The sequence below is a fragment of the Bubalus kerabau genome, chromosome X, assembly GCF_029407905.1.
Source record: "Bubalus kerabau isolate K-KA32 ecotype Philippines breed swamp buffalo chromosome X, PCC_UOA_SB_1v2, whole genome shotgun sequence".
NCBI lineage: Eukaryota > Metazoa > Chordata > Mammalia > Artiodactyla > Bovidae > Bubalus > Bubalus kerabau.
In genome coordinates, this window is record NC_073647.1 from 157,276,190 (window position 1) to 157,348,278 (window position 72,089).

The following is a 72,089-nucleotide window of genomic DNA, read 5'->3' on the forward strand; positions in this document are numbered from 1 at the left end:
AGGGAGTCTAGGGGTCCCCAAGGAGAGAGGGGTCTGGAATTCTCAAGGAGGAAGAAAGGACAAACTTTCTTTCTTTCTCCACATTCCTTAGGATTATATAACAATAATATATCCTGCCTAAGGACAGTCTTTGGATTAAACCTTCTGTTATCTTAAAATGTAAATTATGGGAGTAGGTCTGATGAGGTCTTTACAACCTGCAGACATTCTTTGGATTCATTGGAGAGTATATAACTTCATTGTTAACACTAGCAAGCGGGTACTCTTTCTGCCCCCTTCTGATGCCTATGTCAGAAGCTTTCTCTATCTCCTTTATAGTTTAATAAAACTTTATTACACAAAAGCTCTGAGCGATCAAGCCTCGTCTCTGGTCCCGGATTGAATTCTTCTCCTCTGGGGGCCAAGAATCCCAGTGTATTCGCGTGACTCAACAACAACCTTTCATCTTGGGGGCTCGTCTGGGATCCTTCAGGACAAGATGGGAGCTAACAATTCCAGCCTCATTCCTTTGAACTGTATCCTGAAAAACTGGGATAGATTTGATCCCCAGGGCTTAAAGAAGACACACCTGGTCTTCCTATGTGATACTGCATGGCCACGGTATCCATTGGAGGATGGCGAACGGTGGCCAGTTGGAGGGTCTCTTAAGTATAATACTGTTCTACAATTAGACCGGTTCTGTAAGGAACAAGCGAAATGGGTAGAAGTAGCATATGTGTTGCCCTTTTTCTCTCTGCAAAATATGCCAGACTTATGTCCTAAGGGTATAGATTTGGGCGTGAAACCTTCAGCTCCCTCCTGTCCTCTTACTTTGCCCCCATACCGGGGACTCCAAACTGGGATTCAAACTGCCCACATGGAGGTCCAAACAACTCCTGTCTCAGTACGACCTCGGACTACTCTGATTTCAGTAGAAACTCAGACCATCGAAGTAAGAGATGAGATGGAGGACAGGAGACAAAGAGAAGAGGAAAAACAGGTTTCTCCAATCTATCCCTGAGCTCATATGCGCAGAGCAGCCAAAGAGACTGAGGAACAGCCACACAAGCTGTTGCCTTTTTATGAACCACCCACCGGGAGAAATAATCAGTCTGTGAGAGTTAATAAGTCTTTCTCTTATCAAGAAATACAAAGAATCAAAGAGGATCTGGGAGACCATTTAGATGACCCAGAAAAATATATTAGAGCTTTTAAAGGTGTTACTCTGCTTTATGACCTCACTTGGAAGGATGTGATATATATCTTGGGACAAACGCTGACACCTGAGTCAAAGACTCGAGTTTGGGAAAAGTGGTTGCTTATGGAGATGAATGGCTTGGTAATGAATCAGTAGGGAAGAGGGAGAATGAGATAGCGGCCCTCCCCACTGGGAATCAGGCAGTCCCAACTATAGAACCAGACTGGGACTACAACACAGCTAAAAGAAGATTGGATCAGAGTCATTTTGTTAGATGTATTCTTGAAGGACTTAGGCAGGCGCGTTCTAAGCCTTTAAGCTATGGCAAATTGGCAGACATGGAACAGGAGGAGAAGGAAACTCCTGGTAAATTCCTAGATAGACTGAGAGAAGGCCTTTGCAGATTCACTGAGATTGATCCTGGAAGTGAAGAGGGAAAAGTGATCTTAAAGGATAGATTTCTCACTCAGTCAGCTCCAGATTTCCGCCGTAAGCTATTAAAACAGGCGTATGGACCAAATCAGTCTTTAGATACTCTGTTACAACTGGCTCAGACAGTCTATTATGGTAGGGAATATGAAGAAAAGAAAGAAAGAAAGGCAAAAAAAAGACAAAGGAAAAGGCGGAGGCCTTCACCATGGCTATGAAAAACGTTCTTAAACAGCCTGAGAAAAATGCCCAGAGGGGCCCAGGTGAAAAGGGATGGGCTTGCTATTACTGTGGAAAGGAGGGGCACCTCAAGCGGGATTGCCCTCAGGCATCTAAGCCGCCCCCGGCTCCTTGTCCGGTCTGCAAAGGACCACACTGGAAGAGAGACTGCCCCCAGAGGCGTAGGTCTCCGGGGTCGGACTCTCAAGACAATCAGGACTGAAGGTGCCCGGGGGTCCCCACACAAGCTCCCATCCTAATTACACCTGAGGAACCCCAGGTATTTATAATTGTGGGGGGCCAATCTGTCTATTTCCTTTTAGATACTGGGGTGACATATTCTGTGCTTACTGAAGCCCCTGGCCCACTTTCTTCCTGATCCACTTCCATAATGGGACTGTCTGGATGAGCCAAAAGGTATTATTTCAGTTATTCTTTATCTTGCAACTGGGATTCTGTGCTGTTTTCACACGAGTTTCTGATCGTGCCAGAATCTCCCTCACCCCTTTTGGGAAGGGATATACTGAGCAAGGTCCATGCCTCTGTTTTCATGAATATGGAGCCCTCCCTTTCTCTCCTTATAGTTGAACAAAATGTAAATCCTAGAGTATGGGCTGATGGAAAATCTGTGGGTCGAGCGCAAAATGCTATTCCTATAGCTGTTAAGCTCAAAGACCCGCACGTATTTCCACATAAGAAGCAGTATCCAGTGAAACCTGAAGTTAAGGAAGGGTTAAAACCCATCATTGAAAATTCAAAGGAGCAGGGACTATTAATTCCCTGTAACAGTCCTTGCAACACTCCTATTTTGGGTATAAAGAAATCGAATGGTAAATGGAGACTAGTTCAAGATTTATGAATAATAAATGAGGCTGTAGTTCCTTTACACCCCGTGGGGCCTAATCCTTATACTCTATTGTCTGAAATTCCTGAACGGGCCAAATATTTCTCAGTAATTGATTTAAAGGATGCCTTCTATTCAGTGCCTTTGGCGGAAGAAAGTCAATTTCTATTTGCCTTTGAAGACCCTACGCAGCCAGCTTCTCAGTTAACCTGGACAGTTTTGCCTCAGGGATTTCGTGACAGTCCTCACTTATTTGGACAAAGTTTGTCACGGGATCTACGAAGCTTTAATAGCTCTGAAGCAGTGGTGTTACAATATGTAGATGATATTTTGCTCTGTGCTGAGACAGAGGAAGCTTGTTCGCGAGCCTCAAAAGATTTCTTAAACTTTCTGGAAGGCTATGGTTACAAGGCATCAAGAGAAAAGGCTCAGCTTTGTCAACAATCGGTTAGATATCTGGGCCCAATCAGAAGGGACTAGGGCCATAGGCCCTGAGAGAATTAAACCTATACTAAATCACCCTCTACCTATGACTTTAAGACAATTGAGAGGATTTTTGGGAATCACAGGTTACTGTCCCATTTGGATTCCGGGTTACTGGGAACTTGCCCGGCCTTTATATAAACTTATAGCTGAAACTCAGCAGGCCCAAACGGACAAACTGGTTTGGTCTCCAGAAACTCAAAAGGCTTTTAAGGTTCTTCAGACTGCTCTCCTGCAAGCTCCAGCTCTGAGCTTGCCCACAGGGTCAGAATTTAATTTGTCACTGAAAGAAAAGGTGTGGCATTGGGAGTTTTGACACAACCCCGAGGGCCTCACCAGCAACTTATTGCTTATCTTAGCAGAGAATTAGATGTAGTTTCACGTGGGTGGCCCCACTGCCTAAGAGTAATTGGGGCAGCGGCTTTATTAGCACCTGAAGCTTTAAAAATAATTAATGGACGAAACATTACTGTACTGACTTCTCATGATGTGAGTGGAATCTTAAATTCTAAGGTTAATATTTGGATGACAGAAAGTAGGCTTCTTAAGTATCAGTCATTGTTGTTAGAAGGACCAGTAACTAAGCTTAAAGTTTGTGGAAATTTAAATCCTGCCACTTTCCTTCCTGAGAAGGAAAATGAAACACCTGATCACGATTGTTCTCAATTCCTAACTTTAAACTATGCAGCTCGGGAGGATCTAAAGGATACCCCATTAGACAATCCTGACATGGAAATATTTACAGATGGCAGTTCTTTTGTTCGGGATGGAAAGCGTAAAGCAGGTTACCCCGTGGTGACTGCTGAACAGGTTTTGGAAGCAAAATCTCTCCCCCAGGGAACCAGTGCTCTGTTAGTGGAGCTTGTGGCTCTGACCCGAGCTCTAGAGTTAAGCAAAGGGCAGCGGATGGGCCTGATAATCTGTGTGAGTCTACTTCTGCTGACTCCAAAACTCCTGAATCTGCCGTTGGATCCTCAAGACAATGTCTTCCTGTCCTGGGCTCACTCCTATGCTGCATTCCACAATCGGTCTAACTGCTGGGTCTGCACAGCGTTCCCCTCTTCATCAGTGGAAGGCTTCCCGTGGTGGACATCCCCACTTCAAGGAAAAGACTTTCTCCAAGTCTGTGAATACCTTCGACAACAATCACATGCGATACCTCTTCTTCATCTGATGACATTTACCAACCCTAAAATGGACTGGTGCAACACATTGCACTTTAACTATGGACATAATGTGACTTTTAATTTCGATTTTAACTTGTTTTAATGACTATGTTGCCTGCATCTGTAATTGTATAACTGGATTTGTTTCTAGCCGCATGAAAGCTTTTAAGTCACAAATGGTTGCTCAAATTCCCGCTACTGCTGTAGCTTCCTTCAACTACTATTTGGGGCCCCTGGATCAGATATCCTCAATATGAGGATTAGGAGAATATGTTGCCTCACCAATTTAGGGACAACACCCCTTGTCAGCTCGGAAGCAGTTATGGACCGAGAATGACGCCCCTTTTCCGTAGGCAACATAATTCTCCTAAAAGAAAAGGGGGGGAATGAGAGAGTCATTTCCTAGGCAGGTTGATAGGGAGTCTAGGGGTCCCCAAGGAGAGAGGGGTCTGGAATTCTCAAGGAGGAAGAAAGGACAAACTTTCTTTCTTTCTCCACATTCCTTAGGATTATATAACAATAATATATCCTGCCTAAGGACAGTCTTTGGATTAAACCTTCTGTTATCTTAAAATGTAAATTATGGGAGTAGGTCTGATGAGGTCTTTACAACCTGCAGACATTCTTTGGATTCATTGGAGAGTATATAACTTCATTGTTAACACTAGCAAGCGGGTACTCTTTCTGCCCCCTTCTGATGCCTATGTCAGAAGCTTTCTCTATCTCCTTTATAGTTTAATAAAACTTTATTACACAAAAGCTCTGAGCGATCAAGCCTCGTCTCTGGTCCCGGATTGAATTCTTCTCCTCCGGGGGCCAAGAAACCCAGTGTATTCGCGTGACTCAACAACAACCTTTCAATACCTTTAGTTTATGTCAATGACCTCTTCCTAGATCCAGAGGTTCAGACCCTCCAGTCTTATACAATGGCCATTGGGCAATTCCGACTGGATATACACTTGTGGGGTATGAACCAGGACCCAAAAGATTCTAAGGAGTCACCACTACATGCTCTAGGGACTCAAGTCCTAATTAAAGCCTGGAAAGATGGGCCCCAAAGGCTCAACTCCAGCCCACATGGAAGGGCCCCTACCCTGTAATACTTTCTACCCCCACAGCAGTCAAGGTACCAGGATATGACTCCTGGACTCACTACTTACTAGTCAAGCCATGGAAGAAAACAGAAGAGGACACTCAATACACCTTTGAGCCCCTGGGAGATCTCAGATACCTATTCAGAACTACAAATGAGTACCATTCTAATGAGCACCCCCAAAATCTGGTTTCTGGGGATAAGATTTCTCCGGATAGCTCTAAAGAGCCAACAGCTTGGCAGAGATTGTACTCCAAAACAGACAGGAGATAGATACTCTGATCCCTGTACAAGGAGGGACTTGAGCCATCCTGGCGATGTGAATTTGGAATTGGCTAATGCCCCAACTAGTCCTTGTTATGCCATATTGATGCTGCTTATGATTGTTCCATGTACTGTCAATTGTCTAACCTGTTTTGTTTCTGCCCAGGACAACCAGCTACAGCATGCAGTGCCAGTTCAACAAAGATATAGAACTACAGCTGACCATGAAAAATATCACTCACCCTTAGATGGAAACGGCTATAAGGACTCCGAGGCTTGAGAGTAACAAGAGGGGGAGGCCCAATACCCCTCGCAGTCCCAATTCAACAGGAAATAGCCAGAAAGACCTCGACGCCCCTATTTCCAAAGAATTGGGCCTCCCGTCTCTTGATGGGGGAATGTTAGGTAGTTAGAATAGGGAAAAGGAGTCCAAAATGGCGGTGGCTAAAAGACAAGGAAGGGAAAAGCTCGTGAAAATAGAACAGAGGAAGGTCAAAGGAAGATCCGAGGACCAGAGTGAGGACTTCAGGTAGAACAGCACTCCTGACTAAGGCCAATTTGCTTAGGACAGGCCCAGGGGGAAGAAAAAAACATATAAGAAGAGGAGCCAAAGGGCTCTCTCTCTCCCCTCCCCTGCCCCCCCCCACTCCACCCCACGCACTGGGGCGCTCTTCTCTTCGAGTCTTTGGATCAGCATGCCCTCAAGTGTTGAAGATGGATTTTCCTTCTATCTTCTAAATAAAATAGAGCTGTAACACTGATTTTTCTAAGAGCTATAACAGGGTCCGTTCGAGACCTGAGAGCTATAACACGGTCTGTTCAAGACCCAAGAGCTGTGACACACTGAGGGGGCTTTAATGTTCATCACTCAAAGTCTTTGTTGTGACAAGACGGAAACAGAGGAGCATACACTCCCCTGACAGAGTTGTCTCTTATTTCAAAAACGAAACTATGGGCACCACTGTTTCTTCATGAAATATGGAATTCTTTGTATTTCTCACACATACCAAGATAATTTTCTGCCATGAAATATGGAATTCTCTGTATTTCTTATTTCAAAATCTAGGTGCTAATACTCTTTCATAAAGTTGGGCTTCTCTATACTTCACATTTGAAGATCAGAATGGGGAGTTTCCTATAAGAAATATGGAAATCTCTATATTTCGATTGAACCACTGGTTCTTCGGGTACTGAAACATGTTCTCTGTTATATTTCTGTCCCTGTGCCTTGCACATGTGCATGTACAGGCGTGTGTTTGTATCGCCTGTGTTTGTGGATGGGGCATGGTTCTGGGCCACTGCAGACACAGAGATGAGGGTCAAAGAACATGAGACATGGAACAACAAGAAGAGGAGGCACAAGGCATCCACAGCCTTGGGGAGACTGGCCCATGCATCTGTGTGGTGTCCATGCCCAGGACAGCAATGAAGGAAGGATGGCCAGGGACAGCTCCTGACAGTGGGTCTACAAATCTGCAATTACATAAATAGACATAAACAAGCTCACAATTTCTGCTGTGTCATTTTGTCTGTTTGTGTTGTTAAGCAAGGGTAGAGGATTTAGGAGTCACCCAGAGTAGATCAAGTGGTTTGGGCCTTTAAAACCACTGCCTATGGACCCCTCTGACTGTGGAGCATTGGCTGCCATGGAAAAGGTAGGTATGGCTAGGGTAGGGAGAAGTCTGCCGGGAGCCACCACGGGAGATCCCACCCATAACAAAGGTCATGCAGAAGAGACCTGACAGGCAAAGGCAGATCAGGCCTCAAGGGACCCCCTGAATGTGCTCGAGTGTCTACCCCAAAACCAAAATCTGTCAACTGTTTATTATATTATGCCTTTCACCAACTCTTCTGACATTAGCAGGGGGCTATCCCCGACCACCTTTCTCTGGAAGAAGTCACCTTAGGGCTTTAGTTAATAAGTCTCCTGGGCATGAAGGAATATTTCTATTTTAACCCCTCTGTTGGCATTCTAGCTTGCCTGACAGGTTTATCCATACTCTTGCAATTAACACACATGATTGTTCACAACTCCCCAACCTTGAAAGGCACGGGAAGCCAAAGCATTCTAAAAGTCCTAATGAGCATAGAGCCCTTTAAGGGATGAAAAATTATTAGAATAGATAGTATTGGTAAAGGGCTTCATTATTGGGCCAGTGCTTGCTGCCAAGTTCCCATATCCCTTATCCATTGTGCACCTGGGAGTGCATTGGTTAACATAGTTGGAATGTAAGAAAAACAAGTAGCAGCCTTGGAATTAACCACATCAGACCTTTGAGCTAATTGGTTCTTTCTTTGTTGTAACCCACTGCACCTTTGCTCCGTGAGAATGTAACTCTGTTTAGTACTTTCTGAGGCTGGGAGAAATAAAGAAGAAACACTTCAAGGGAAAATAAGTTTTCTGGCTGAGCAGCCTTTATCAAAAAAGGGTCATAAAATGCCTACAGGCCTCCAAGGCCAGAAGATATTGTACACAACATTGTTTATGGGAAAGGTGAAAAAATTTTTTATGCAGAAAAAATCCTGGTTTTGATAAAGACAAAACAGATGTAATGTTTGGGCTGACTCTGTATGACTTTGCATCTTTCATTTCCCTCTATGTACAAGTCAAGGTATAAAAGGTCCTTTTGAAAATAAAGTTATGGGCCTCGCTCACCGAAGCTTGGTTTCCCCGTGTCATTCTTTTTTTTCCTTTTCCCTCCTTTTCTCTCTCTGTTCTTCTTTCAGGATGACTCCTTGGAACACGGGAGCTTTATTGGCTTTCTGTGTTAATCAAGGAAGATCAAGCCTCTGATCTCTCCGCTTTGCTATCCTTATCGCCTAGGCCGTCATCCTGAGGGTACCCCTGGATCCTGCTGGGGCTGGACCCCGGCAAAAGTCAATTCCTAGGCAGGTTGATAAGAAGTCCAGGGGGCCCCCAAGGAGAGAGGAGTCTGGAATTCTCAAGAAGGAGAAAAGGACAAACTTTTTTCCCCCCTCTACATTCCTTAGGCTTCTATAACAATGATGTATCCCGCTTGAGAACAGTCTCTGGAAAAAAACTTTCTGGCTAATCCAGTTATCTTAAAATGTAAAGTATGGGAATGGGTCTAGTAAGGTCTTTACAACCTCCTGGCATTCTTTTTGATTCACTGTAATAACTAACTAAAAGTATATAACTTCATTGCTAACACTAGTGGGGGGTACTCTTTCTGCCCCCCTTCTGATGTCTATGTCAGAAGCTTTCTCTATCCCTTTTATACTTTAATAAAACTCTATTACACAAAAGTTCTGAGTGATCAAGCCTCATCTCTGGCCCTGGATTGAATTCTTCTCCTCCGGAGGCCAAGAATCCCGGTGTTGGTTGTGGTCCAGCAACAACCTTTCATCTTGGTCACTCGTCCAGGATTCTTCAGGACAAGGTAAGGATGCTTGGAACTCTAGTTCTTTGTTCTTCTAGCGAGCAAGTTTTCTGCTGTACTTTACTAACTCTACAGTGTGCTTGTGTGAATGAATGACATGCCCTACATGAAACAAGTGAGGAGCCCTTTTCTGTGGTTCCATGGTGACCTTATACGGCTTATGGCAGAAACCCGTTGGGGGTTTATACCGACCTGCCAATGCCAAGAGGCACTCAATGTCTCCTTCAGGAACTGACCAGAAATGGGCAAAGTGTGTGGACCGAACTCTCCTTTCTCGGTCAAACTTTCCGGTCTCATTGACCATTTCATAACTTCTTGGGAATTAGAACTACTAACCTATCTGTCGGATCATAGACTTTCAAGGGACTTGTGATCTATGCTGTTACTATGTACTGTTACTTAGGTCCCAAGCTTGGATTGGTAGTCAGGAAGTGCCTAGCTTTGCTAGGTGTCAAAAGTTCGGAAGCTAGATAGAGCTCTAGCTCCAAGAACATCTCTTAGGTTAAAGGTTACTCAGATTGGAAGTACAATGGGTTTCTTCCTGTGGTAATGCTAGCTCTTATGGACCAGAGGAGGCTATCCAGTGGATTTTGTCCCAACTCCTTATTCTTTCTGTGGATTCTGTGGGAATGAAATGGAAGGACTGACCCTAATAACTCGAGGATGAAAATCACTTTTTCCTCACTGGCCAGCCCTTCACCATCTCTTTTGCTATTGCTTATACTGGTGTGGTGACACTTGGAAGGAACATCTCAGTTTTATGTTTGTATCGGTCTTATTGTGGTCAGGAATATACTCAGGGTTGTGCACAGGCACTCAGGTGATGAATGTTCCCCCCAGTGGTCTTAGCTTGGGAGGCATTCTGGAAGGTTAATCTGAACCCTGGGTGGCATCAGAGGCAAGCAAGGTTTTATTGGTGAGGAACTGGACATCAGTCAGGGATGTCATCAGGTCTACCCCTGGTGCATCTCCAACCTGTCTCAGTGGTAGAACTGGGAGGGACGAGTACGGCATCTGCATTGGTAAGGGACAGACTGAGTCTGACCAGGGAAGGAAAGCTTTGGTGTAACGTCTGTCTACAACCCCATCTAGAGTAGGGAGTGACCCCTCCAGTAGAAAGATGGCATTTGTCCTTTTTTACAGATGGGAGCTAACAATTCCAGCCTCACTCCTTTGAACTGTATCATGAAAAACTGGGATAAATTTGATCCCCAGAGCTTAAAGAAGACATGCCTGATCTTCCTATGTGATACTGAATGGCCACGATATCCATTGGAGGACAGCAAATGGTGGCCGGTTGGAGGGTCTCTTAATTATAATACTGTTTTACAATTAGACCAGTTCTGTAGAAAACAAGGGAAATGGGTAGAAGTAGCATATGTGTTGCCCTTTTTCTCTCTGCAATATATGCCAGACTTAATGTCCTAAGGGTATAGATTTGGGTGTGAAACCTTCAGCTCTCTCCTGTCCTCCTACTTTGCCCCCATACCCGGGGCTCCAAACTGAGCACACTGAAAGACAGGGAACTCCTCCTGCCCACCCCACCCCACCCCCCACCCCCAGTAAGGGTTGCCTCGATCTCAGTAAAAAGCCAAACTGAGATTCAAACTGCCCAAGTAGAGGTCCAAGCAACCCCTGTCTCAGTACGACCTCAGACTACTCTGGTTTCAATAGAAACTCAGACAATTGAAGTAAGAGAAGCTCAAACAGTAAAAACTAAGGGTAAAACACAAAATGAGATGGAGGACAGGACACAAAGAGAGAAATACAAGCAAGTTTCTCCAATCTATCCCTGGGATCCTATGTGCAGAGCAGCCAGAGAGGCTGAGAAACAGCCACACAAGCTGTTGCTTCTTCATGAAGCACCCACCAGGAGAAATAATCAGTCTACAAGAGCTAATAAGCCCTTTTTAAATCAAGAAATACAAAGAATCAAGGATGATCTAGGAGAATATTTAGAGGACCCAGAAAAATATATTTGAGCTTTTAAAGGTGTTACTCTGCTTTATGACCTTACTTGGAAGGATGTGATGTATATCTTGGGACAAACGCTGACTCCTGCCTCAAAAACTCAAGTTTTTGGGAAAGCTGTTGCCTATGGAGATGAATGGCTTGGTAATGAATCAGTAGGGAAGAGGGAGGACGAGATAGCTGCTCTCCCTACTGGGAATCAGGCAGTCTGAATTCTAGAACCAGATTGGACTATAATATGGCTAACGGAAGATGGATCTGAGTCATTTTGTCAGATGTATTCTTGAAGGACTCAGGCAAGCACGTGCTGAGACTTTAAACTATGCCAAATTGGCAAACATAGAACAGGAGGAGAAGGAAGCACTTGGTAAATTCCTAGATAGACTGAGAGAAGCCCTTTGCAGATTCACTGAGATTGATCCTGAAAGTGAAGAGGGAAGAGTGATCTTAAAAGATTTCTCATGCAGTCAGTTCCAGATGTCTGCCGTAAGCTATTAAAACTGGAGTATGGACCAATCAGTCTTTAGATAATCTGTTGCAACTGGCTCAAATAGTCTATTAGGGTAGGGAATATGAGGAAAAGAAAGAAAGGCAGAAAAAGACAAAGGAACAGGCAGAAGCCCTTGTAATGGCTGTCAGAACTGTTCTTAAACAGCCTGAGAAAAATGCCCAGAAGGACCCAGGTGAAAAGGGATGGGCTTGCTATTACTGTGGAAAGGAGGGGTGCCTCAAGCGGGATTGCCCTCAGGCATCTAAGCCGCCCCTGGCTCCATGTCCGGTCTGCAAAGGACCACACTGGAAGAGAGACTGCCCTGCCGGGAGCCAGCATATTGCATATTGAGTGCAGCACTTTCCACAGCATCATCTTTCAGGATCTGGAATAGCTCAACTAGAATTCTGTCACTGCCGGGAACTAGCGTGAGGAACTCCGCCCATGGCAATGGTCATGAGGAAGGGGGCTCGGCATACACAAAGGCGGGATCGAGCCTCAGGAGTCCCCCTGGAAATTCTCGAGCATCTACCCCCAAAACCAGAGTCTGCCTACTTTCTGCTTTGTGCTCTCACCTACACCTCTGACTTTACGGGGGTTGTCCCCCACTACCTCTCTCTGGAAAAAGAGTTAGCTTACAGCTCCAGTTAATAATTCCTGGGTGTGACAGTGTTTCAACCTACAAACTCCTTTGGAAATCCTCTAGCCTGCCTGAATAGGTTTTTCCGGCCACGTGTGATTGTTCAGAGCCTCCCAACTGTGAGAGGCAGGAGATGTTCTAAACTGTCTAAACACAGATTCCTTTGAGTAGTTCAAAGATTGATTAGAAATTGTATTGGTGAAGGGTTTTTCACTTATTGGGCCAATGTTTGCTGCTAAGTCTCCATACTCCTTACCTACTGTGTCCTTGGCAGTGTATTGATTGATATAATGGGTGTATAGAAATGTAAGTAGTAGCCTCAATGTTTGTAACCTTGGACCCTTGAGTTAATTCTTTTCTTGATTGAGCCCACCTCACCTTTGCCCTATAGGAATGCAGCTTTGTCCAATGCTTTTTTGGAGGCTGGTGCCTGACTTTGGAATAATCACCTTTAGAGAAAGATAAGTTTCTTAAAATGTTAACAGGCCTCCTGGCCAGAAGATGATGTAATTCACCTGAACTTTTGCATATGATAAGTTTGAAAGCCTGGCTTCGATTAGGACCAGGAACTGCAGTCCTTGCATGACTCCCCCCCTTCCCCCATTATCCTCTATGCACAACTTAAGGTATAAAAACTACTTTGGAAAATAAAGTGCGGGCCTTGTTCACCGAAACTTGGTCTCCCCATGTCGTGCTCTCTCTCAAATTCTGGCTGAGTCTCCATCTGGAGCGTGGAACCCGCCATGCTTGCTAATTATGCTGGGCTTCTAAGATCCGACCGGGGAGGCCTCAGTGTCTCCTCTCCTTCGGGAGAACGGAAGGACGCCTGCGGCGTACGTAAGTGGTGCAAACTTCTTGTCTTGAAGTTTTATTGGTCTCCCGCATAAACCAAGCTACTCAGCCTCTTTTCTCCACTGAATTTTCCTACTAAGCTATCCTCATTCTATTACTCTTTATATCTTTGATAAATATTTATAAATAAATAGGTCGCCAACGCCGTCCCCACTTCGAATACCCTGGATCAGCCGGGGCTGGACCCCGGCACTGCCCCCAGAGGCGTAGGTCTCTGGGGTTGGACTCTCAAGACAATCAGGACTGAAGGTGCCCAGGGGTCCCCACACAAGCTCCTGTCCTAATTACACCTGAGGAACCCTGGGTATTAATAATTGTGGGTGGCCAATCCGTCGATTTCCTTTTAGATACTGGGGCAACTTACTCTGTGCTTACTGAAGCCCCTGGCCCACTTTCTTCCCAATTCACTTCCTTAATGCGACTGTCTGGACAAGCCAAAAGGTATTATTTCAGTTGTTCTTTATCTTGCAACTGGGATTCTGTGCTATTTTCATAAGTGTTTCTGATCCTGCCAGGATCTCCCTCACCCCTTTTGGGGAGGGATATACTGAGCAAGGTCTATGCCTCTGTTTTCATGAATATGGAGCCCTCCCTTTCTCTCCCTTTAGTTGAACAAAATGTAAATCCTAGAGTATGGGCTGATGGAAAATCTGTGGGTCGAGCACGAAATGCTATTCCTGTAGTTGTCAAGCTCAAAGACCCGCACTGATTTGCACATAAGAAGCAGTATCCACTGAAACCTGAGGTTATGGAAGGGTTAAAACCCATCATCGAAAATTTAAAGGAGCAGGGACTATTAATTCCCTGTAACAGTCCTTGCAGCACTCCTATTTTGGGTATAAAGAAATCAAATGGTAAATGGAGACTAGTTCAAGATTTACGTATAATAAATGAGGCTGTAGTTCCTTTACACCCCGTGGGGCCTAATCCTTATACTCCATTGTCTGAAATTCCTGAACGAGCCAAATATTTCTCAGTAGTTGATTTAAAAGATACCTTCTATTCAGTGCCTTTGGTGGAAGAAAGTCAATTTCTATTTGCCTTTGAAGACCCTACGCAGCCAGCTTCTCAGTTAACCTGGACAGTTTTGCCTCAGGGATTTCGTGACAGTCCTCACTTATTTGGACAAAGTTTGTCATGGGATCTACAAAACTTTAATAGCTCTGAAGCGGTGGTGTTACAATATGTAGATGATATTTTGCTCTGTGCTGAGACAGAGGAAGCTTGTTCGCGAGCCTCAAAAGATTTCTTAAACTTCCTGGCAGGCTGTGGTTACAAGGCATCAAGAGAAAAGGCTCAGCTTTGTCAACAATCGATTAGATATCTGGGCCTAATCATATCAGAAGGGACTAGGGCCATAGGCCCTGAGAGAATTAAACCTATACTAAATCATCCCCTGCCTATGACTTTAAGACAATTGAGAGGATTTTTGGGAATCACAGGTTACTGTCCCATTTGGATTCCGGGTTATGGGGAACTTGCCCGGCCTTTATATAAACTTATAGCTGAAACTCAGCAGGCCCAAACGGACAAACTGGTTTGGTCTCCAGAAACTCAAAAGGCTTTTAAGGTTCTTCAGACTGCTCTCCTGCAAGCTCCAGCTCTGAGCTTGCCCACAGGGTCAGAATTTAATTTGTTTGTCACTGAAAGAAAAGGTATGGCCTTGGGAGTTTTGACACAACCCCGAGGGCCTCACCAGCAACCTATTGCTTATCTAAGCAGAGAATTAGGTGTAATTTCACGTGGGTGGCCCCACTGCCTAAGAATAATTGGGGCAGTGGCTTTATTAGCACCTGAAGCTTTAAAAATAATTAATGGTTGAAACCTTGCTGTACTGACTTCCCATGATGTGAGTGGAATCTTAAATTCTAAGGTTAATATTTGGATGACAGACAGTAGGCTTCTTAAATATCAGTCACTGTTGTTAGAAGGACCCATAACTAAGCTTAAAGTTTGTGGAAATTTAAATCCTGCCACTTTCCTTCCTGAGAAGGAAAATGAAACACCTGATCACGATTGTTCCCAATTTCTAACTTTAAACTATGCAACTCGGGAAGATCTAATGGATACCCCTTAGACAATCCTGACCTGGAAATATTTACAGATGGCAGTTCTTTTGATCAGGATGGGGAGCGTAAAGCATGTTACACTGTGGTGATGGCTGAACAGGTTTTAGAAGCACAATCTCTCCCCCAGGGAATCAGTGCTCAGTCAGTGGAGCTTGTGGCTCTGACCCAAGCTCTAGAGTTATGCAAAGTCCAGCGAGTAAATATCTACACCGATCTAAGTATGCTTATTTGACTTTACATACTCATGCTACAATATGGAAAGAAAGGCAGAACAGCGACAGGAGAACCTATTAAGCATTTCAGAGAGATCAATCAATGAGAGTTCAATTATTATGCATCAAAATCTGAATAAAACTATTTTTATATGAAATATGTAATATTGTATATATCATATATGAAACCCTTGGGGTAGATTTCCTTATAGGAAATATGAACTATCTATATTTCACATATGATTTTGAGTGCTATATGGAATTTTCTGTTTCATGTTTTGAAATTTGACACCAGATATTCCTACATGGATTAGGAAATTCTCAATTTCACATATGACAAAGTGCAGATTTTAGGACATGAAATATGAAATTCTCTATATTTCATATACGAAAATCTTGTTACAAATTTTCCAATCTGAAATACAGAATTTTCTGTATTTCACATATGTAAATATGGACACAGGTCTTTCTGCATGAAATATGTAATTTTTCATATTTCATTTATGAAAATCTGGATGCAGATTTTCTAACATGAAATATAAAAATCTTTACATTTCACATATCAAAATATGGTCATAATTTTTCTTTCTTTTAATTAATTAATTAATTTTAATTGGAGGCTAATTACTTTACAATATTGTAGTGGTTTTTGCCATACATTGACGTGAATCTGCCACGGGTGTACATGTGTTCCCCATCCTGAACCGCCCTCTTACCTCCCTCCCCTTCCCCATCCCCTGAACCGCCCTCCTACCTCCCTCCCCATGACCTCAGAGTCATCCCCATGCACCAGCCCTGAGCACCCTGTCTCATTCATTGAACCTGGCTTGGCGATCTATTTCTCATGTGATAATATACATGGTCATAGATTTTCTAATGTGAAATGTGGAATTTTTCACCTTTCTCATTTGAAAATCTCTGTTGATTTTCCTTCACGAAGTATGGAATCCTTGATATGTAACATTTGAGCAATTTGACATCAATTTTCCTACAAGAAATAATGGAATTTTCTGTTTCACATATGAAAATCGATCCTGCTTGAGATATGAAATTCTCTGTATTTCACCAAAAAAATTTGAGTAAAAGTTTTCAAAAATGAAATGTAGAATCCTATATATTTCACATTTTGGAACAGATTTTCTTATGTGAAATACGAAATCTCAGTATTTCACTTATGAAAGTTTGTGGACAGATTTTCACACATAAAATATGAATTTTCTATGATTCAGAAATTATAATCTGGGCAGAATGTTTGAATATAGAATCCTCTATATTTCCTCTGTGAAAATCTGGTCACAAATTGTCCTAATAAATATGGAATTCTCTGTATTTCAATTATGAATACATAGGTAAAGATTTCCCTGCATGAGATATGGAATAATCTATATTCACACATGAAAATCTAGGAGCCAATATTTCTACATTAATTGGGTAATTCTCTACATGAACATTTGAATTCTTCATTTTGATTTTCCTATATAAATATGAAAATCTGTATTTTCACATATCAAAATCTGGATGCCAATTTTCCTGCATGTAATATGACATTCTCTATATTTCTTTTATGAATATCTGGGTGCAGTTTTCCTACATGAAGTGTGAAATTCTGTATATTTAACATTAGAAAAGTTGGATGTTTGTTTTCCCACATTAAATGTGAAATTCTCATTATTTTCAAGATCTAAATCTGAGCACAGATTTTATGACATAAAACAAGTAACTATTTTTCACATCTGAAAATATGGGTGCAGTTTTTCCTGCATGAGGTATGGAATTATGTCTATGTCACCTTTGAAAATCATGGCACAAATTTTCCCCACATTGTTGCATGCAGAAAAATCTCCTTGCAAATTTAAATGTGTGAAATATAGAGAATTCCATATTTCAGGGAGAACCATCTACACCTAGGTGTCAATCACAACTCTTTGCAACATCATGTCCAACTCTTTGCAACACCATAGACTGCAGCCCTCCAGGATTCCCTGTCCTTCACTGTCATCCACAGTTTGCTCAAACTCATGATCAGTGAGTCAATGATGCCATCCAACCATTACACCCTCTGCTGTCCCCTTCTTCTCCTGTCTTCAGCATCTTTTCCAGTGAATCAGCTCTTCACGGAAGATAGCCAAAGTATTGGAGTTTCAGTTTCAGCATCAGTTCTTCAGATGAATATTCAGGGTTAGTTTCCTTTAGGATTGACTGGATTGAACTCCTTTCTGTGCAAGGGACTCTCAAGAGTTATTTTCAGCACCACAGTTCCAAAGCTTCAGCCCTTTGGCACTCAACTGTCTTTACAGTCAAACTCTCATATCGGTACATGGCTAACTGAAAAAAAAAAAAAAAAAAACCAAACCACAACATGCTCTGACTATATGGCACTTCGGCAGCAAAGTGATGTATCTGCTTTTGAATACATTTTCTCTAGATTTGTCACAGCTTTTCTTCCCAGAAGCAAGGGTCTTTTATTTTCATGGCTATAGTCACTAAAGAAGCTAAAGGCAAAAGATAAAAGGAAATATATTCCCATTTGAATGCAGACTTCCAAAGAATACCAAGGAGAGGTAAGAAAGCCATTCTCAGTGATCAATACAAAGAAATAGTGGAAAACAATAGAATAGGAAAGACTAGAGATCTCTTTAAGAAAACTAGACATACCAAAGGAATATTTCATGCAAAGAGGGGCACAATAAAGGACACAAATGGTATGGACCCAGCAGAAGGAGACGATATTAAGAAGAGGTAGCAAGAATACCCAAGAGAACTATACAAAAAAGATCTTCATGACCCAGATAACCACGATGGTGTGATCACTTACCTAGAGCCAGACATCCTGGAATGCAAAGTCAAGCAGGCCTTAGGAAGCATTACTGCTAACAAAGCTAGTGGAAGTGATGGAATTCCAGTTGCTGCTGCTGCTAAGTCACTTCAGTCGTGTCCAACTCTGTGTGGCCCCATAGACGGCAGCCCACCAGGATCCCCCATCCCTGGGATTCTCCAGGCAGGAACACTGGAGTGGGTTGCCATTTCCTTCTCCAATGCATGAAAGTGAAAAGTGAAAGTGAAGTTGCTCAGTCGTGTCCGACTCCTAGTGACCCCATGGACTGCAGCCTACCAGGCTTCTCCATCCATGGGATTTTCCAGGCAAGAGTACTGGAGTGGGATGCCATTGCCTTCTCTGGGAATTCCAGTTAAGTTATTTCAAATCCTACAAGTTGATGCTGTGAAAGTGCCACACTCAATACGCCAGCAAGTTTGTAAAACTCAGCAGTGGCCACAGGACTGGAAAAGGTCAGTTTTCATTCCAATCCAAGGAAAGGCAATGCCAAAAATGTTCAAACTACCACACAATTGCATTCATCTCACACGCTAGCAAAGTAATGCTCAAAATTCACCAAGCCAGGCTTTAATATTATGTGAACTGTCAACTTCCAGATGCTCAAGCTGGATTTAGAAAAGACAGAGGAGCCAGAGATCAAATTGCCAACATCCACTGGATCATCAAAAAAGCAAGAGAGTTCCATAAAAAATCTCCTCCTGCTTTATTGGCACAGCCAAAGCATTTGACTGTGCGGATCACAACAAACTCTGGAATATACGTAAGGAGATGGAATGCCAGACCATGTTACCTGCCTTTTCACAACTCTGTGTGCATGTCAGGAGGCAAAAGTTAGAACCAGTCATGAAACAGCAGACTGCTTCCAAACTGGGAGAAGGGTACATCAAGGCTGTATATTGCCACCCTCCTTATTTAACGTATATGCAAAGGATATCATGCAGAATGCCAGTCTGGATAAAGCAAAAGCTGGAATCAAGGTTGCTGGGAGAAATATCAATAACCTTAGATATTCAGATGACACTACCTTATGGTAGAACACAAAGGGGAACTAAAGAGCCTCTTGATGAAAGTGAAAGAGGAGTGTGAAGAAGTTGGCTTAAAACTCAGCTTTCAAATTACAAAGATCATGGCATCCAGTCTCCCATCACTTACTGGCAAACAGATGGGGGGAAAAATGGAAGCAGTGAGATACTTTATTTTGCAGTTCAGTTCAGTTACTCAGTCGTGTCCGACTCTGTGACCCCATGGACCTCAGCACGCCAGGCTTTCCTGTCCATCACCAACTCCCAGAGTTGACCCAAACCCATATACATCGAGTCGGTGATGCCATCAAATCATCTCATCCTCTGTCGTCCCCTTCTCCTCCTGTCCTCAATCTTTCCCAGCATCAGGGTCTTTTCCAATGAGTCAGCTCTTCACATCAGGTGGCTAAAGTATTGGAGTTTCAGCTTCAGTATCAGTCCTTCCAGTGAATATTTAGGACTGATTTCCTTTAGGATGGACTGGTTCGATCTCCTTGCTGCCCAAGGGACTCTCAAGAGCCTTCTCCAACACCACAGTTCAAAAGCATCAATTCTTAGGTGCTCAACTTTCTTGATAGTCCAACTCTCACAGCCATACATGACCACTGCAAAAACCATAGCCTTGACTAGATGGACCTTTGTTGACAAAGTAGTGTCTCTGCTTTTCAATATGCTGTCTAGGTTGGTCATAACTTTCCTTCCAAGGAGTAAGCTTCTTTTAATTTTATGGCTGCAATCACCATCTGCAGTGATTTTGGAGCCCCCAAAAATAAAGTCTGACACTGTTTCCACTGTTTCCCCATTTATTTGCCATGAAATGATGGACCGGATGCCATGGTCTTAGTTTTCTGAATGTTGAGCTTTAAGCCAACTTTTTCACTCTCCTCTTTCACCTTCATCAAGAGGCTTTTTAGTTCTTCCTCACTTTCTGCCATAAGGGTGGTGTCATCTGCATAGCTGAGGTTATTGATATTTCTCCCAGCAATCTTGATTCCAGCCTGTGCTTCTTCCAGCCCAGCCTTTCGCATGATGTACTCTGCATATAAGTTAAATAAGCAGGGTGACAATATACAGCCTTGACGTACTCCTTTTCCTATTTGGAACCAGTCTGTTGTTCCATGTCCAGTTCTAACTGTTGCTTCCTGACCTGCATACAGATTTCTCAAGAGGCAGGTCAGGTGGTCTGGTATTCCCATCTCTTTCAGAATTTTCTACAGTTTATTGTGATCCACACAGTCAAAGGCTTTGGCATAGCCAATAAAGCTGAAGTAGATGTTTTTCTGGAACTCTCTTGCTTTTTTGATGATCCAGCAGATGTTGGCAATTTGATCTCTGGTTCCTCTGCCTTTTCTAAAACCAGCTTGAATGTCTGGAAGTTCACGGTTCATGTACTGCTGAAGCATGGCTTGGAGAATTTTAAGCATTACTTTACTAGTGTGTGAGATGAGTGCAATTGTGCAGTAGTTTGAACGTTCTTTGGCATTGCCTTTCTTTGGGATTGGAATGAAAACTGACCTTTTCTAGTCCTGTGGCCACTGCTGAGTTTTCCAAATTTGCTGGCATATTGAGTGCAGCACTTTCACAGCATCATCTTTCAGGATTTGAAATAGCTCAACTGGAATTCCATCACCTCCACTAGCTTTGTTCTTAGTGATGCTTCCTAAGGCCCATTTGAAATTCCAGGATGTCTGGCTCTACGTGAGTGATCACACCATTGTGATTATCTGCTTCATGAAGATATTTTTTGTACAGTTCTTCTGTGTATTCTTGCCACCTCTTCTTAATATCTTCTGCTTCTGTTAGGTCCACGCCATTTCTGTCCTTTGTGAGCCCATCTTTGCATGAAATGTTCCCTTGGTATCTCTACTTTTCTTGATAAGATCTCTAGTCTTCCTGTTCTATTGTTTTCCTCTATTTCTTTGCATTGATCACTGAGAAAGGCTTTCTTATCTCTCCTCACTATTCCTTGGAACTCTGCATTCAAATGGGTATATCTTTCCTTTCCTCCTTTGCTTTTCGCTTCCCTTCTTTATTTTGGGGGAGCTCCAAAATCACTGCAGATGGCAACTGTAGCCATGAAATTAAAAGACGCTTGCTCTTTGGAAGAAAAGCTATGACCAACATAGACAGCATATTAAAAAGCAGAGACATTACTTTGTTGAAAAAGTTACATCTAGTCAAGGCTATGGTTTTTCCAGTAGTCATGTATGGATGTGAGAGTTGGAGTATAAATAAAGCTGAGTGCCAAAGAACTGATGCTTTTGAACTGTGGTGTTGGAGAAGACTCTTGAGAGTCCTTTGAAGTACAAGGAGATCCAACCAGTCAATCCTAAAGAAATCAGTCCTGAATATTCATTGAAAGGACTAATGCTGATGGTAAAACTCCCATACTTTGGCCAACTGATGTGAAGAAATGACTCATTTGAGAAGACCCTGATGCTGGGAAAGATTGAAGGCAGGAGAAGGGGACAACAGAGGATGAGATGGTTGGATGGCATCACCGACTCAATGGATATGAGTTTGAGTAAGCTCCGGGAGTTGGTTATGGATTGGGAAGCCTGACGTGCTGAAGTCCATGGGGTGGCAAAGAGTTGAACACCATTGAGTGACTGAATTCTACTGTAGCCACTGTCCCCGGTAATTTTGGAGCCCAAGTAAACTGTCACTCTTTCCATTTTTACCCTTTCTATTTTCCTAAGTTCTGCTAGATTTTGTCCTGTCACATCTTGTACACTATGTCCAAACTTGCCTATTACTCCAGCTATCTCTTGACTTCCTGCCTTTGCATTTCAGTCCCCTATGATGAAAAGAACATCTTTTCTCAGTGTTAATTCTAGGTCTTGTAGGTCTTCATAGAAACTTTCAAGTTCCCTGGTGGCTTAGATGGTAAAGAATTGAAATGCAGAGGCTTTCATTTTTCATATAGGAAAATATGCACTCAGATATTCATGTGAAATATAGAGAATTCCACATAACCTGTAGAAAAATTACCCATCCTAAGTTTCAATTGCAAAGTATAAAGAATTTCATCTTTCATATAGTATTAGCACCTAGATTTTCACATGTGAAATATAAAGAATTCCATACTTGATGAATGTCAGTGCCCAGATTTTCATTTGTGAAATATAGAGAATTCAATATTTCATGAAAGAAAGTCATGACCCAGATTTTCCTAAATTCCATATTTCACAGAGGTAAATTTGTGCCAAGATTTTCATGTGTGAATATAGGGAATTCCATATTTCATACAGGGGAACTACATGCATATTTTCCTATGAATTATACAGTTCCATTATTTCACACAGGAAAGTTTTGCCCACATATGTATTTATGACATAGAGAGAATTCTGTATTAATGTATTAAAATTACCCTTGGATTCTATTATAAGAAATACAGAAAATTCCATATATCATGTGGGAAAACTGGCATCCAGATTATCTTGTGTTAAACATAGAGAATTCCATATTCCATGTAGGAAAATCAGCACCAGAGTTTAATACGTGAAATAGGAGAATTACGTATTTCACATCTGAAAGTCTGCACCCAGATTATCACATACAAACTATAGAAATTTTGATTATTCATACACATAAAATACTACATATTTTGAACAGGAAATATACTAGTGGTAAAGAAGCTGCCTACTAATGCGGGAGAGACAAGAGAGGCGGGTTCAATCCCGAGGATGGAAATATCCTCTGGAAAGGGAAATGACAATCCACTCCAGTATGCATGCTTGGGAGAATCCCTGTGGTCAGATAGGCCCTGCAGGTTACTGTCCATGGACTCGCAGAGAGTTGGACAGACAGAGCACACACATGCACATGCTATAGTCAATGAATGAGTTATAGAAAATAGAATACTTCACATAAGAAAATCAGCTTCCAGGTTTTCATATATGAAGTAATGAAATTCAATCTTATGTATATGAAAATATACCCCAACATTCATATATAATATTGTATATTTCAAATTTTATACATGAATGCTAGGCAATTAATGTAGGTAGCATAACAATGATTTCTGGCACTTTGGGACATAAAGAAGGAAGGAAAAAGTTGCCCACCTGGAAATTAGTAATGCTGTACATACAGCAAATACCTTAGAAGTTCATTTCTCTCCAATTGTGCCAGTGTGTGCCACACTCAGGAAGGGAGGGTCCTGGCTGTTGGGCTGTTTCTAGGCAGCACTGGCCAAGGACATTCACCTGTTTCCCTCGCATGTGTGGAACAAGTCTCCAATGCAGCAGGCTTTCTTTCTGGGCCTCCTCCTCCCAGTCTCTGCCTTTCTCCAAAGGAAATTGCCCTCTTCACAATCCCAGGTCCTGTCCTAGCCACATCCTCCATTCTACAATCCAGCCCATGTCCCACAGACTGAGGGGTCCAAAAGCAGTGGTTTTAAAAGCCCCACCCCCACTTGACTTACTCCAGGTGACTCCTCAAACTCTTCATACCCACTTCCTGGTAGAAACACAAAAACACAGCAGAAATTGTGAATTTGTTTATGTCTCTTGAGGTAATTTCGGATTTCTGGAACCACCATCCTGAATTATCACTGGCCATCATTTCTACATTCAGGTCCTGAACAGGGACACCATGAAGATACACTGTCCAGTCCCATCTGGCCTGTGGGCACCTTGTACCTCCTCTTCTGATTTATCCACATCTCACATGTGGTCACCTTCACCGCTGCACCTGCAGTGGGCTGGACACACACACACAGAAACACACACAAGCACAGGTGACACAAACATGCATGTACACACATATATGCGAGGCACAGGGACACAAATGCAAACAGGGAAATCAGGTGTCTCAGTAGCTGAGGACAGCTGTGTCCAACAGTTTAGGAGATAGTCAGCAGGCACCACATCCTGCCATTTTGGGATACCCCTCCCCACAGCTCTTCAGTATTATCCCCAACCAGCCTGAAGATGTTTCCAGTGCTACCTCTGTGGGGGTGGTGAGAGGCCAAGCAGTGGATATAGAAATTCAGAGAAGACCCCAAAGTCAGCACAAAAATGCAATGAAACACCAGAGAGAAAGCCCTACCAAAGAGGGGCTGGAAGGAAGAGCCAGGGGATCTCAATCTCAATGAGCAGCAGAACGCCTGGGAGTGGCAAGCCCCAGGGAAGGATGATTCTGACAAAGGTGCTTAATTCATCCTGCCTCTATCAGAATCACCTAGGACTCCCATGCTGTAACCACAGCTGCTTTGAGTGAGACTTTGTTCACTCATGCACACATTAAGTCCCCAAGCCTCCAGTCTCAGCCTGTCACTTGCTACTTGCCTGACACAAATCCAAGCTCCACAGCCATCATGCATGAGCCTGAGCATCCCCATTTGTGAAAAGACAGTGTCCTGGCATCTACATAGCTGTCCCTTCAGGGCCCACCTCCTCATAATCCATGTTTCTGTCAGTTACCTCTCATGGCATGGATCTTCCCCCTGGGGTAGTACTGCAGGGGATCAAACCACAGGACTTCACTGATGATTTACTGGCAACACAAGCGAGGTCAGCATAGGGCTGACCAGACCCCAAACCCTTCTGTGAGCAGCCAAGAACTCCATAGTCAATCACCAATTTGGAGGAGGCTCAGTGCGACCCCACCTCAGCAATGCTCAGTCAGCTGATAGCCTTATGGGAGTCCTCTGACAAAATTCCTTTTCTCTTTCTCTTTAACTTTCCATTTAATTTTGAGGTGTCTTGGATTGCATCTATGATCATCCTTATGGGACCCTCTGTTCTTTCTCTACCTGGATATCTAAGTTTGTTTCCGTCTTCAGGCTTTGGGACTTTTCAGCCATAATTGTATCTATATATTATCAACTGCTTTTTCTCTCTCCACCTCTCTGAAACCCCCAATATTGGAATGTTTTTGCCCTTGATGTTGCCCCAGAGATCCCTTAAACTGTTCTTAATTTTTAAATTTGTTCATACTTTTGTTGTTCTGATTGGGCTTATATAGTTTTCTTTGTCTCAAAAGAGGTGTAAGAAAATGCATGGGTAATAATATTTTTCTTCAGCTCTACACATCCAACAATATGGAGTAGGAAATGGCAACCCACTCCAATTTTCCACCTGGAAAATCTCATGGACAGAGGAGCCTGGTGGTCTACACTTCAGGGGTTGCAAAGATTTGACAAGACTGAGCAAACATACACACTTCTAACCTAGGGTAAGATTCAAAAATGTTCTCTTTCTTTTCTGATAGGACATCATGTGGTTCACACTGAATGGCTAAGCCTTTTCATAAGTTATCTCTGTGCATCTTTTGAAGATTACGGGCTATTTCTTTTCCCTAAGAAACTAAACAAACAAACAAAAAACTTCTCTGTGGAGAGTGTTGTGCTTCCTTTTCTCCATCCACATTTTGGAATCTCTTTCCTGTTACCTGAAATAAGGATTTCTATCCTGTCTTGCTTTAGGGAGTCTGATCCATTAGAGGAGTTCTTTTTTCATTTGTGAATAATAACCTCTAACTTAACTTTTCCCTTGTCTAGAACAGTAAGGAGTAAAAAGGAAGGATCTGGGCCTAAGAGGAAATTATAATCTTTAGACTCACATATACCTCTTCCTTATCTAAGAGCAGGCTGAGAGTCACTTTTCTGAAGGATTCTTGTGTATTAATGAAATATTCCCAGCCTTTTAGTATATGTGTCTATTTCAGACTTCAATGAGATTGATAAGAGGTCATGAGGGTGATTACAATGGTCTCCTTGAGAAACATATAAGAAATACTGATGGAGGTATCTGGATGCTCAGGGGAAGATGGAGATGACGTTAGGAAGATGAAAGGATGGCCAGAGATGTATTTGAAGGTGTCAGAAACAATGAACTGGCCTGCTGGTTGCAATAGTAAAACAAAAGGGGATGGCCAATGAGGTCATAAGTAGTCCTGTCATGAGAGTAAGGAAGAAGTTGAAATGTATGGTTTATATTTGAGATTAAGCTGGATCATCACCTGTAGGCAGTGTATGTGATGAGGGGAGAGACATAACGAGAACTATCTGGAAGAAAAAGGGACTTATTGATTTCTAGGACAGATGAACTATTTGCAAGGGATGCTGATTTCTCATCAGAGCTTCCCTCACACTACTATGTCATCAGCCATCTCATGGCCTACTTTCCCATGGCCGTTTTTTACTTCCAACACTCCTCAAAAGCTTGGTTTATTTGTTCTTTTGTATTTTATCTGCCTTTACATTTACCTGAGAACCTCTGACATGGCATGAGGAATTACTATAAAGTTGGCCATATTTAGTAGCAGGAAGTCAATTAGCACAACTGATAAATTTGGAAAACTGAGAGAAAAGTCCTAATACAAAAATGTGACTTCAAATTAGTGCTATCTTTCTTTTGTATAAGTAGAGAAGTATGGAAAGAGAAAGAAAGTGAAAGCCCAGATGTGTGGTTATTATATGATCTTGTAGTTGAAATATGCCAAACAGAACAGTCTATACATAGGTGAGTTCTGACTCCAGCTCTATTATGTATGCCAAGTGCTGGAACATGTCCGATAGAGCAAATCTCCTGCAAGTCCCAGCCCACCCCTCAATCAATATCTCCTGAATTTCAAAGCTGTGGAACTGCAGTTGATCTAGACAAGTATGCTGAGGCATTAATATTATAAAAGCTCACTGAGGTCAGAGACCACATTAGTTTATTAAATTTTGAAATATGTTCCCAAGGCCTGCTGCTGCTGCTGCTAAGTCGTCAGTCATGTCTGTCTCTGTGCGACCCCATAGACGGCAGCCCACCAGGCTCCCCCGTCCCTGGGATTCTCCAGGTAAGAACACTGGAGTGGGTTGCCATTTCCTTCTCCAATACATGAAAATGAAAAGGGAAAATGAAGTCGCTCAGTCGTGTCCGACTCTTTGCGACCCCATGGACTGCGGCCCACCAGGGTCCTCCGTCCATGGGATTTTCCAGGCAAGAGTACTGGAGTGGGGTGCCATTGCCTTCTCCGAGGCCTGCAGCCAGGTCTAAAGCAGGTCCCATCACCTCTAATGGTCAGATCCTAGCTCTGAAATCTCCTCTTCATGCCTCTATCTTATTGCCAAACCTGTATCACCTCTGTCCCTTGCCCTGGAAAGTTTCTCTGTTCTTGCCTGCACTGAAATTTCTTAAGTTCCATGCTGGGAACCTGCACTGCCTTGTGGCTAAGTTGAATGTTAGTAATGATTTGATCAATGGCACCCCACTCCAGTACTCTTGCCTGGAAAATCCCATGGACAGAGGAGCCTGGTGGGCTGCAGTCCATGGGGTTGCTAGGAGTTGGACACGACTGAGCGACTTCACTTTGACTTTTCACTTTCATGCATTGGAGGAGGAAATGGCAACCCACTCCAGTGTTCTTGCCTGGAGAATCCCATGGACAGAGGAGCCTGGTGGGCTGCTGTCTATGGGGTCGCACAGAGTCGGACATGACTGAAGTGACTTAGCAGCAGCAGTAGCAGCAGCAATGATCAAATTACTAATGTTAGTAATGATTTGATCATTACTAACATTTCTAATGTTAGAAATGATCCTATCGACTGGATCATTTCAGAGATGAATATTTTCTCTGTGAAACTGGCACAAAAGGCTTTTATATGACTCACTTTGGATGTGTGTCTTCTCCACAGTGTCCTGTACTTGGTACTGTTACCTCTAAATATCTCAGTTGAGCATGTGTATGGCCTGATGTGCTGCGATAGAGTCTGTCTTTTAGGCTTGCATAAGATGGAAGGTGGAGAGGTCTTGTTGGCATAAGTTCTCGAGCTGGTGGAGAATGTAAACTCTACACTCATTGTCAATACTGGAAACATGTCATTAGCATGGCTGCAGGTGTTAATGTGAGTTTGTCTGGAACTGTGGTTTTGCTGCTCATAACAGCCCTAGTTGGGGTTGAGGACCATGTACATCTATCTCCATGAGTTTTAGCCCTTCAGTTTGGACTGGATTGTATTCCTATATTTTTAAGATATGTAGTTTGCAAGCTAGTATGGTGGTCTCTTGGGGTCCTCAGGATTACAGAGGACTGGTGATAAGAGTGGCGACCATAGATTACAAATTCTGCCGTAGAAACGCAGACAACAACGCGGCTGGCAAACTGTCTGAGGGAAAACCCAGGTGGCTCTTTTAGTTTGGAAGGGCTTGTGATGCTCTAAGCTGGCCCATGGCTATTGAAGCCTAGTTTCGTGGTTAGGGGAGTTTGAGGGAGGCATGGCTGCCATGACATTCCAACTTTGTGACATCACTAAAGCAATAGGCAGCAATGCCTTGGTCACTACTCTTTGCCTCCTAGGGATTTAGAAAGAGATTTATGGGAAGGATAAAAGGAGAGGACTGTATCTTTTTCACGAGGTTATGCTGCCTTCCTGATGTGCTTATTTTCTTCTACTACTTCCTATAGCTTATGTTCTTTCTAATATTTCCTAGGTCAACTTTGCCTATGAAATAGGAATAAGTTCTAGCCAGGCTGAATCTGTAAAGAAGCAGTGAAAATTATTAGGAAGCATTAGGAATCTGTGAGGATTCAGTTGATGGGTAAGAGAACTCTTTACCAGATTCCTTTCCCTGAGAACCTAGGTAAGAAAAGGAGGCCTTTTTTGCAATTGAAGCCTTCATTTCAAGAGAAAGTGGGAGTATTGCTTTACTAGGGTTGCCATAACAAAGTACCCCATACCAGGTAGCTTCAGTAAATGTTTTCTCAGACTTCTGGGGATCAAGTCAGTAATCAAAAGGTCAGCAGATTTGTTTTCTTCTGAGGCCTCCTTTGGGCTGTGCCTGGCCATCTTCTGGCTTTGTCTTCACATGGTAACATCTCTGTGTTGTGTATGTCTGATCTCCTATTCCTATAAAGTACCAGTCCTATTAATCCAACTACCTATTTAGAGGCCCTATTTCCAAATAAGGCCAGAAAGAAATTTTAATTTACTCACATATTGACTAAATACAAAGTACAGAGAGTTAGGGCTTCAATACACATGTTTTTAGGGAATTCAGTTTATTCCATAATATCTGTTTTCTTCTTTCCACTTAGTACTGCAGTATATTTTTCTGTCTCCCAGATTGCACTTCATTAATTAGGTCTACACAACCCAGAAAGAACCTGATGAAGAAAAATCTGTTGTTCAGGAGTAATACAGATGAAAACAAAATTGAAAATTTCTTACCAATCTAGAAATCCTCTCCACAAAGGTGTAAGGGAAAGAAAATATTCTATTATTGAATAAATATTAAACCATAATGTGATAGACATCATAAGCAAACTACTAAAAGATTGCAAAGACAAAAGATATATTTCAAATATGTATCCTAGAAAATCAGTTCATTACAAACTTTTCAAAATAATAAGTGGTCCTCAAATAGACCAGATGACATTTGTCACAGTTATTTTTGTCCTATGTTCACTTGGTAATTGGGGTAGCCATCAGTGTTTGCTAATTTGTTCTATACAGAAGGATAAACTTCTCATACTTTTATGAGAGAATGGTTTTGGATGAGGCATTCTCGCATATAGTCTGCACCCTCCACAGAATTGAGAGCTAAGTTGCTACTGTTAACAAATACCCATATACCCAATATAGTTAAGTCAAGCAGTATCAAAATATTGGAGTTTAAAGCACACAGGTTTTTATTTCAGGGCAATGCAAGGAGATGGAGGCTTATGCCTTTAAATATCCCAAACTTCCCCAAATCTTTCAGCAAAGCATACTTATAGGAAAGGTCAGGGAGGGGTATGATTAGCTGTCACAAACATCTTGCTGCCAGATCCTCTGTTCTTGGGGTAAGGTCATGGTCAGGTAAAACTTTTTCTGTAAACCTTTACGGAAACAAATATTAGTTTCTACTCAGAAAGGAAATGTACCAAATTTGATTTTCAGCATTCAAGGTCCCGGTTAGGAGGAAGGGAGTCCCTATGCAGGCTGGTTAATCTGTCTGGGAGCTTTCTAGCACCCAGCACCCTGTCTTGGTCCTCCCATTAGTGCACAGTCCCAGCAGAAGAGGCGGCTCTCAGTTTCCTGTGCCCTCCTCTTACCAAGTTCCCCAAACCCTGCCCAGCCATCTTCAATGCAGCTTCCCCTCAGTCTCCTCAGTCTCCCCAAATGTGGGGCTGGGTCCCATAGACTGTGACCATCCAGATTGCCACCAGCATTGGGTCATGAAGTTGGAGATGGGACATGTTGGCTATTGCTCTGAACCCTGGGCCAGGCCAGTGAGTGTCTCTAACAAGGGCTCTGGACCTCTGTAAGACACAGCCTTTACCTTCCCCCAAGCTATGTAGCTCACTACCCAGCCTAAGGCCAGAGAGCCCTGTGCAAAGGCTGCAATATATGTTTTACTAAACTCTGCTGAGAGGCTGGCTGTTGGTAGATCTGGTTTGTGATGTTTTCTGCCATTCATCAACATTAATGATCCATAGGTATATCTGTGTCCCACCCATCCTCAAGCCTCTCCCACATCCTTCCCTACCCTATGTTTCCTGATTGTCCCAGAGCACTCAATTTCAATGTTCTGCTTCATGCATAGGAAATCCTAAATGATAACTTGCCTGCATGAAGTATGTAACTTTCTATATTCACAATGAAAATATGGGTGTGGAGTTTTCTATATGAAATCTGAAACCTATATTTCATGTTTGACAATCTACTTGTATATTTTTATTCATGGTATATGGAATCTTGTCTGCTTTCCATGGAATATCATTGTACACATTTACCTACATGAATGTGGAATTCTGTATATTTCACATATGAAAATTTGAGCATGCATTTCCCCTCCTGAAGTACGAAACTTTGTACATTTACTATTTGAAAATCTCAGTGGGAGAGGGGAGGAGTGGGTGAGATTTATGGAGAGAGTAACATGGACATTTACATTACTATATGTAAAATAGATAGCAAATGGGAATTTGCTGTATAACTCAGGGAACTCAAACAGCGTCTGTCTATCAACCTAGAGGGGTACAATGGGGAGGAAAATTAGAAGGAGGTTAAAGATAGAGGTGATGTATGTATCAGTTCAGTTCAGTTCAGTCGCTCAGTTGTGTCCGACTCTTTGTGACCCCATGAATTGCAGCACGGCAGGCCTCCCTGTCCATCACCAACTCCCGGAGTTTACTCAAACTCATGTCCATCGAGTTGGTGATGCCATACAACCATCTCATCCTCTGTCGTCCCCTTCTCCTCCTGCCCCCAATCCCTTCCAGCATCGGAGTCTTTTCCAATGAGTCAACTCTTTGCATGGGGTGGCCAAAGTATTGGAGTTTCAGCTTTAGCATCAGCCCTTCATATGAACACCCAGGACTGATCTCCTTTAGAATGGACTGGTTGGATCTCCTTGCTGTCCAAGGGACTTCTCCAACACCACAGTTCAAAAGCATCAATTCTAGAGGAGAACATAGGCAAAATACTTTCCGACATGAATCACAGCAGGATCCTCTATGACCCACCTCCCAGAATATTAGAAATAAAAGCAAAAGTGAATAAATGGGACCTAGTTAAAATTAAAAGCTTCTGCACAACAAAAGAAATTATAAGCAAGGTGAAAAGAAAGCCTTCAGAATGGGAGAAAATAATAGCAAATGAAGCAACTGACAAACAACTAATCTCAAAAATATACAAGCAACTCCTGCAGCTCAATTCCAGAAGAATAAATGACCCAATCAAAAAATGGGCCAAAGACCTAAAAAGACATTTCTCCAAAGAAGACATACAGATGGCTAACAAACACATGAAAAGATGCTTAACATCACTCATTTTCAGACAAATGCAAATCAAAACCACAATGAGGTACCATTTCATGCCAGTCAGAATGGCTGCTATCCAAAAGTCTCCAAGCAATAAATGCTGGAGAGGGTGTGGAGAAAAGGGAACCCTCTTATACTGTTGGTGGGAATGCAAACTAGTACAGCCACTATGGAGAACAGTGTGAGGTTCCTTAAAAAAACTGGAAATAGAACTGCCTTATGACCCAGCAATCCCACTGCTGGGCATACACACCGAGGAAACCAGAATTGAAAGAGACACGTGCACCCCAATGTTCATCGCAGCACTGTTTATAATAGCCAGGACATGGAAGCAACCTAGATGTCCATCAGCAGATGAATGGATAAGAAAGCAGTGGTACATATACACAATGGAGTATTACTCAGCCATTAAAAAGAATACATTTGAATCAGTTCTAATGAGGTGGATGAAACTGGAGTCGATTATACAGAGTGAAGTAAGCCAGAAAGAAAAAACACCAATACAGTATACGATACAGTAAAGATGGTAACGATAACCCTGTATGCGAGACAGCAAAAGAGACACAGATATATAGAAGCTTTTTGGACTCTGTGGCAGAGGGAGAGGGTGGGATGACTTTGGAGAATGGCATTAAAACACGTATAATATCATATAAGAAACGAATTGCCAGTCCAGGTTCGATGCAGGACACAGGATGCTTGGGGCTGGTGCACTGGGATGACCCAGAGGGATGGTATGGGGAGGGAGGCAGGAGAGGAGTTCAGGATTGGGAACACGTGTACACCCGTGGCCTTATTCATGTTGATGTATGGCAAAAACAAATACAGTATTGTAAACTAATTAGCCTGCAATTAAAATAAATAAATTTAAATTAAAAAAAAAAAAAAAAGGATCAAGAGTCTTCTCCAACACCAAAGTTCAAAAGCATCAATTCCTCGGTGCTCAGCTTTCTTGATAGTCCAACTCTCACATCCATACATGACCACTGGAAAAACCATAGCCTTGACTAGACGGACCTTTGTTGGCAAAGTAATGTCTCTGCTTTTGAATATGCCATCTGTGTTGGTCATAACTTTCCTTCCAAGGAGTAAGCGTCTTTTAATTTCATGGCTGAATCACCATCTGCAGTGATTTTGGAGCCGAAAAAAAATAAAATCTGACACCGTTTCCCCATCTATTTCCCATGAAGTGATGGGACCAAATGCCATGATCTTAGTTTTCTGAATGTTGAGCTTTAAGCTAACGTTTTCACTCTCCTCTTTCACTTTCATCAAGAGGCTTTTTAGTTCCTCTTCACTTTCTGCCATAAGGGTGATGTCATCTGCATAGCTGAGGTTATTGATATTTCTCCCAGCAATCTTCATTCCAGCTTGTGCTTCTTCCAGCCCAGCGTTTCTCATGATGTACTCTGCATAGAGGTTAAATAAGCAGGGTGACATTATACAGCCTTGACGTACTCCTTTTCCTATTTGGAACTAGTCTGTTGTGTCATGGCCAGGTCTAACTGTTGCATCCTGACCTGTATATAGGTTTCTCAAGAGGCAGGTCAGGTGGTCTGGTATTCCCATCTCTTTCAGAATTACCCACAGTTTATTGTGATCCACACAGTCAAAGGCTTTGGCATAGCCAATAAAGCAGAAGTAGATGTTTTCTTAGAACTCTCTTGCTTTTTCCATGATCCAGCAGATGTTGGCAATTTGATCTCTGGTTCCTCTGCCTTTTCTCAAACCAGTTGAACATTTGGAAGTTCACGGTTCATATATTGCTGAAGCCTGGCTTGGAGAATTTTGAGCATTACTTTACTAGTGTGTGAGATGAGTGCAATTGTGCAGTAGTTTGAGCATTCTTTGGCATTGCCTTTCTTTGAAATTTGAATGAAAACTGACCTTTTCCAGTCCTGTGGCCACTGTTGAGTTTTCCAAATTTGCTGGCATATTGAGTGCAGCACTTTCACAGCATCATCTTTCAGGATTTGGAAGAGCTCAACTGGAATTCCATCACCTCCACTAGCTTTGTTCATAGTGATGCTTCCTAAGGCCCACTTGACTTCACATTCACAGAATGGTGTGAGTGATCACACCATCGTGATTATCTGGGTCGTGAAGATCTTTTTTGTACAGTTCTTCTGCTGTTCTTGCCACCTCTTCTTAGTATCTTCTGCTTCTGTCAGGTCCATACCATTTCTGTCCTTTATTGAGCCCAACTTTGCATGAAATGTTCCCTTGGTATCTCTAATTTTCTTGAAGAGATCTCTAGTCTTTCCCATTCTGTTGTTTTCCTCTGTTTCTTTGAATTGATAGTTGAGGAAGGCTTTCTTATCTCTCCTTGCTATTCTTTGGAACTCTGCATTCAGATGCTTATATCTTTTCTTTTCTCCTTTGCTTTGTGCTTCTCTTCTTTTCACAGCTATTTGTAAGGCCTCCTCAGACAACCATTTCACTTTTTTGCATTTCTTTTTCTTGGGGAAGATCTTGATCCCTGTCTCCTGTACAGTGTCACGAACCTCCATCCATAGTTCATCAGGCACTCTGTCTATCAGATCTAGTCCCTTAAATCTATTTCTCACTTCCACTGTATAATCATAAGGGATTTGATTTAGGTCATACCTGAATGGTCTAGTGGTTTTCCCCACTTTCTTCAATTTAAGTCTGAATATGGCAATAAGGAGTTCATGATCTGAGCCACAGTCAGCTCCCAGTCTTGTTTTTGCTGACTGTATAGAGCTTCTCCATCTTTGGCTGCAAAGAATATAATCAATCTGATTTTGATGTTGACCATCTGGTGATGTCCATGTGAAGAGTCTTCTCTTGTGTTGTTGGAAGAAGGTGTTTGCTATGACCAGTGCGTTCTCTTGGCAAAACTCTATTAGCCTTTGCCCTGCTTCATTCCGTATTCCAAGGCCAAATTTGCCTGTTACTCCAGGTGTATCTTGACTTCCTACTTTTGCATTCCAGTCCCCTATAATGAAAAGGACATCTTTTTTGGATGTTAGTTCTAAAAGGTCTTGTAGGTCTTCATAGAACCTATGGCTTATTCATGTTGAGGTATGACAGAACACAACACAATTCTGTAAAGCAATTATCCCTCAATTTAAAAAATGAATGAGTTACAAAAAATATTTTCTGACATCAAATATGCAATCTATTGTTCAAATATGAAAGTCCTAGGGCAAATTTTCATTCATGGAATGCTAAATCTGTACATTTCATAAATGAATATCAAGATACAGATTTTTCTACATGAAATCTGAGATATTTTATATTTCACATAAAAAAAACTTGGCACAGATTTCCTTGATTTAAATATGGAACCCTCCATATTTCACATAGGAAAATATGGGTGCTATTATTTCCAAATCAAATATGTAGTGTTTGATATTTCACTTTTGAAAATCTAGGCACAGATTTTCCTGCATGAAATATAGAATACACTATATGAAAATTTCAAAAAATTTTCTTTCATGAAATATTAGATTATTTATATTCTACTTATGAATATCTGTGTACACATTTTCCTACACAATATATGGAATTCTCTGTGCTTACATTTTTAAATGACGTATGTTCATTGTCATACCTTAAATATGTAATTTTCTATTTTTCACATATGGGAATCTAGGAACAGATTTTCCTACATGAATTATGAAATCTCTACATTTCACATGTAGAAATCTGTGAACAAATTGTCATACATGACATATGAAAATTTTCCTGTTTCATATATGGAAAACTTGGCCCTGATATTCCTACAAAGGATATGGAATTCTCTATATTTCACATGTAAAAATATGAGTGCCAGTTTTCCTCATTAAACATGGAATTCTCTATATTTCACATTTGATACCTGGCCACCGATTATCTACATGAAATATGAAATACTCTCTGTATTACTTATGACAGTTTCTGCTCAAGTTTTTCTACGTGAAGTACTGAAATTTATGTATATCACATTTGAAAAACTGGGGGCCAACTTCCCCACATGAAATCTGGAATTCTATATATTCTCTATATTTCATATGAGCCACTGTCTTCCAGCTACTGAAACACTTGTGTTCCCTGTTTGTGTTTCTTTCTCTGTACGTTGAACGTGTGTGTGTGTACACTCATGTGCTTGTGTTGCCTCCGTTTCTGTGTGTGGGTGTGTTTCTGGAACACAGCAGACACACACATGAAGGCGACAGAACCTGAGACGTGGAGCAGTTGGAAGAGGAGGCACAAGTCATCCACAGACGAGGGGAGAATGGTCCATGCATCTCCTCAGTGGCCCTGTCCAGGGCAGGAATGAGGAAAGAATGGCCGATGACAACTCAAGACAGTGGGTCCACTAATCTGGAATGATATCAGGAGACATAAACAAGCTCACTATTTCTGCTGTGTTGTTGTGTGTGTTTGTACCAGGAAGCAGGGGTGGATGGTTTGAGGAATCACCCAAAGTCAAGTGGGGTGGGGCTTTTAACCACTGCCAGAGGACCCCTCAGTCTGTGGGACATGCACCAGGCTGTGGAAATGGTGGACAAGGCCAGGGCAGGACCCAGGATTGTAAAGAGGCTAAGGTCCTTTGGAAAAGGTCAGAGACTGGCAGAAGGAGGCGTAGAACAAGAGCCTGCTGCTCTGGAGACTTGTTCCACACATGGCAGAAGGAAATAGGGAAGGTCCTCAGCCTGTGCTTCCTAGTATCAGCCCATCAGCCAGCAGACTCCCTACCTGCGTGTGGCACACATTAGCACCATGTGAGACAAATGACATGCTAAGGAAGACTCTCAGTGTGAAAGCCCAGGCATCTTAGGAGACAGGGTGTGAGCATGGAGTGTCTGGCCACTTCCAGCCTACCTGGCAGTGCACAAAGAGGAGGAAAGCACAGGTCTGGGGTGTACATTTGTGCCCCTCTGCCTGTGAGTGCCCCTCTGCTGCTGTGTCCCTGTGAGGGAGGGAACAGTGAGGAAGCAATGGGGGCTGGCTCTTTGCATGCAGGGACCTTAGGATAGTGAGAGACAGGGATGTCCCTGGGGGCAGTTCAGAGACTGCTGCTTTTCAGGCTCCAGGGACTAGGGAATACTGATCCTGCTGAAGACGCCTCAATGCTTGTGCCTAAAGTCCTGACGTGGTTTCCTTCCTTTCTCTGGTGTTCCGTCCTTGACTGTGGAGGGCAGAGGGGAAAAGGTCTGCACCTGAAGGGAGGATTTTGACAGTCTCGCTGGAGTAGAAGCTCTGATTTTGTTGCGGAGATCCTGAAGGAAATCTGTACCATGCGACTTTCACCAAGGCCCTGGATTTGAAATGGGTGTGTTGGCTGCCCTCCGGCACAACCGTTAGCTAGGGTCCATGGGCCGGGGGCTCTGTAGCCTAGCAGGGATGCCTGAGCATGTAGGGAGAGCTACCACAGCCTAGCACAAGCAGCAAAAAGAGAACCTTGGCATTTAGCAAGTCAGTAAGGCCTGGCCTGGAACCAAGCCCTCTTGGAGCATTTCGGAGAGGAATGCTTCTTTCTGCACAAAGGAGGCATGAGCTGTGGGCCCAGGGTGGGCAGACTTCCCAGGGTGCCATCCCATAAGGGCTCTGTGTGTGTGTGGGGGTGGTGGGGAGCAGTAGTAAACTGTAGAGTTGATGAGAAGGGAGGCCCACTTACCTTTTCAACTTCATGTTCAGTGCCTTGTTTCGGCAGAGACCCTTTGGACCCATATGCACCTTCCTCACGATACTGTATCAGACACTGGCCTGTCACATTCTTTTGGAGAACCAGGCATCTATTTGGCCTTTTCCTGCTATAGGGTGTAGGAAAACAGGTTGGGTGAAAAGGAAACAGTTGCAAACAGAAAACTACACAGTTAGGAGGAGCAGGGGCACCTCACTTAGAAGGTCACAGACCCGAGGTGGGGGATAGTGGTGGGACTGCTTGGCCAGCAAAGAGATTGTGACACTGACAAGAAATGATCTTGAGAGGTGCAGGCTGAGAAAGGGGTGCTCCAAGTCAGCACAGTCTAAAGCCCCTTGCTATTTCTGTCTGGTTTCTGGAAGAAAAGCACAGGGAATGGAATCATGCCAACGTGATTGGCACTGAACCATTCCAAGGTGATAGGAGAATTCAAAATGCAGGCACACATCACTCAGCTGCCTACAGTGAGCACTTACAACCCTTCCCACCTCTTTGCAAGTCATTCATCCTCATGAGGAAATCCCATTAACTTTCCAAGATAAATCATAGAGGTAGAAGAGGACAATGACTTGATGTATAAGCAAGTGAAAGAAAATTGGACAAAAAACAAAACAAAACAAAACAGGGGTGCTTACCAAAGTCCATTATCCTGGACAAGTAAACCTAGAATTCTGCATGTGTGCAAATTTCCTTTCAGGATTGTGTGTGTGTGTGTGTGTGTGTGCGCATGCCAGCACAGATGTGTGTGTGAGCTATTGGAAATGGCCTGGATGGGTAAGGAAAAATGGACACTGAAAATGTGAAAGAGCTTGTGTAAGGTATATAGGCCGTGGGGCAGCAGAAGCACAGATGCCAGGGAAACAAGCCCAAGGAAGTCACTGAAGGAGCAAGCTGTCAGTGGAAACATGGTGCTGCAATCTTGATCCCTGGGCAGATAGGAGAAGCAGGAAGAAAGCACCTGGGAGCACGCTTGCTTCAGGGAGATGCAAAGGAGCCTAGAAACAGAATGGGCTGGATTCCAAGGCACAGAAGAGGGGGTACACAGAGTCCCTTGGACACCCAGCTACAAAGAGTTTTCTGTCCTTCACAAGTGCAGGAGCATTCTTTCTGCCATATGACCAGGCACATGAACATACCTTGCCTTTTTTATAAGCTTTGGGAGACCAACGGTACTGTAGCATAAGCAACTGCTACCTGCAGAGTTTGCCATTTTAAAACATCACTCTTTAAACTCTTCACAGAATGCTTGGGTATCAGGACTCTGCATCGGATTGCTTAGGATGATGCTCTCATTGCTCCTGGCCACACAGGGATGGGTTGATGGGGGTAGGCTGGGATGTGTTCTCACCTGGAGGCTGGATGAGAACAGAACCACTGTGAAAGGGCCTCTGTACAATAAATGGGCAGACTTCAATTCCTCTGGCACCAGTGAGTCATGGCCCTTAGTGGAATGCTATCCTTAGCATCTCCAAATCTCTCTCTATAGAGAGAATTCCATTTCTAAATATAGAATTTTTGCATGTCACATATTGACACATGGGCAAAATTTTTCTACATGAAGCACAGAATTCAGTATTTTTATATGAATATATGCATGTAGCTTTCCTGTATGAAATATGGAATTCTCTGTATTTCACCTGGGAAAAAGCAAGCACACACTTTTCAAAATGCAAATGGAATTCACTATATTTCAAATGAAAATCTGTGCACATATTTTCCTACATGACATTTGGAATTCTGTGTATTTCACACATGAAAATCTGGGTGCTAACTTCCCCACATGAAACCTAGAATTTTGTATATTTACCTTATGAAGATCTGTCCATTGATTTTAGTACAGAAAATATGGAATTTTTATTATTTCACATATGTAAATCAGGGCACTGATTTTCCTTTACTAAATATGCATTTTTCTATATTTGACATATGAAAATCTTGGCACAGATTTAATTCATGAAATAACAAATTTTCTATATTTCATTTAAGTTTTCCTATATGAAATACTCAATTCTTTATATTTTACAACTGAAAATCTAAACACTGATTTTTCTACATGAAATATGGATTTCTCTATTTTGACATTTGGAACTCTAGGCACAAGCTTTTTTCCATAACATATGAAATTCTTGTATTTCACATCTAAAAGCAGGATGCTGAATTTACCCCTTGAAATATGGAATTCCTATATTTCACATATGAAAATCAGTGTTGATATTCCTAATGAAATATAAATTGTCTAGTTTTCATATATGGATATCTTGGTGTAGATTATCCTACATGAAATATAAGATTCTCTATATTTCACATATGAAAATCTAGATGCCAGTTCTGTCTGAAAGATGGAATTCTCTATATTTCACATTTGAAAATCAGGATGGATAATTTCCTTAACAATGGACATGGAATTCTCTTTACTGAACATGAACATCTGGGTGCAGATTTTCCTGCATGCAAAATGGAATTCTCTGTATTTCAGTTCATTGCCATCTAAGCCACCAGGGAACTTGAATGACTTTAGGAAGACCTATAAGACTTTCTAGAATTAACACCAAGAAGAGATGTCCTTTTCATCATAGGGTACCAGAATATAAAAGCAGGAAGTCAAGAGATACTTGGAATAACAGGCAAGTTTGGACTTGGAGTACAAAATGAGGCAGGACAAAGGCTAGCAGAGTTTTGGCAAATAGGGGGAAAATGGAACCAGTGACAGATAATTTTCCTGGGCTCCAAAATCACTGGGGACAGTGACTATAGCCATGAAAATAAAAGACCCTTGTTTCTGGAAAGCAAAGCTATGACGAATCTAGAGACAATGTATTGAAAAGCAGAGATGTCACTTTGCTGACAAATGTCTCATTAGTTGAAGCTCTGTTTTTTTTTTTTTGTTTTGTTTTTGTTTTCCAGTAGACACATACGGATGTGAGAGTTTGACTATAAAGAAGGCCGAGTGCCAAGGAACAGAGGCTTTGGAACTGTGGTACTGAAGATGACTCTTGAGAGTCCCTTGGACAGCAAGGAAATCAACCCAGTCAATCCCAATGGGAACTAACCCAAACTATTCATTGGAAGGAATGAGGCTGAAGCTCCAATACTTTGGCTACCTGATGTGAAGAACTGACTCATGGGTGAAGACTCTGACATGGGAAGATTGAGAGCAGGAGAAACAAGGGGAAATAGAGGATGAGGGGATGTTGGCTGGCATCATTTGACTCAACAAACATGAGTTTGCACAACCTGTAGGAGACAGGGAAGGACAGGGAAGCCCAGGGTGCTGCAGTCCACAGTGTCGCAGAGAGTTGGACATGTGTGAGTGACTGAACAACAATGACAACAACAACTCTTTCAAATATGTCAATCCAGATGACATTATCCCCTTGAAATTTGGAATTCTGTGTATTTCCATAAGAAAACAAGATGTTCCTGCTTGAAATATGAAATTCTCTCCATTTCATTTATGAAAGTCTGGGTAAAGATTTTACTTCTTAATCTATGAAAGTTTCAATATTTCATGCATCAAAACCGAATAAAATATTTTTACACAAAATATGGAATATTGTACATTTCAAAAATGAAAATCTCAAGATAAATGTTCTAATGTGAAATATCTATATTCATATATGATTATGGGTGTAGTATAAATTTTCTGTTTCATGTATTATAATCTGACACCAGACATTCCTATATGATAGTTTGCTGTCATGTGAGATGAGTGGAATTGTGTAGTAGTTTGAACGTTCTTTGGCATTGACCTTCTTTGGGATTGGATGGTAAACAGCACAGGACCGGAAAAGGCCAGTTTTCAATGGAATATTACTCAGTCATAAAAAGGAACACATTTTGGTCAATCCTAATGAGGTGGATGAATCTAGAGCCTACTATAGAGTGAAGTAAGTCAGAAAGCAAAATATGTATACTGTATACTAACGCATATATACGGAATCTAGAAAGATGGTACTGAATAATTTATTTGCAGGGCTGCAAATGAGAAACAGACATAGAGAACAGAACCATGTCTCTCCTAGGATGCCTGGGGTTTTGAACTGAGAGCTTACCTTAGCATGTCATTTGTCTCGCATGGTGCCAACGTGTGCCACACTCAGGGCGGAATGGTGCTGGCTGGCAGGCTGATCCTAGGCAGCACTAGCTCAGTACCTTCACCTATCTCCTTCTCACATGTGTGGGAGAAATACGTCTTCAATGGAGTAGGCTCTCTTTCTTTGTCTCCTCCGCCCAGTCTTTACCTTTTTCTGAAGGATCTTGGTCTCTTCACAATCCTGGGTCCTACCGAAAGGTTGTTGTTGAACCACAGAAGATGCCAGGATTCTTGGCCTCCGGAGAAGAAGAATTCAATCCAGGGCCAGAAACGAGGCTTGATCACTCAGAGCTTTTGTGTAATAGAGTTTTATTAAAGTATAAAAGGGATAGAGAAAGCGTCTGACATAGACATCAGAAGTGGGCAGAAAGTGTACCCCCCGCTAGTGTTAGCAATGGAGTTATATACTTTTAATTAGTTATTACAGTGAATCAAAAGAATGCCTGGAGGTTGTAAAGACCTTACTAGACTCACTCCCATACTTTACATTTTAAGATAACAGGATTAGCCAGAAGTTGTTTTTTTTTTTTTCCCCTAGAGACTGTTCTCAAGCAGGATACATTATTGTTATATAATCCTAAGGAATGTAGAAGATTAAAAAAAAAACAAAAAACCCACACAAACTGTTTGTCCTTCCCTCTTCCTTAAGAACTCCAGACCTTTCTCTCCTTGTGGACCCCTGGACTTCTTAACAACCTGCCTAGGAATTGACTGTCTCATTCCCCCCTTTTCTTTTAGGAGAATTATGTTGCCTAGGGAAAGGGGCATTGTTTTCATTCCATAACTACTTCCTGCTGTGTAGGGGCATGGTCCCTAAATTGTAGAGGCAACATCTTCTCCTAACCCTCATATTGAGGGCCTCTGATCCAGGGGCCCCAAGTAATAGATGGAGAGGGCTGTGGCACTCCTAGGAGCTTAGACAACCATTTGTAACTTAAACACATTCAGACGGTTAGAAACAAATCCAGTTACAAAGCTACAGATGCAGGGAGCAAACAGCAAAATTAGAACAATCAGAATTATTGTAATTAAGATAGTTTTCCACCATGGGGAATTAGTTAATGTCTCCCAAAGTGAGGCAGTTGATGCTTCAGGAGTATTCATAGCCTCAGTCATCTTGTTCATGTGTTTAGTAAAATGAGTAACATTAGTGCTCATATCAGATATATATAGATATATATATATACACACACACACACACACACACACACACACACATACATACATACACACAACAATGGGTATGAATAATGGCACAAGTTTCTCCTTGTGCAGCTGTCAGAATATCTAAGGCCAATCCGTTTTGTAAAACCACCTTTCTAATTTGTATTTGTTCAGCATTAAGAGCTGAAATAGCTTTTTGAGAATCTTGTAATGTTTGTTGAGTAAAATCAGTCAAAGCATCCATTTGTAGCATAACATCTGTAGTTCCCAGAGAGGGAACAAATATTGCAGCCAAATAATCATAGCAGTGAAATACAGACCTTGCCCACGAGTTCTAAGGTGTGGTAAATTAGCAGGCTTTTCTGGAAGCTCTGTAAGTATGAAGCCATGAGTACAGGCTAGATCTAGGGTGCATCTCCCTATCCAGCCAGGGGGAACCCATGCCCATAGGTAAGAGCCACATATCCAGTAGGTCCCATTTGGAGCAAGCAAGCATGACTGGGATATCCAGTCCCAATCAGTAGCTGGCCAGGCAAAGGGAGGACCTGAGCTGGGATTGGAAGACACGGGAATGATTACATTGCATATTTCCTGAGGCAAAAATCCCAGTTGTTTCTAATCATTATAATTAAGTGGTTGGCTAACTTCTGGGGATGGCTCTATTTGTTCCCAGCATATAGGGGCAGCAGATATTAGACATCCTTTTTCAGGGGTGAGCAATATAACCTCATCCCATATTTGATAAACGTCAGGTAAAAAGCCACTAGATCTAGACCCATTTACCTTATGTGTAGCAAAATGGTCATTAAACCAAGACAATGTATAATCAAAATTAAAAGTCACATCATGTCCACAGTTAAAGTTCAAAGGGTTGCACCAGTCCATCTTAAGGTTGTTAGATGCCATCAGTTTGAGAGGAGGCATCACATATGATTGTTGTCGAAGGTATTTGCAGACTTGGAGAAAGTCTTTTCCTTGAAGTGGAGATGTCCACCAAGGGAAGCCTTCCACTGATGAAGAGGGGAGCGCTCCACAGACCCAGCAGTTAGACGGATTGTGGAATGTAGCCTAAGAGTGAGCCCAGGACAGAAAGGCATTGTCTTGAGGGTCAAATGGCAGACTAAGGAACTTTGGAGTTAGCAGAAGTAGGCTCACATAGATTATCAGGCCCATCTGAAAAGAAAAAAGTCAGAGCGTAGAAAGTAAAGACATAAAATGACGCCACTTAGTTCTGGTCAGGGTGCCGTCTCTTAACTCGAGTGTGATGCACCCATGAATCAATTCCTGGCACTTTGACAGCTGTGGGAGACAAAAGAATAACCTCATAAAAGCCTTCCCAGAGGGGTCTGAGGAATTGGCCCCCAGATCCCAATGCTTTTATCAGGACCTCGGTTCCTGGTGCAAATAGAGGCTTGCTTGACTCAGAGGCTGGGTCAGGAGTCACCTCCCTGAGTTCCATTAATGCCTGCTGAAAAGCTGAGAGCTGAGTCACACAATTAGTTAATTCTAAGGCTTTAGGGCCTATAACAATGTCTGTGTGTAAGAAAGGCCTTCCATAAATACATTCAAAGGGGGCGAGCCCCTCTTTGGGGGGGGGGGGCGGCGGGGTGGGGGCGGGCAGTCCGAGCCCTCATTAAAGCTATGGGTAGAACTTTAATCCAATTGTCCTGCGTCTCTTGAGTAAATTTGCACAGATGTCTTTTGATAATGTCATGAGTTTTTTCAACCTTTTCTGAGGATTGCAGTCTCCAGGAACAGTGTAAGTGATATTCTATTCCTAGAGTTTTTGACACCCTCTGAGTTACATCCGTTTTAAAGGCGGAGCCATTGTCACCCTGAAGGCTCCGTGGCAGCCCAAACCTGGGGATAATTTCATGGATTAAAATCCTTATAACCTTCTTAGCCTGTTCACTACCACAGGGAATAGCCTCAACCCATCAGTAAAAGTATCCACCCAAACTTGTAAGCAAAAATATCCATTAGCTTTTGGCATATACTTATAAATCAATTTCCCGGTCCTCTCCAGGATATTTTCCACTTCGTTGTAATCCTGATTTTGCTAGCTTTTCAGTCTGGGTTATTTTTCTGACAAACCTCACATCTTTTGATAATGTTCTTTAAAGTTTTCATTACATGTTTACCTTCAAACAAAGGAGCAGCCATATAGTAAGTACTCTGTACACCTACATGAAAACTCTGGTGTAAACCCTTAAGAATTTACTATTGAGCATTTTCAGGAATTATTAATCATCCATCCTGGGACTGTCACCATCCTTTATCAGTAATCTTTGCTCCCCTTTTCTCATATCTTTCTAATTCCTCCTCAGTATATTGTGGTTTTTCCTGTTCCACAGGACCTGTCCAGATCAAGGAAGTCTGCAGAGAGCAGGGGTTTAGTAAAGAGCTGCTTTTCTGGCTTGACAGTCAGCCAGCTCATTACCTTTGGCTACTTTACTCCCATCCCCGCTGTGCCCTTTGTGATGCATAACAGCCACTTCTTTAGGACAATATATAGTAGTTAAAAGTCTCTGTATGGAGTAAAATCTGCACCAAGACTTTCATAAGAGATATAGAGAGAATTTCGTATTTCAATAGGAAAATCTGAGTTTCCTATGCAGGTAAAGACAATTCCATATTTCCTTCATAAATTCAGTGCCCAGATGTTTTTAGGTGAAATATAGAGAATTCCATATTTCATTAAGAGTATTTATGAAACTGGGTTTTCCCAGTATTTATGGAACTGAGATTTTCATATGTAAAATAAAGAGAATTATAAAATTTTTATAAGAGAATCTGTGTCAGGGTTTTTATATATGATATATGTGAATACCATAATTCATACAGGAAAATATAAGCTCAGATATTCATGTGTGAAAATAGAATTCCATATTTCATATCAGAATAGGTAGGCCAGGAATTCAATATACGACACTTAGAAAGCTCTATATTTCATGTATTTAAATCAGCATCCAAATGTCCATATGTAAATTATAGAGACTTCATAGTTCATGTTTGACTATCTCTCTTCAGATTACCATACGTAAAATGTACAAAATTCCATATTATATGTCAGAAAATATTCATTCCTATTTTCAGCGTGAATATATAGAGGAATTAAGGTTTCAACAGAAAAATATGCACTCATTTTTCCTTTGTGAAATATAGAAAGGTCCCTATTTCTTGTAGGAAAATCTATGCCCAGAGTTTCAAATGTTTAATATTAAGTATTCCATATTTCATTTGGGAAAATCTGTGCCCAGTTTTCAAATGTAAAGTAGAGAGAATACCATACTCATGAACAAAAGTTTGTGTCCAGATTTTCACACATGGAATACAGGGCACTCATAATTTTTGTTCTAATATCTGTGCCTAGATTTCCATATGGCCAGTTTAGAGCAGATTCCGTCTGACTCTTCTGCCTTGTTTCAGAACTAAACAAATGTGTCCATGCCCTTCATTAGTGGAGTTCAAGTTTTTTACAGCCTTCCTTTTCATTACACTGGCTTTCAAACCAGTGACTCAAACCAATGGACTCATCTTCCTGGGGTCATATCCCAGGGATAGGGCCCCATTATACAGTCTGAATCTGCCACACTCTGGAGGATCTCTGAGCCCATGATATTCTTCTCCTCTTCTGTGCCCTTTCCTTGGGACCCAGGTCACAACCTGATTGCTTATCCTCCCTTCTTGCCTGACTCTATGTATATCTTTATTACACCATTGTTTGTACAGGGTCTTTCTGCCAGTCGCCTGTTAGTTTTCAGTGAGTTGCTCCCCATGCACATGTATTTTTAACGTGCTGGTTGGGGCATTCTCCTACTCGACCACCTTCTACTTTCCCAAGAACTTGGTTGTATTAGTCAGCACTTCTAACTATTATACTCAGAGAGTGCAGCCAGTGTGAAGAGTGCTCCATTTAAAAAGCTTCACTGTTTTTCAGGGTTTTGAAAGGATGTACTCACACTAACTTTGTGCGTTTATGCCTGGCCAAATGACATAATGTCACCTAGAGCCGGACATCCTGGAATGTGAAGTCAAGTGGGCCTTAGGAAGCATCACTACGAACAAAGCTAGTGGAGGTGATGGAATTCCAGTTGAGCTATTTCAAATCCTGAAAGATGATGCTGTGAAAGTGCTGCACTCAATATGTCAGTAAATTTGGAAAACTCAGCAGTGGCCACCGAACTGGAAAAGGTCAGTTTTCATTCCAATCTCAAAGAAAGGCAATGCCAAAGAATGCTCAAACTACTGCACAATTGCACTCATCTCACACACTAGTAAAGTAATGCTTAATATTCTCCAAGCCAGGCTTCAGCAGTACGTGAACCGTGAACTTCCTGATGTTCAAGCTGGTTTTAGAAAAGGCAGAGGAACCAGAGATCAAATTGCCAACATCTGCTGGATCATCGAAAAAGCAAGAGGGTTCTAGAAAAACATTTATTTCTACTTTATTGACTATGCCAAAGCTGTTGACTGTGTGGATCACAAGAAACTGTGGAAAATTCTGAAAGAAATGGGAATACCAGACCACCTGACCTGCCTCTTGAGAAACCTGTATGCAAGTTAGGAAGCAACAGTTAGAATTGGACATGGAACAACAGACTGGTTTCAAATCGGGAATGGAGTACGTCGAGGCTGTATATTGTCACCCTGCTTATATAACTTATATGCAGAGTACATCATGAGAAATGCTGGGCTGGAAGAAGCACAAGCTGGAATGAAGATTGCTGGGAGAAATATCAATAACCTCAGCTATGCAGATGTCACCACCCTTATGGCAGAAAGTGAAGAAGAACTAAAAAGCCTTTTGATGAAAGTGAAAGAAGAGAGTGAAAAAGTTGGCTTAAAGCTCAACATTCAGAAAACTAAGATCATGGCATCCGGTCCCATCACTTCATGGGAAATAGATGGGGAAACAGTGGAAACAGTGGCTGACTTTATTTTGGGGGGGCTCCAAAACCACTGTAGATGGTGATTGCAGCCATGAAATTAAAAGAAGCTTACTCCTTGGAAGGAAAGTTATGACCAACCTAGACAGCATATTAAAAAGCAGAGACATTACTTTGCCAACAAAGGTCCATCTAGTCAAGGCTATGGTTTTTCCAGTGGTCATGTATGGATGTGAGAGTTGGACTAATTGCCCAAGAAGGCTGAGTGCCGAAGAATTAATGATTTTGAACTGTGGTGTTGGAGAAGACTCTTGAGAGTCCCTTGGACTGCAAGGAGATACAGCCAGTCCATCTTAAAGATCAGTCCTGAGTGTTCATTGGAAGGACTCATGTTGAAGCTGAAAGTCCAGTACTTTGGCCACCTGATGCGAAGAGCTGACTCATTTGAAAAGACCCTGATGCTGGGGATGATTGAAGGCAGGAGGAGAAGGGGACGACAGAGGATGAGATGCTTGGATAGCATCACCGACTCAATGGACATGAGTTTGAGTAAACTCCAGGAGTTGGTGATGGACTGGGAGGCCAGGTGCCCTGCGGTCCATGGGGTCGCAAATAGTGGGACATGACTGAGTGACTGAACTGAACTGAAATGACAAAATGAGGGAATCGTATTGGGCCATTTTCCCTTGATTGAGTCAGTATATGGAAGCAGATAGTGAGATGATTCTAAAATTATAGCAGGTGGGGGAAATAGAGTCATAGGACAATTAGAAAGAACATTGTCTTAGACTGTGAAAGCTTGAGGACTGCCAAAGACACCCAACATGGAATTTGGGGAGTGTATAACAATTTCTATATGAGGATAAAGACTCAATGGATGAGAGGTCGGCAAGATGAGGGCATGGATCTAGTTTTCCATCCATTTTGGCGACTTCCTGCCTGGAAGCCCTTTTAAGAGTGTCTCTTTAAGAAGGTTCTTATACTCACTTAAGCCAGCTTCTTTGGGCTGAAAGCACCAAATAATATTTTGTTGAAGAGTCAACTGTTGAGTTTTCTGAGAGTTAAAGTGGTTTAACTGATCAGAGTTATCCATATCCTGATCCCAAGGAAACTAGAATTAATTTAGCATGGAAAGAAATTACTTGTCTTGAAGGGAGATCTTTTGTAAATGTCAATGTTTATGGCCACAGAGCTGGAAGCCCCAGCAGAAGGGGGCAGTGAGCAGGTTAAATCAATCTACAGGGGGGACTGTTGGCAAGAGCCTAGGAATCTGTGAAAGTCCAGCTATTAGCAAGACCCCTTTTTGTGGCCTCCTTAAGGCCTAGGTGAACAGTTACAAGTTTAGCCAAATGGGTTGAGCCTGTAGTACTACCCTTAAGTAGAGTGATGCCTGATGCCAGGTAGAATGCCACAAAACTTCTGAGAGATTGCATTGATTATAATGCTGCTACTAGTAAATGACACAGGTACTTATCATTCTAAAAGTGTTGGTCCCAGATGGCTCCACAAATTGCTAGAAGAGCGGGACTGTAATAACTACCTGAAGGCTCTCGTGCAAGGGTAGGAGCATGGAGAAAAGCACATCCCCTTGAAATTTTGAAAGGCTTTTAATGTCAGGTGGTTTTTGTGGTTCAGTCACCAAGTTGTGTCTTTTTCATGACTCTTTGTGACTTCATGGACTTCAGCATGCTAGATTTCCCTGTCTGTGGGGAGCTGCATTAGGCATTACTGACAAAATGGAGGCATGGCCCCAACTCCCTCCCCTTGTCCTGCAGGCACGGACCCAGGATGAAGGAGTTAGGCCTTATGATTCTGACTTGTTCTTTCCTCTCCTCGGCTGAGTTGACTGAAAAGAATATTAAGGTGCTTATTGTTCTTGAGAGCAGCATGAGAAGGCACAAAACCTTCTGCAGTTGTGATCAGAAAATAATTCATAAAGTTAGTCATTGACATTTGTTCAAGGACTTTTGCCAAAGAGTGTTCCAGGGTGAGCACATAGGCCGCAGCTTGAGGCCATGGGAGGGATTGCTATCTGAAGCCTATTTGTGAGGAAAGTGTTTATGGCAAAGGAGTTTGCTGAATTTAGGGCTTAGGAATAATTAAAATAGTTAGACGCTAAAGATTTAAGGAATGTTGTAATGTTAGCATATTCTGCTATAGCTTATAGAGATTAGGAACTTTAGAGATGTTAATAGCTAGAAGCCCTTTTTAAGAAATAGTGAGCTTGGAATACTAGGGGCAAACAGGACTTAGAAAGATAAGAAATAAACTGAGGAATGTGGTATGCAGCCCAGACATTAGCATGAGTTACAATGTATTCACAAGGACACATGAGAAGAAGTAGATAAGAGAATCGCTGAGGCAGGAACTCCTTTTGAGGGGCAACAATGATTTATGGAGACAACAAATCTGGGTCAGTGGGAACTGAAAATGTCACGCCTCTGACCTAATGCTTTTGGAAAAGTATAAAATAGAATTTTAAGCTTGAAATAAATAGGCAGTCCAAGAAAACTGAGAGGCTGCCTTGTTTCTTGCCAACACCGCTCATCTCTTCAGGTTGATTCCCTGGCTGCTGGAGCTGGACTCTGGCACCTGTCCTCAATCTCCTGGAGTTTGCCCAGAACATCAGGTTAGGCAACCCCTATAGCTACCAACTCCATTTTATCAACAATCTATTCTAGCTGTGTTGAGCTTTTCCTGGTCAACATCTCTAACACTTGAAATTGTAGGGACAGTACTGGGTGTAGGCTGGTTAGGGTCTGATGTCTGGATAAAAGATAAAAATCAAGAGAATGCCTCAGCTGCCTTTCCCCTTTCATGTAGCCATTGAATAAATACTGCAACACTATTTCACTTGTCCGGTTTAAGAAAGGTAGTCTTGGCACTACACATTGACTCTGTGGTTAACAGTAGAGGTGTTTAGTCTTCCTTACCAAGGGAATATCATTTCCTCATACTTTTAGCCTATAGCCTCTCCTTAGGCAGTGACAATAGCCTTGGGACCCCGTCCACCCTGTTTAAGTCTCCTTGGCCTTGAGGTGTGGATGGACGTCATGCACACTAATAGTCAATTAAGGCCTTTATGATTAGCTCTCAAGTAATCTCCGTAGACTGTATGGCCTTGATCCTGCTATTCTGTGGAAAACACTGAATTTTTATTGCCATAGTGTCTCCCATAGCAGTGACATCACACATCCAGCAGCAGGGCTCCCTTCCAAGACAGTGTTACTCACCTAGGTTAGCTAGCTCGTAAGCCAATTGTATTTAAAGGACATTACCCTGGGTTAATTGCAAGGGCAACCATGCAGTTTTCTTGACTGTTTTGAATCAGTCTTATCCCATCAGTAGTGGTACTATTGGCTCAAACTCTGAGGCATTTACCTGGGCCTGTGCTTCCTGCCGTAAGTTTCCACAGACATTTTCCCAACCAGAGACAGTGGGCTAGCCCTTGTAATTCTTACTATGATTTCAGGACATACCTTTGTAACAAACTCCAAGGAACTCTGGAAAACCAAGCTTTCTTGCTCACAGTTCCTGGAAAGCACCACAGCACATCTAGGACCACAAGCAAAGATGAAAGAAACAACAGGGACCTGAAGTTCTGCATTTACTGTGGCCAGAGGCGGTGTGCTTCAAGTTGTGATGGCTCACATTCTATTACAGAATTTAATAAGTAAAAGCAGGAATTAAGTGCGGGGAGGAAAGAGCAGGGTCATTCAAGATATTCCTGATCTAGGTCATCTAGGACTTTCTAAATCAGGTACTTCATGGGTGGGGTGAAATGACTTTTTACCAAATTATATAGTAGAGTTGAGAAGGATACCTTTGAAGTGAATGCTTTAACAGAACCCAATTTTCAAGTACCTACAGCAATCGTTGGAAGATTTTTCAATATATATGATTTATATATACATATATATATTATATTAAACTGGATAAAGCTGTTGGAAAGATACATTTGTTGTGAATGAAGAGCTAATATTTTTAAAATGAATGAGTAAAGGAGGTTTAAAAGAGCACATAGGTTAACAATCATCCATAACAGGTTAGCAAAAGATTTTGTGTGACATAAAATAGACATACTAAAGAAGATTTTGAATAGAATTAAGTACATAAAAATTTAAAACACTAGAATATAACAAATAGACACAAATGTAACCTGTGTTCACTATACCCAGGTGACTGATAATGGTTCTGTTGCCACCACTTCTAAAGTAGATTTTCTTTGGGGAAAAAACTTTTAGTCTTTTAACATGCACATATACACTAATATATGTACATTCACATTCAGTTTTATTCTTGCTATTTTCTTAATGTATTATATAGTTGGATGACAATTGAATTTGTCAGTAAGATATTCACATTTAGAGTTTTTCTTTTGACTTCTGAATTGAGACTCGCTAAGACTTATGCTCTTTTGTTAAAAATATTAACATACATTGAACAGTTAATTTTATTGGAGCATGACTGATTAACAATACTTTGCTAATTTCTACTCTACAGCACAATGCTGGCATGCTGCAGTCCTTGGGGTAGAAAAGACTCAGAAATGACTTAGTGACTGAACAACAACCATACATCTATCCCTTCACTTTTAGACTTCCTTCCAATTTAGGCCACCACAGTGCATTAAGTAGAGTTCCCTGTGCTGTACATACACATCATAAGTGTATGTGTGTCAGTTTCCATCTCCCAATTGCTTCCACCACCACCCATTTCCTCCTTGTATCCTTACATTTCTTCTCTATGTCTGTATCCCTACCTCTGCTCAAATAAGATCATCTCTACCAGTTTTCTAGAGTCCATACATGCATTAATATGTGATATTTGTTTTCCTTTTTGTAATTTACTTCATTCTATATGACACTTTCTCAATCCACACACTTCTTTACAAATGACCTGATTTCATTCCTCTTTAAGACTGAGTAATACTGTATACATGTACCAATATTGTATCCTGAGTCTATTGTATACATGTACCAAATTATCTTTATCCATTCTTCTGTAGGTGGACACTTCTGTTGTTTCCAGGTCCTGATATTGTAAATATTGCCACCATCAGTATTGATGGCATAACCATCAATATTGGGGTTATGCATCTTTTGGAATTATGATTTTATTCAGGTAAATGACTAGTCCTGGGATTGTGGATCATATGGTAGCCTCACTCTTATTTTTTAAAGAACCCTCCATATTGCTCTCCATAGTGACTCCATCAATGTATATTCCCACCAAGAGGAGAGAAGGGTTCCCTTTTTTCCACACTCCCTCTAGCATTAATTTTTTGTAGATTTTTTGATACTTGCCATTTGGGCCAATGAGAGTTGATATGTCATTGAAGTTTTTAATTTCTTGTCTCTAACAGTTAGTGATGTTGAGCATTTCTTCATATATATTGGCCATCTCTATGTCTTCTTGGCAGAAATGTGTATTTCGTCTTCTGTCCAATTTTTTCAATTGGGTTGTTCATTTTTCTGTTATTGAGCCACATGAGCTGCTTGCATATGTTGGAGATTAATCTGTTGTAATTTCCTTCATTTGAAAATATTTTCTCCCATAGTGAGGATCATTTTCTGTCTTATGGTTTTGCGGTGCAAAACATTTAAGTTTAATTAGGTCCCATTTGCTTGGTTTACTTTTGGTTTATTTTCATTAAACTAGGAGGTGGGTGAAAAATAAAAAGATATGTTGATACAATTTATGGCAAAAAGGGTGCCTATGCGCTCCTCTAATATTATAGATTTAAACTGTCTGGCAATATATCTGGGTCTTTAATCCATCTTGAGGTTATCTTTTTGTATGGTGTTAAGGTTACTTTGGCCACCTCCTGCGAAGAGTTGACTCACTGGAAAAGACTCTGATGCTGGGAGGGATTGGGGGCAGGAGGAGAAGGGGACGACAGAGGATGAGATGGCTGGATGGCATCACTGACTCGATGGACGTGAGTCTGAGTGAACTCTGGGAGTTGGTGATGGACAGGGAGGCCTGGCGTGCTGCGATTCATGGGGTCGCAAACAGTCGGACATGACTGAGTGACTGACCTGAACCGAACTGAACTGAAGGTGTGACTAAATGTGATCCACTGGAGAAAGGCATGGTAAACCACTCGAGTACACTTGCTGTGAGACCCTCATGAATGTATAAAAAGGCAAAAAATACAAGACCCCAAAAGATGAGTCCTCCAGTTCAGAAGGTGTTCAGTACGCTACTGACGAAGAGCAGAGGGCAATTACTAATGGCTCTGGAAAACATGATGTGGTTGGACCAAAGCTGAAATGAAGCTCAGTTATGGATTTTTCTGCTGAGGGGTGTAAACCGTTTTTATTCTAGTTTTGTGGAAAATGCCATTGGTAATTGGATAGGAATTGCATTGAATCTGTAAACTGCTTCTTGTAGTGTAGGCATTTTCACAATATTGACTCTTCCACGCCAAGAAAATGGTATAGCTCTTCATCTCTTTGTGTCACTTTGTTTCATTCCTGCCTTATCGGTTTTAGCAAGCTGTGGAAGTTGGTGATGGACAGGGACAGGGAGGCCTGCCATGCAGCAGTCCATGGGATTGCAAAGAGTCAGCCATGACTGAGCAACTGAACTGAATATTCCATTGTGTATATGTACCATAATTTCTTTATCCATTCATCTGTCAATGAACATCTAGGGTGCTTCCATGGTCTCACTATTGTAAATAGTGCTGCAATGAAAAATGACATACATGTGTCTTTTTCAATTTTGGTTTCCTCAGGGTATATGCCTAGGAGTGGGATTGCTGGGTCAAATGGTGGTTTTATTCCTAGTTTTTTAAGGAATCTCCATAACGTCTTCCATAGTGGCTGTATCAATTTATATTCCCACCAACAGTTTGAGAGGGTTCCCTTTACTTCACACCCTCTCCAGCATTTATTGTTTGTAGACTTTTTGATGATGAGAATTCTGGCTGATGTGACATGATATCTCATTGTAGTTTTGATTTGCATTTCTGTAATAATGAGTGATATTGAGCATCTTTTCATGTGTTTGTTAGCCCTCTGTAAGTCTTCTTTGGAGAAATGTCTGTTTATGTCTTTTTCCCACTGTTTGATTGGATTGTTTCTTTTTCAGGAATTGAGTTGTATGAGCTGCTCGTATATTTTGGAAGTTAATCCTTTGTCAGTTGTTTCATTTGCTATTATTTACCCCCATTCTGAGGGGTGTCTTTTCACCTTGCTTATAGTTTCCCTTGCTGTGAAAAAGGTTTTAAGTTCGATCAGGTCCCATTTGTTTACTTTTGTTTTTATTTCCATTACTCTAGGAGGTGGGTCATAGGGGATCTTGTTTTGATTTATGTCATTGAGTGTTCTGCCTATGATTTCATCTAAGAGTTTTATAGTTTCTGGTCTTACATTTAGGTCTTTAATTCACTTTGAGTTGATCTTTGTGTATGGTGTTAGGAAGTGTTCTAATTTCATTCTTTTACATGTAGCTGTCCAGTTTTCCCAGCACCACTTATTGAAGAGGCTGTCTTTGCCCCATTGTATATTCTTGCCTCCTTTGTAAAACAATAAGGTACCCATAGGTGCATGGGTTTATTTCTGGGCTTTCTATCTTGTTCCATTGGTCTAGATTTCTGATTTTGTGCCAGTACCATACTTTCTCAATGACTATAGCTTTGTAGTATAATCTGATGTCAGGAGGGCTAATTCCTCCAATCCCATTCTTCTTTCTCAGGACTGTTTTGGCTGTTCGGGGTCTTTTGAGTTTCCATGTGAATTGTAAATTTTTTGTTCTAGCTCTGAAAAATGCCATTGGCAATTTGATAGGGGTCATAGTGAATCTGCAGATTGCACTTGGTAGTATAACCATTTTCACAATATTGATTCTTCCTCCTCAGGAACATGGAATATCTCTCATCTGTCTATATCATCTTTGATTTATTTCATCATTGTCTTATAGTTTTCTGTATACAGTTCTTTTGTCTCCTTAAGTAAGTTTTTCCTAGATATTTGATTCTTTTTGTTGCAGTGGTGAATGGGAATGATTCTTTAATTTCTCTTTCTGATTTTTCACTGTTAGTATATAGGAATGGAAGTGATTTCTGTATATTGACTTTGTATCCTGCAACTTTGCTAAATTCACTGATTAGCTTTAGTAATTCTCTGATAATATCTTTATGGCTTTCTATGTACAGTGTCATGTCATGCACAAACAGTGAGAGCTTTGCTTCTTTTCTGATCTATCACTGATTTTATTTTTCTTCTCTGATTGCTATAGCTAGGACTTCCAAAAGTATGTTGAATCATAGTGGTGAAAGTTGTCACCCTTGTCTTGTTCTCGATCTTAAGGGGAATGCTTTCAGTGTTTCACCATTGAGAATAATGTTTGCTGTGGGCTTATCATATGTGGCCTTTACTATGTGGAGGTACGTTCCTTCTATGCCCATTTTTTGAAGACTTTTAATCATAAATGGGTGCTGAATTCTGTCGAAGTCTTTTCTGCATCTACTGACATGATTATATGGTTTTTATGTTAAAATTGGTTAATATGGTGTATCACACTAATAGATTTGTGTATATTGAATAATCCTTGTGTCTATTGGAATAAACCCAACTTGATCATGGTGTATGAGCTTTTTGATGTGTTGTTGAATTGTGTTTGCTAAAATTTTGTTGAGGAATGTTTGCATCTATGTTCATTAGTAATATTGGCCTGTAGTTTTCTTTTTTTGTGTGTTGTGTTTGTCTGGTTTTGGTATCAGGGTGATGGTGGCCTCATAGAATGAGTTTGGAAGTGTTCCAAATTTTAAGAGAAACCTCTTTTTTCTATTTGTATAGAGAAGGGGAAATAATATAACACTAGTTTGTTTCATCCTGCCACTTAGTTCTGTTTAGTTCAGTTGCTCAGTCGTGTCTGACTCTTTGCGACCCCATGAATCGCAGCACGCCAGGCCTCCCTGTCCATCACCATCTCCCGGAGTTCACTCAAACTCACGTCCATCAAGTCGGTGATGCCATCCAAGAAAGATAAAAAAATGTTTGACACTTGCAGCCTGTTTCCTCCATTTGGAGACCCCTGTCCTTCCTACCTGTTACCCTCTCATTCCCCCATTTTCTTTTAGGAGAATTATGTTGCCTAGGGAAGGGGGCATTGTTCTCGTTCCATAACAGCTTCCGAGCTGATAAGGGGCATTGTCCCTAATTGGTGAGGCAACACATTCTCCTGACCCTCATATTGAGGGTCTCTGATCCAAGGGTCCAAGTAGTAGATGGAGGAAGCTGTAGCAGTCACAGGAGTTTGAGCAACCATTTGTAGCTTAAAAGCATTCATGCAACTAGAAATAAATCCAGCTACACAGTTACAGATTCAGGGAGCAAACAGCAAAAACAGAACCATCAGATTTCTTGGAATTAAGATAGTTTTCCACCATGAGGAACTAGTTAACTTCTCCCAAAGTGAGACAGTTGAGGCTTCAGGAGTATCCATAGCCTGAATCATCTTGTTCACAAGTTTAGTAAAATGAGTAACATTAGTGCTCATATCAGATATATATGTACAGCAATGGGTATGAATAATGGCACAAGTTCCTCCTTGTGCAGCTGTCAGAATATCTAAGGCCAATCTGTTTTGTAAAACCACCTTTCTAATTTGTATTTGTTCAGCATTAAGAGCTGAAATAGCTTTTTGAGGATCTTAGAAATCCCATTGAATAAAATTAGTCAAAGCATCCACTTGTAGCATAACATCTGTAGTTCCCAGAGAGGGAACAGCAGTGCAGCCAAATAATCATACCAGTGAAATACAGACCTTGCCCACCAAGTTTTAAGGTCTGGTAAATTAGAAGGCTTTTCTGGAAGCTCTGAAAGCATGAAGCCATGAGTAAAAGCTAGACGTAGGGTGCATCTCCCTATCCAGCCAAGGGGAAGCCATGCCCATAGGTAAGAGCCACATATCCAATAGGTCCTGCTTGGAGCAAGCCAGTGTGACTGAGATATCCAGTCCCAACCAGTGCCTGGCCAGGCAAAGGGAGGACCTGAACAGGGGTTGGAAAACATGAGAATGATTATGTTGTATATTTCCTGAGGCAAAAATTCCAGTTGTTTCCAATTCTTATAATTAAGTTGTTGGCTAACTTCTGGGGAAGGCTCTATTTGTTCCCAGCATATAGGGACAGTAGATATTAGTAGACTTCATTTTTCAGGAGTTAGCCATATAATCTCATCCCATATTTGATAAACATCAGGTAAGAAGCCACTAGATCTAGACCCATTTACCTTATGTGTAGCAAAATGGTCATTAAACTAAGACAATGTATAATCAAAATTAAAAGTCACATCATGTCCACAGTTAAAGTACAAAGTGTTGCACCAGTCCATCTTAGGGTTGTTAGATGTAATCAGATTAAGAAGAGGCATCATATATGATTGTTGTCAAAGGTATTTGAAGACTTGGAGAAAGTCTTTTCCTTGAAGTGGAGATGTCCACCGCGGGAAGCCTTCCACTGATGAAGAGGGTAGTGCTCCACAGACCCAGCAGTAGGACCAATTGTGGAATGCAGCATAGGAGGGGGCACAGGACAGGAAGGCATTGTCTAGAGGATCAAACGGCAGATGGGATTTTTGGAGTCAGCAGAAGTAGGCTCACATAGATTATCAGGCCCATCTGAAAAGAAAAAAGTCAGAGCATAGAAAGTAAAGACATAAAATGACATCACTTAGTTCTGGTCAGGGTGCCATCTCTTACCTCATGTGTGATGCACCCACGAATCAATTCCTGGAGCTTTGACAGCTATGGGAAAGAAAGAATAACCTCATAAGTGCCTTCCCAGAGGGGACTGAGGGATTGGCCCCCAGATTCCAATGTTTTAATCAGGACCTCCATTCTTGGCTCGAATAGAGGCTTGCTTGACTCAGAGGCTGGGTCAGGAGTCACCTCTCGGAGTTCCACTAATTCCTGTTGAAGAGCTAAGTTACATAATTAGTTAATTCTAAGACTTTAGTGTCTATAACAATGTCTGCATAAGAAAGGCCTTCCATAAATACATTCACAGGGGGACAGTCCCTCCTTTTTTGGGGCAGCCCAAGCCCTCATTACTTTAATCCAATTGTCCTGTGTCTCTTGAGTTAACTTGCGCAGATGCTTTTTGATAATGTCATTAGCTTTTTCAACCTTTCCTGAGGACTGGGGTCTCTAGGAAGAGTGGAAGTGATATTTTATTTCTAGAACTTTAGATATCCCCTGAGTTACACTAGCTTTAAAAGCGGAGCCATGGTCACTCTGAAGGCTCCATGGCAGCCCAAACCTGGGGATAATTTCATGGATTAAAATTCTTATAACTTCCTTAGCCTGTTCACTACCACAGGGAAAAGCCTCAACCCATCAGTAAAAGTATCCACACAAACTTGTAAGCAAAAATATCCATTAGCTTTTGGCATATGAGTAAAAGCAGTTTCCTGGTCCTCTCCAGGATATTTTCCACATCGTTGTGACCCCAATTTTGGTAGCTTTTCAGTCTTTGGGTTACTTTTCTGACAAACCTCACATCTTTTGATAATGTTCTTTAAAGTTTTCATTACATGTTTACCTTCAAACAAAGGAGCAGCCATATAGTAAGTACTCTGTACACCTACATGAAAACTCTGATGTAAACCCTTAAGAATTTACTATTGAGCATTTTCAGGAATTATTAATCATCCATCCTGGGACTGTCACCATCCTTTATCAGTAATCTTTGCTCCTCTTTTCTCATATCTTTCTAATTCCTCCTCAGTATATTGTGGTTTTTCCTGTTCCACAGGACCTGTCCAGATCAAGGAAGTCTGCAGAGAGCAGGGGTTTAGTAAAGAGCTGCTTTTCTGGCTTGACAGTCAGCCAGCTCATTACCTTTGGCTACTTTACTCCCATCCCTGCTATGCCCTTTGTGATGCATAACAGCTACTTCTTTAGGACAATATATAGCAGTTAAAAGTCTCTGGATCTCTCTGAAATGCTTAATAAGTTCTCCTGTCGCTGTTCTGCCTTTCTCTCCATACAGCAGCATGAGTATGTAAAGTCAAATAAGCATACTTAGAATCGGTGTAGGTATTTACTCGCTGGACTTTGCTTAACTCTTGAGCTCGGGTCAGAGCCACAAGCTCCATCGAGTGAGCACTGATTCCCTGGGAGAGAGATTGTGTATACAGAGTGAAGTAAGCCAGAAAGAAAAACACCAATACAGTATACTAACACATATATATGGACTTTTGAAAGATGGTAACGACAACCCTGTATGCGAGACCAAAAGAGACACAGATGTATAGAACAGTCTTTTGGACTCTGTGGGAGAGGGAGGCGGGGGATGATTTGGGAGAATGGCATTAAAACATGTATAATATCATATAAGAAAGGAATCGCCAGTCCAGATTTGATGCAGGATACAGGAAGCTTGGGGCTGGTGCACTGGGATGACCCAGAGGGATGGCATGGGGAGGGAGGTTGGAGGGGGGTTTAGGATGAGGAACACGTGTACACCCGTGGCAGATGCATTTTGATGTATGGCAAAACCAATACAATATTGTAAAGTAAAAAAATAAATAAATAAATAGTAAAACCTGTTCAGCCATCACCACGGTGTAACATGCTTTACACTTCCCATCCTGAACAAAAGAACTGCCATCTGTAAATATTTCCATGTCAAGATTGTCTAATGGTGTAGCCATTAGATCTTCTTGAGGTGCATAGTTTAAAGTTAGAAATTGGGAACAATCGTGATCAGGTGTTTCATTTTCCTTCTCAGGAAGGAAAGTGGCAGGATTGAAATTTCCACAAACTTTAAGCTTAGTTATGTGTCCTTCTAACAACAATGGCTGATATTTAAGAAGCTTACTATCTGCCATCCAAGTATTAACCTTAGAGTTTAAGATTCCACTCACATCATGAGAAGTCAGTACAGTAAGATTTCGTCCATTAATTATTTTTAAGGCCTTGGGTGTTAATAAAGCCATTGCCCCAATTACTCTTAGACAGTGTGGTCACCCACGTGAAATTACATCTAATTATCTCCTTTAACAGGCAATACAGTGCTGGTGAGGCTCTTGGGGTTGTGTCAAAACTCCCAAGGCCATACCTTTTCTTTCAGTGACAAATTAAATTCTGACCCTGTGGGCAAGCTCAAAGTGGCAGCTTGCAGTAGAGCAGTGTGACAAGCCTTAGAAGCCTTTTGAGTATCTGGAGACCAAACCAGTTTTTCGGTTTGGGCCTGCTGAGTCTCAGTAATAAGTTTATATAAAGGCTGGGCAAGTTCCCCATATCCTGGAGTCCAAATGTGGCAGTGGCCTGTGATTCCTAAAAATTCTCTCAATTGTTTTAAAGTCATAGGTAGGGGATTTAGTACAGGTTTAATTCTCTCAGGGCCTATGGCCCTAGTCCCTTCTGCTATGATTAGGTCCAGATATCTAATAGATTGTTGACAAAGCTGAGCCTTTTCTCTTGATGCTTTGTAACCGCAGCCTGCCAGAAAGTTTAAGAAGTCATCTGAGGCTTGTGAACAAGCTTCCTCTGTCTCAGCACAGAGCAGAATATAATCTACATATTGTAGTTCCACTGCTTCAGAGTTTTAATGTTTTGTAGATTACATGACACACTTTGCCCAAATAGGTGAGGGCTGTCACGAAATCAATGGGGCAACACTTTCCAGGTTAATTGCCACCTATGCTGGCTGCATAGGGTCTTCAAAGGCAAATAGAAATTGACTTCCCTCCACCAAAGGCACTGAATAGAAGGCTTCTTTTAAATCAATTACTGAGAAATATTTGGCTCTTTCAGGAATTTCAGACAATAGAGTATAAGGATTAGGCACCACGGGGTGTAAAGGAACTACAGACTCATTTATTATTCATAAATCTTGAACTAGTCTCCATTCACCATTTGATTTCTTTATACCCAAAATAGGAGTGTGCATATACTGCTACAGGGAATTAATAGCCCTTGCTCCTTTAAATTCTCAATAATGAGTTTTAACCCTTCCTTAACCTCAGGTTTCAGTGGATACTGCTTCTTATGTGGAAATAAGTGCAGCTTTTTGAGCTTGACAGCTACAGGAATAGCATATTTGCCTGACCCGCAGATTTTCCATCATCCTACACTCTAGGACTTCTATTTTGTTCAATTAAATGGAGGGAAAGGAAGGGCTCCATATTCATGAAAACAGAGGCATGGACCTTGCTCAGTATATCCCTGCCCAAAAGGGGTGAGGGAGACTCTGGCATGATCAGAAACTCGTGTGAAAATAGCAGAGTCCCAGTTACAGCTCAAAGAACAACTGAAGCAATACGTTTTGGCTCATCCAAACAGTACCACTATGGAAGAGGATCAGGAAGAAAGTGGGCCAAGGGCTTCAGTAAGCACAGAGTAAGTTGCCCCAGTGTCTAAAAGGGAATCAGTGGATTGGCCCCCCACAGTTATTAATACCCAGGTTTCCTCAGGTATAATTAGGACGGGAGCTTGTGTGGGGACCCGCAGGCACTTTCAGTCCTAATTGGCTTGAGAGTCCGACCCCTGAAATCTACGCCTCTGAGGACAGTCTCTCCTTCAGTGTGGTCCCTTGAAGACTGGACATGGAGCCGGGGGTGGCCTAGATGCCTGAAAGCAATCCTGCTTGAGGTGCCCCTCATTTCCACAGTAATAGCAAGCCCATCCCTTTTCACCTGGGTCCTTCTGGGCATTTTTCTCAGGCTGTTTAAGAACAGTTCTGACAGCCATTACAAGGGCTTCTGCCTGTTCCTTGGTCTTTTTCTGCCTTTCTTTTCCTCATATTCCCTACCATAATAGAGTGTTTGAGCCAGTTGCAACAGATTATCTAAAGACTGATTGGTCCATACTCCAGTTTTAATAGCTTATGGCAGATATCTGGAACTGACTGCATGAGAAATCTTTTAAGATCACTCTTCCCTCTTCACTTTCAGGATCAACCTCAGTGAATCTGCAAAGGACTTCTCTCAGTCTATCTAGGAATTTACCAAGTACTTCCTTCTCCTCCTGTTCTATGTTTGCCAATTTGGCATAGTTTAAAGTCTTAGCATGCTCTTGCCTGAGTCCTTCAAGAATACATCTGAAAAAATAACTCAGATCCCATCTTCCTTTAGCCATGTTATAGCCCCAATCTGGTTCTATAATTGAGACTTCCTGATTCCCAGTGGGGAGGGCGGCTATCTTGTCCTCCCTCTTCCCTACTGATTCATTACAAAGCCATTAATCTCCAAAAGCAATAGCTTTCCCCAAAACTCGAGTTTTTGAGTCGGGAGTCAGCGTTTTCCCCAAGATATACATCACACCCTTCCAAGTAAGGTCATAAAGCAGAGTAACACCTTTAAAAGTTCAAATATTTTTCTGGTCCTCTAAACAGTCTTCCAGATCCTCCCTCATTCTTTGTATTTTTTGATAAGAAAAGGGCTTATTAACTCTCATAGACTGATTATTTCTCCCAGTAGGTGCTTCATGAAGAAGCAACAGCTTGTGTGGCTGTTCCTCAGCCTCTCTGGCTGCTGTCTGCATATGTTCCCAGGGTTAGATTCAAGAAACCTGCTTTTCTTTATGTCTTTGTCTCCTGTCCTCCATCTCATCCTGTATTTCACCCTTAGTTTTTGCTATCTGAGCTTCTCTTCCTTTGATTGTCTGAGCTTCTATTGAATCCAGAATAGTCTGAGGCTGTACGGAGACAGGGGTTGCTTGGACCTCTACTTGGGCAGTTTGAATCTCAGTTTGGCTTTTTACTGAGATCGAGGCAACCCTTCCTGGGGGAGGGGGGGCAGTTCCCTGACTTTCAGTTTGCTCAGTTTGAAGCCCCAGGTATGGGGGCAAAGTAGGAGGACAGGCGGGAGCTGAAGGTTTCATACCCAAATCTATACTGTTAGGGCATAATTCTGGCATATATCACAGGGAGAAAAAGGTCAACACATATGCTACTTCTACCCATTTCCCTTGTTTTCTACAGAACTGATCTAATTGTAAAACAGTATTATAATTATATTATTATAATTTGGAGACCCGCCAACCAGCCACTGTTCTCCATCCTCCAATGGATACCATGGACATGCAGTATTACATAGGAAGATCAGGTATGTCTTCCCTAAGCTCTGAGGATCAAATATATCCCACTTTTTCAGGATACAGTTCAAATGAGTGAGGCTGGAATTGTTAGCTCCCATCTGTAAGAGAGAAAAAATTGACCAGCACCATCTTTCTACTGGAGGCTTCCCTCCCTGCTCTAGATGGGGGTGTAGACAGACTTTATACAGAAGATTTCCTTCCCTGGTTGGACTCAGTCTGTCCCTTACTGATGCAGGTGCCATACTCATCCCTCCTAGTTCTACCACTGAGGTGGGGTGGAGATGCACCAGGGGTAGATGGCATCCCAGACTGATGTCTAGTTCCTCACCATTAAAACCTTTCTTGCCTCTGATGCCACCCAAAGTGCAATCAGAGTAACCTTCTGGAATGCCTCCCAAGCTAAGACCGCTGGGGGAAACATTCATCACCTCAGTGCCTGTGCACAACCCTGAGTATATTCCTGACCACAATAAAAGCAGTACGAACATAAAATTGAGATGTTTCTTCCAAGCGTCACCATACCAGTATAAGCAATAGCAAAAGAGACGGTGAAGGGCTGGCCAGTGAGGAAAAAGTGATTTTGTCCTTGAGTTATTAGGGCTAGTCCTTCCAGTTCATTCCCACCGATTTCACAGAAAGACTATCTAAGGAGTTAGGACAAAAGCCACTGGAGAGTCTTCTCTGGTCCACTAAGAGCTAGCATTACCAAAGGAAGAAGTCTGCTGTACTTCCTGAGTAACCTTTCACCTGAGTGATGATCTTGGATCTAGAGCTCCATCTAGCTTCCGAACCTTTGACTCCTAAGGAGGCTAGGTACTTCCTGACTACCAATCCAAGTTTGGGAACTAAGTAACAGTACACAGTAACAACATAGATCACAAGTCCCTTGAAAGTCTATGATCAGACAGATTAGGTTAGTAGTTCTAATTCCCAAGAGGTTAGGAAATGGTCAAAGAGACTGGAATGTTTGACCTAGAAAGGAGAATTCAGTCCACATGCTTTGCCCATTTCTAGTCAGTCCCTGAAGGAGACATTGGCTGCCTTTTGGCACTGGCAGGCCAGTATAATCCTCAAACAGATTTCTGCCATAGCCATATGAGGTCACTGCAGAACCACAGAACAGGCTCCTCACTTGCTTCATGCAGGGAGTGTCGTTCATTCATACAAGCACACTGTAGAGTTAGTAAAGTACAGCCGAAAACGTGTTTGCTAGGAGAACAAAGAACTAGAGTTCCAAGCATCCTTACCTTGTCCTGAATAATCTCAGATGAGCCCCCAAGGTGAAAGGTTGTTGCTGAACCACAACAGACACTGGGATTCTTGGCCTCTGGAGGAGAAGAATTCAATCCTGGGCTTTGATCACTCAGAGCTGTTGTGTAATAAAGTTTTATTAAAGTATAAATGAGATAGAGAAAACTTCTGACATAGACATCAGAAGGGGGCAGGAAGAGTACCTCCCTGTGAGTCTTCAGCTGGATGTTCTGTAGCTACAAGCAGTCTGCTAATTAAAGAAACGAAATGTCTCAAAACTCAGAGAATGGCACCAGATGAGTCATCCTGGGCCATAAAACAATAGACATGAATCTTGAAGAACAGCAGATTTCCATACAAATATAGTTTCAGTAACATAGATTAGGAGAACAGTTTATGAGTATAACATACTGGTTTGTCAAATCAGTTCTGAGCCTTTATGTGGAACTGACTTGAAGACAGAGTCTAAGTTAAATGCATAGGGGGTGTATCTGTGTGCCTCCCACAGGGGTGTGTCCAGGTGCCTCGTGCAGGGGTGTATCCCAGCACCTCATGGAAGGGTGTAACTGGGTGCCTCCTGTGGGGTTGTATCCTGGCGCCTTGCACCAGGGTGTATCCAGTTGCCTTGCTGTACAGCACCCCTGCTGGCTCCCCAGCAGGCTTGTGCGCCTTCTGTCTGTCCAGCAATCCCTGCTGGAGAAGCAGCATGTACTGATCCAGCAGCACAAGGATGCCAGGGAGCTGAAGAAGAACCTGAACCGCTGGGAGGGCATCGTCTTCGACAACCTTCCTGGCCAGCTACCTGGGTCCTGAGAGCCTGGCAGACTATGAGCACGTCAAGGTGAAGTCAGTGCTCATCATCGAGCAGCACGAGCTGGAAGACAAAATAAACCTGGGTGAGGAGCAGCTGAAGTGCCTGTTGGACAGCCTGCAGCCCGAGAGAGGCAAATGAGGGCACACCCACCCCCCACCCCACCCGGCCTTCCCTGGAGGAGAAGGAAGATGCAGATGGGGTTGGCGGAGTCATCAGCTCCAGTCCTGTGGATGCAGCTGAAACCCGCAGCCTATATTTACCTCCTGTCAATGGGGATCGGGGGATGGGGGTGGGATCCTCTCACGGCCAGGTGGCGGTCAGCAAAGCAATAACTTCCATGTGTGCATTTGGGATGAGTTATTTAATTCTTAGGTTCCCTTTTGAAATGCTGAGCAGAGCGGCTCCCCTTGCCCCTTCCCCGGCGTGGCCCTGAAGCATCCCCACGTGGTGTGAGGGCTCAGGTGTGCCCTGCGTGCCTGCACACCGGGGTCACCCCTGTGGTCTCTGCCGGCCCTTCGTCCAGGCACTGAACCCCGTCCTCCGCGCGGGAAGGAACCAGCGCGTCTCTAAGAAGGTGCATGTGGGTTGGGGGCGGGGTGGGGAGGGGTCTCCTGGTGCACACGAGCTGTCCCGTGAATCGCGGGAGGCGCCGGGCAGCTGTTCTTTGGTGTGTCCGGAAGTGTTGCGCCGTTCGTTGTGTCTGTCCTGTAAGGATGACCCCTGACCCAGCAAAAAAAATCCTGAGGATGAGCATTATTTGAAGTCGCTCAGTCGTGTCCGACTCTTAGCGACCCCATGGACTGCAGCCTACCAGGCTCTGTCATCCACGGGATTTTCCAGGCAAGAGTACTGGAGTGGGGTGCCATTGCCTTCTCCGATTAGTGTGTTAGAAGGGAGAATAGTTGTCCCTGCGGTTTAAAGACCAGCGGTGAAATGACGAGCATTCAGCGGGCTGGGCTCACTCATGGTGAAATCCCCACTTGCACAGTGTGCATGCTTTAAGGCACAGGCAGAAGGGACATACTGGCTTCTGTTTTTCTGGGATGACACCCGTGTGCAAATGGTATTTTTCCTGCAAAGTGAGATTACCTGATTGAAAGTGTGTCCGGAGGGTATGTGCTTGCGAGGTTGTTTTTTTTTTTTTTTTCTTTTTCTTAAGGCCCCTGAGATATTTTCCTCATTTACTTTCCCCTCCGCCCCCCACCCCAGAGCATTTCTTTGTGCCCTGATTGTATTTCTGTGTGTATATGATTGTGGATTATAATTGGCAGCTCCTGTCTTGTTGCTTCTCTGGATTAGTTATGGCAGTGTTAAGGCCACGTTTCCTCTAAGAACCCGTGGTTCTGGCTTTCCAGAGGTCCCAGTGGACCACACAACTCCCAGACCTGGTCTTTATCTGCCACAGAGTTGACCACTGTCTGTTCCCTGTTTTATCATTTGATGTTGCAAGGTGGTCCAGAGAGTCTGTTCACTAAAGAAAACACTGTCGAGCTGTTGTTTTCCAGTGCCCGAGTCATGACTAGGAGAAGATAACTTGCAGATCCGGTGTGCTGCATTTGCATCCAGAACATATAAACAACTTTCCAAGTTAACAGTATGAAAACAGACAGCCCAGTTAAAACATGAGCCAGAGATTTAAATAGACACCTCACGAAAGAGGCTATGTGCATGTCAGTAGGCACAATAGATGTTCAGCCCCTCGTGGCTTGGTTCTCATGGTCTGATTTTTAACCTGATCATCTGTGTTCCGTCCCAGTTGGGTGAGATGCCTGCATAATGGCGGGAGAAGTCCTAAGATAACTTCATGTCAGGGTGATATTTGGAGGCCAGATCATGTTACTCCTTGTCTCCTTTTATGTCTGTGAAAGGAGTTTTCCGACAGGTAGGGAGATAGCCCTTTGTCACCAGTGGCCGGCACCTTCCCAAAGGCAGAAGGACACAATGTCTTATTAAAGGACACTACTCCACACGGAGCCAGAAGGACAAGCTGGACTGGCCACGGTGATATCTCTGCAGCCCTGGGGGGAACCGACCTGGCAGGCTTCATTGATTCTGGCAGTAAACATTCCTTTGGCAGCCCACCCATGGCAAAGAGAAAAGCCTTTTCCCCACACTTTTTACTCTTCTTAAATTAATCTGTTCCTGACTTGAAAAACCCCTCTTCTGCCAGTGAAGTGTTGTCCTCCTCCCCATGCTCTATGGTCACTTGCTGTGAAAATGGGTCATGGCAGAAAAGATAAAGCTGCCTGTCCACGGACCGCCCCCCTCCACCACCTTCCTACCTTGGGGAGATAACCACAGTGATGTCAGTGTGTTTTGATTTTCACAAAGCTTTCATCTGTGATTCTTGCCCTTGTCATACAGTATTGTGATCATTTTGATGATACGTCTGTAAAATGTGAAAATAGAGTTTTTGCCTGTAGCCAGCTTTTCAGTGTCTTTTGAGAATGTTGTCTTCTACATAGCAATACACAGGGCACTGGTGTCCTTTAAATGAAGCCCATAGAATCACAACGGTCCTGTCTATTTCCCCATCTGCCTCATAAATGTCTGGTGGTGGGGACATAGAGATTGCAGTGAGTCAGTGTGCACAACTTTGTGTATAGCTATATTACAGCATATGCAAACAATCTGGTGCTAACGTTTCTCCCGTGGCATTCCTGGGTGGTGGCTGATGGCTCACCCTGGGTCATTGCTCAGCTGAGAAGTGCTCTCTGTATCTCGAGGTTGCAGTCAGGGACCTTGCCGCAGACTTTGATCATGCCGCCCACCATGGAAGATGTGTACCAATTTCATGCTCAACACTTAACATTTACCTCTCAACAGATCATCCTGCTTGACCTTAATAAAATAAATGGTGTATTTCAGTGAATGGAGCGTGTCTTTGTTTTTCATATTTTTTAAGAATTGGAACTTCTTTCCCGTATGTCAGATCCTTCAGCTACTGATAAATCATGGGGTTGAATCTGTGTATGCAGGTGTTTGACTGTTTCTGCCTGTTGAGTTCAGGCCAGTCAGTCTGCAGCCGGGAAAACATCAGGGACACAGGTTGTATCAGTCAGCTGTTGCCACAGCCATGTTGTGTAACAACCACTATAAAATCGCGGCAGGGTGCATGGAGGAGTACTCCTTTAGAGTAGGAATTTGTAGATCATTCTGCCCCTCGTGCCTGTCATCTGCTCTTCGGGACCCATGCCTTTGGCTGGGGCACATTGATGGCCAACGACCAGAGAACAAGCCCAGTCACAATGGTGCTTGCCCTGGGTGTGGTTACGGCGCACCTACTCACCTTCCATTGCTGCACGTGCTAATTTCCATTGCTGCGGCAAGTCCTGCAGCCCAACCCGGAATCCAGAAGGTGTGGCGTGTGCTCCACCCCATGACTGCAGGGAGCTGTGAAGCATTGGAGCCATTGGTGGAGCCCTGTCATCTCCCAGGCCAGTTGCTGATATGGAGTAGCACCATGCAGTCCAGGACCTGAAGCCAAGTTCCTGGATCAAAGCCACCTCTGTCACTTGAAGGTCGTATGGCTGTGAGCAGTCGCTGGCCTCTGCACCCCTCAGCTTCCTCCTTCCCAGCCCTTGGGAGAGCAAGTGAGCTGATAACATCAACGTGCGTGGAACCCACGCCGGGTCAGAAGAGTGCCACATGGAGGGAGGTGTTCACACCTCTGGTGCTGTCGCTGCAGCCTGGGTCTGGAGGAAAAGCGTTCTCTGCACTGGGATGCCCCTGTTGGAACCAATGGAGGACAGATGACAGCTGCTCCTGGTCAGCAGTGGACAGATGGAGGTCTTGCTGCTCGGGCTTTTCTCTAGATGCGCTGTGTGGGCTTCTGGCATGTGGGCTTCAGTAGTTGTGGCGCATGGGCTTAGTTGCTCTGTGGCATGTGGCATCTTCCCAGATCAGGGGGTGAACTGTTTGTCTCCTGTATCGGTGGATTCTTTACCACAAAGCCACCAGGGAAGCCCGAGAGAGTCTTCTTAGTAAGAACTACTCAAACGTAGTAGGTGAATTTTTATTTGGGATGGGGGAAAAAACATTGTCACAAACTTAGGGACTTTAAGAAGTACACAAATGCTACATTCATTATCATTATTATTATTATTATGCTTCTACAGGGTCACCCCCACTTGTCTTGTGAGTTCTGAAAGGATGGAGGGATTCGTCCATGAGGGTGGTGGAGGTGCAGTTGTAGGCTGGGGTGGTGGTGGTGTGGCTGTGGGAGCCAGTGGTCCTCATGCTCTGAGGACTGAGATACTCAGACTTCTGTTTCTTCAAGGCGAGCCACCTTGGGCATGCTGAATCAGTCTCAGGCACGGGGGCACTGGACATGCTATCTGAGTCCTCACACCTGTTGGCTTGACCACGGCAGGACTACTGCACTCTGCAAGCCCAGGCATTCAGGGGTGGGGTGTTTTCTGCATTTCCCATCAAAAGAAAAGAACCTTGCATGTCATGTGTGTACACGTATAGGCTGTGCACTGAGTCACACTGAGCCAGGTAAAACATCCCACTAAACCCTACCCGTGTCATTCCCCCAGTCCACCAGATACCCAAAATGCCTGTGATGACTCTGGTGCCCTCCCCCTCTGTGAAACCTAGGAAGTGAGGTGCAGAGGAAGGCAAAGAGAAAAGGCCCTTAACCGGTGGCAGTGAACCCTCCTTTCTCATCTCAGCAAAGCCTAGGGCAGAGGAACATCGCTGGAAGCCCCGTCTCTTACCCCCCATCTTGGAAGGGTCATGCAGGGGGAGGCCTGCCCCTTTCAGCTCAAGGTCAGCATGTTTCTAGTTTATACCCACTTAGGAAACTCAAGTGTGAGGCCTACCTGATGGTGTCATGCAAGCAGGACAAGACCCTGTGGGCAGGGGCCCTCCATGCACAACAGTCCACGGCCTGGGCAGCAAGCCTGGACACTGTACACAGGATGTGCCAAGGGAGGACACTGTCTCCCTTTGGAGGTGTCCTCTCTAAAATATATCAGACAAACCCAAAGTGGTGGCAAAGTAATGTCTCTGCTTTTTAATATGCTGTCTAGATTGGTCATAACTTTCCTTCCAAGCATCTTTTAATTTCATGGCTGTAGTCACCATCTGCAGTGATTTTAGACCCCCCCCCAAATAAAGTCTGCCACTGTTTCCACTGTTTCCCCATCTCTCTCTCTCTCTCTCTCAGAGAGAGAGATGGGGAAAGAGTCAGACACTACTGAGCGACTGAACTGAACTGATATATATATATATATATATATATATATATAGTTGCTATATATATATATATATATATATAGTTGCTATATATATATATATATATATATATATAAAGTTCCCAATCTTTCCCTCCCCTCCCCCTTGGGAACCACAAGTCTGATTTCTGAGTCTGTTTTCCTTCATACATATGTTGATTTCTGTTGTATTTTAGATTCCACATCTAAGTGATATCATATGGTATTTGTCTTTCTGCTGCTGACTTGCTTTTTGTTGACTTAGTATGATCAGACCCATCCCTGTGGCTGCAGACTGCATTCTTTTGGGTTTTTTAATTTATGGTTGAGTAATAATTTCTCTGTATATATGTACCACATCTTCTTCATCCATTCATCTGCTGCTGGACATTTTGTTTGATTCCATGGCTTGGCTATTGTGAATAGTGCTATGAACATGGGAATGCATGTATCTTTTTGAATTAGTGTTGTCTGGATATACATCCAAGGATGGGATTGCTGGGTCATATGGTAGCTCTACTTTCAGTTTTTTAAGGAACCTTCCTACTCTTCTCCATAATGACTGCACCAATTTACATTCCTACTAACCATGTAGAAGGGTTCCCTTTTCTCCACACCTTCTCCAGCATTGTTTGTACATTTTTTAAGGACTGCCATTCTAACCAGTATGGGCGGTACCTCATTACAGTGTTGATTTGCATTTCTTTAATAATTAGCAGTAGTCCAGGTGAATTCCTTGATTCCCAGGGTCATGCTATGGTGACTGGTGTCATTTTCACTTGGTTAATCTTTGGTGAAGAATGTGATGCTGTTGTTGTGCTTAGTCACTCAGTCATGTCCGACTCTTTTCCACCCCATGGACTGTAGCCTGCCAGGCTCCTCTGTCCATGGGGTTTCCCATGCAAGAATACTGGAATGGGTTGCCATGCCCTCCTCCAGTGGATCTTCCCAACCTGGGGAATTGAACTCAGGTCTCCCACATTACTGGTGGATTCTTTACCACCTGAGCCACCAGGGAAGCCCAGAGAATACTGGAGTGGGTAG

The 72,089-nt window shown here is 42.6% G+C and overlaps 1 long non-coding RNA gene across 1 annotated transcript; it reads left to right on the forward strand.

The window, feature by feature from the left end:
* The first annotated feature begins 12,373 nt into the window (after nucleotides 1–12,373).
* On the forward strand, nucleotides 12,374–41,103 carry LOC129638823 (uncharacterized). The gene is made up of 2 exons (XR_008708042.1): nucleotides 12,374–13,014; nucleotides 40,464–41,103. It is a non-coding gene; the product is annotated as an uncharacterized LOC129638823 (long non-coding RNA).
* The last annotated feature ends 30,986 nt before the right edge of the window (nucleotides 41,104–72,089 follow it).